This window comes from Leptosomus discolor, chromosome 3 (assembly GCF_034619465.1).
Source record: "Leptosomus discolor isolate bLepDis1 chromosome 3, bLepDis1.hap2, whole genome shotgun sequence".
Classification (NCBI taxonomy): Eukaryota; Metazoa; Chordata; class Aves; order Leptosomiformes; family Leptosomidae; genus Leptosomus; species Leptosomus discolor.
In genome coordinates, this window is record NC_141393.1 from 26,172,225 (window position 1) to 26,244,313 (window position 72,089).

At 43.4% G+C, this 72,089-nt stretch overlaps 1 protein-coding gene across 4 annotated transcripts; it reads right to left on the reverse strand.

Annotated features, from left to right (window-relative positions):
• Window positions 1-24,808: 24,808 nt before the first annotated feature.
• GPATCH2L (G-patch domain containing 2 like) lies at window positions 24,809-55,758 on the reverse strand. Of its 4 annotated transcripts, XM_086462565.1 has the most exons (10): window positions 55,094-55,758; window positions 48,761-48,825; window positions 45,197-45,373; window positions 44,744-44,823; window positions 42,552-42,619; window positions 41,590-41,652; window positions 40,613-40,715; window positions 39,487-39,572; window positions 30,373-30,464; window positions 24,809-25,179 (listed from the first exon to the last, which is right to left on the reverse strand). In XM_086462565.1, exons 1-10 carry the CDS (start codon window positions 55,750-55,752, stop codon window positions 25,007-25,009), a joined length of 1,566 nt encoding a protein of 521 aa, XP_086318691.1. In that variant the 5' UTR covers window positions 55,753-55,758; the 3' UTR covers window positions 24,809-25,006. The 4 variants fall into 4 exon arrangements, with proteins under 4 accessions (XP_086318691.1, XP_009959724.1, XP_009959725.1 ...); XM_009961422.2 differs by lacking the exon at window positions 40,613-40,715 and having other exon boundaries at window positions 41,598-41,652; XM_009961423.2 differs by lacking the exons at window positions 40,613-40,715; window positions 41,590-41,652 and adding an exon at window positions 41,703-41,742.
• Between the last annotated feature and the right edge of the window lie 16,331 nt (window positions 55,759-72,089).

Consider the following 72,089-nt stretch of genomic DNA (forward strand, 5'->3'; position numbering starts at 1 on the left):
CAACTTAAATTGCCAACACTTGAGAGATATTTTGTCTTCCATTAACATTATGCCCTTCAGGAAATTAAATTTTAAACTAACACACATTTCCCCAGCCTTTTCATCAAAGAAACATAATGTACATGCAAAGCAGAAAATGCTTCTTTATAGCATCTACGTGATCTCCTGAAAATTTTGCCCAGTGATGCAAAAGAGGATCTTACCTTTACTCTGGCTTCATACTCCCACTCTCATACAGATTAGATGATTAAGATAGGAACCCAGTTCATTGTTTTATCTTCTTCTAACAAGAGTTTCTAACACTTGTACTAAAGCTCAGTAGATTTTAAGAGGGCCCTAACATGTGGACATGTCCTCTTCTCCTCACTACAGAGAGATTTACATCTGATTATCATTCACCTAATGACCACACTACTGCAGGCCTCTGAAGTCTTCTGTAGAAGGACAGAGATTAAACCAACCTGTGCTACCAGGAGATAGAAATAAGCACTCTCAACGAAGAAAGAATAAAACCTCCCTCTGATTACCAGCCCCTTACCTGTAGGAGAAGGGGTATCATGAACTGTGCAACATATCTCAGAAAATTCACTCACTTATCCAATCAAATGCCAATAAAATTGCTTCCCTTTCCATTTCCTCCTTGGAGCTGAGGGGCCAGTGTATTTTAAGAGCACACTTTAATCATAGCCCTCTGGATGAGAAACAAGAAAAAGAACTAACTGCCCTTGCCCACAGTGCAAAAGCAGTGTGACAAGGATGGTGTGCAGCACCTCCAAGGGAAGTGAACAAAGCAGAAAACCCACCTCTGACAGGACAATAGTATAAAGTCCCCGGATGGGATGTGAAAAATCTCTGTATAGGGAGGTTTACTGAATTACAGCAGTAAACCCACCCCAATGCTGTCACAAAGAGCAAAGGAAAAGCCAGGATGGGCTGAAGTTTTCCTGGGCTTACAGACAGACACAGGGGAGGCAGGCTGGTTCAGTACACACAGCCATTTAACCCTTCCTCAGCATCCTCCAATTTTGGCACAGAGGGGAAAGGCACGTGAAAGCAGGCAGGAGATACTGGGGCAAAACCTCATAGACACTACTGAGAAACTTGAACATGTTCATCTCTGCCCCGTCACAAAATTGGCCTGCCCCATGGTTAAGCAGGCTCAGAGATGACTAACCTCGCTGACCGTCACAGACAGGTTTCAGTCTGTAACAACCAACAAGTGGAAGAGCCAAAGGGCAGTTTAAGTCTCAGCAATACCATGCTCGCTGTTATGAGCTCCAAAGTGACCTCCTCCCTTACCATATTCCTTCACTGGCCATTTCTGGAGCAGCAGGGCAGAGCCCAGCGCTAGGCTGCAGGAGCTGGCCTCAACAAGAGTTAACCAGCTGTGACTGCTCATTCACAGATTAAAGAGGAGACCACCAGCACAGGCAGGAGGAAGAGCAGCCAGGGGCAGGAGGCAGCAGAGACCTGGCAAAACACTCTCCTCTCCGCTCTCTCTCTAGCGGTTCTGCGGGCGATTACTCCAGAGCACCCAGCCATACCAAAATCAATAAACAATTTCTACGCAGCCCAGGGAACTTTGCCACACTTAATAAAAGTCTCCAGTCACAGTTATGGCTTCATTTCACCTTAACGTCTTCTTTAACTGTCCCTTCTTTTCAAGATCAATTAGAGGCACGTGCAAAGAAAATAATAAAAAACAAAACAAACAAACAACAACAGGGTGGAAAAACCTAAAAAGCAAGGTCAAACTAAGCAGCCCAGCACACTCACTCTCTCTGCTCACCGCTCTCCTGAGGCAAACATGGAAATACAGAGACTGACAGATAACACATTGGGACACCTTGTTTACACATGCTTATTGCAGCCTCTGGTTCTGGGCACAGATCAGCAAAAGACCAGCCTTATTCATGAGAGCTGGAGTATTTGGTAAGACTCAGTTGAGCCTGTAGAAGATGCTTTTCTTTTCTGCAATTTCAATGTAAATTCAGCATCCCTGAAAAATTCCAAATACAAAGCATGAAACTCTACCTGTCCTCAAAAGGGATACAGCACAGGCACCTTTAAGCAGGTCTTCAACCTGTGCGGGGATGATCCAGTCTCACCATCCCAATCACACCTTGGCTTCAAGACATCCAGAATGCTGCCATGAATCATCCTCTATACTCCCGTGATTTACAAAAGGAGTAACAAAGGAGGGTAACTTCCATTAATAGCAATTGGGGGCAAATAGCTTTTGGTCCCTCCTCCCATTTGCAAATCAAGGTGCTAATATTGCTTTGATGTTGTGTGTTCAGGTTGAAAGTATTAGAAAAGTTGTCTGTGGTTTTTTGTAACTTGTCTGAAATAGCTGATTCTGTACCTGAGACATCCACTCTTGAACAAAATATATGACACTCACTTTGTGGAGGGCCTGGCCCATGTGCCAGACCTTCAGTCCTTAGGAGGCTTCTTGAGTTCAAATGCTTCCTCATATAGAATCCAAAGTCTGCCTTAGCTGAGCGGAGCATACAGGCCACCATGGCTTACAGACAATAACAGCTGAACCAATTCTTTCATTGTTTGGCCATGTTTTAGACCCATGCAAAGTAAGATTCAACAGCTCTATGCCCCTGATGCCACCACTGCCTTTAGGTCCTTAACCAGAACTGCACAGCAGAAACAGACCGAAATCACTACAACTCCTCAATTCTTCTCACTGCTGCAGTAATCAGCAAGGGAAGATCCACTTTGCAATCTCGCTATCAGACATGGGAAGGAGTCACCAGAGAAAAACCCTGGGGAAGTGGCAACCAGGGGGACTTGCCTGTCCAGGGAAGACACTGCTGAACTGCTGACATTTGGTAGCACTGGCCCAGGAAATACTATTCCCACAGGTAATAGTTTGACCTCTTAGAGTGCTCTTAGAGAAATGGATCCTCCCATTGAAAGCATAGCTTTGAGCACAAAGCATGGAGACTGGAGAAAGCAGGACAACACTTACCACCTTGCCACCGTCACCAACAAAACATCTCCTCAACTCAAGCCTCGAATCAGAAGTGCATCTGTACTGAGCCTGGGTCTCCTCTTGTGCCTCCTTCACCAGAAAAAAGAGCACAAGGGTGGAAGTTTGGGGACAGGCAGACACCATCCTGTAGCTGGCTCCCACTGCACACAGTGGCTGAGTTTACAGTGATCCCACAGGCTACAGCAGTTACTCAGGGCATCACCCTAGTCCATGGATTGCTTTGCTGAAAGAACACCTCTTACATCTCCCAGATAGAAGTACTTACTTTTCCAGGAGGCTGCCCAGTAACTTTTCTTCACATGACCCTTGCTGGAGCTGTTTAAAGCTCTTCAGCCACCACTCACTGGACACTGCAGATTTTTCAGCATGTTCACACCATGGCAACTCTAAAATAGCCCAAGTATGCATCAGACGGAGTGAAGCATTTCAAAGCAGGTTATGCAAACCTGTGCCTGGTTATATCCTCATAATTTGAGGCCTCTCAGGGAACATTGAGATCACCAATATATTAAAGAACACATTAGAAACTAATAGGGAGTTAAATATTTCCAACTGAGAAGAGCCTATATGGCTGGGAGGAGACAGCTCCTGTAAAAGACTATGCTGCTGCATCACAAGCCTTCAGCAAGAGCAATGATTTTCTTGCTTGCAATAATTTACAGACTGTTCGAGGCTAAAGAAAATCTACCTTTGTTATCTAAATGCAAAATATCTCAGTGATACCCTGGGACAGAGAATTGGTCATCATCTTTAATATTTAATCTTGTGCCTGTATGAGTGGGTACCCAGCAAGGCCTAGAAACTACAGCCTACAGAAAGCAGTGACAATCACCACATCTGTAAAACAACAGAAAAATACTGTTTGAGTAGCTCCCGGTTTGGTTGGGAGTTTTTGGAGGAACAGAACAGACATAGAGGCCAAATAATGAAGGCCCTAAACCAGTCACTGCATGGAGCCACTAAAAACATCACTTGAAACAAAAGAATTCAGTGAAAGCATCAATGGGACAGAGGTGACTGGAGGGATGAGATCTCGTGAATCACCTGCTGGTTAGAGTCAGAAAAGAACTTTCTTCTCCACTAACATGTTTCTACACATTTAATACACATCAGGTCTTTATATAACCAGTTAGAAGCAAGGCAATCTCCCAGGCTGTGACAAAGCAAGTTTTACATCAATAATCCATAATGTCACCAAGAAAAAACAGGATGTGCACAGCATTTTCAGAACTGCTCAAGGTTCTCACCTGCCCATTCAACCCAGTTTTGCAAGCATGCACTACAGGTGCAAGTAAGTTGATCTTTTTTTCCCCCTCAATGTCCAAGCACTTGGCTACATCCAAGCAAGTCAGGTGACCATTAGCACTAACAGTATCTTGTCTCTATGGAAGCAAAATCACCTTCGGGGACCTGATTCTATGGGAATATAAAAGAAAGATCCTCCAGGAGAAAGGTAAGAAGCCATTAACCACAGGTTGTGTAAGAACCATCTTCTGCAGTTGTTCAACGATGAGACCTATCATGGCTATTTTCTTTTTGGAATAAGCAAGCACCTTATATAGAAGCTTCCTCCTGTTGTACCTCCCAAGCACAATGGTTTCCATATTCAACAGAAAACCTGTCTCTATGCTGAGCGACCAAGGGTCCTTATCTAGGGATGGGAATGGAAACCTAGTACAATGCGTAAATGGAGCTGGATCATGTAGCCAAACTGAATAAGATCCAGTTCATAACGACCTGTCATAATCCTGTGCCAGGATATGGGAAAATGGACCAAATGGTTTCCCAAAGGGAGATATAAGTTGGAAGGAGAACGGCAAAAAACACACACTGAGTCTAAGCTTCTGAGCACTGCATTGCATTCCCTGGGTACTAGAGGAAAATGGAGTGGCAGCTTGAGAAACAGGTTCCTTTTCCCTGATCCCTCTACTGCTGGCAAGGCTGTGATTTTACACAGGAAAAATAGAGCACTAGAAGGGTCTGGAATAGAAAAGATCACCGCTTTTTTTACCCCTGCCAAGGTGACAGCCCTAAGGGCCCAACAAAGCAACATATCTGCTTGTCTTACTCTTTCAAGGATCACTTCATCTGTGGCATTGTACCCTCCCATCCAACTGGGATCGCCTCCAGTGCTTCAATTGAGAGGAGGAAGGATTTTGTACAGGAATGCCCTGATGCTAATGCCTTGACAGAGGTACATGAAGCACTCCAGGTTGCCAAGAGGCCTGACAAATATACAGTCCTTTGGGACAAGGTCTTTTGTGCTTTTTACGGGCTGATGCACTCTCACAACTGGAAGTGGAACTGATAACCAGCAATACAGGTCACTGCAGCACCTGAAAATGAGACCATCCTGCCCCTTAAATCAACCCGCTTTAGTGCTTTCCTAGGTGGAAAAATATAGCCAAATGTCGTGCTCTTTTCTCAAACCCAGACCCTCTAAACCCCAGTAGCAGAGTAACTGCACTTCTGTATCTGAGAATTACTCAGCACAGCCCACCTCTGCCCTGGATGGCAACAGCATTGCCTGGATCACCTCCCCACAAGCACAAGAGGGCTGGAGAGTCAGACTCTCCCTTCAGCTGTGGAGGAACATAACCACTACGTCTGTGCACAGCCAGGCATGCGGAGATCAAACTGTACTGATGCATTAGCACTACCCTCACAGGATGCATGATGTGGCCTGGCTTCCCTGGACCTGGCAGACAGAAGATAGAGACCTTTTTTGGATTTGAGTGTGCACCTCAATCAACCAGGCCTATTTTGGGCTGCTTCTCTCTTTTTTTCTCCCCCCACCTCCCGCCCTTTTCTTTTTAAATGGCAATTCTCTTCTTCTGGCTTCACAGAGATCTTCAGGATTCCAGAATCCTTCAGCACTCCCTATCTGACAAATTTTCATCCACGTTACCTACTAAAAGTGCACAAGAACAAAACATCTGTGCTCAACAGGGCAGATGGATTTGTAAAGCTAGATGGGGCAGGGCAAGCTGAGAGTTGTTTGTTGATATGACAGCTAACTTAAGGGTGGGCTCACAAGACAAAAATGTGAGAAAGACTGATCCCTGCATTTCCCAGTGTGTCCCTCATTCCTCCTGAGACAAGTTTGTGACTCCTGTGAAAACCTCACTTGGCCATCTCTGTCCTCCTTTAGTGATTTGACTGCTTAGCAAGCGTCCCCATTAGCAAACCTTAAGCCTCCCTTTCAGAAGCAGCAGCCTGCTGTAGAGGACAGCCACTTTACCAGGCAGAAACACCTGGTGGAGAGAAAATTCCTGTAAGCAGATTCCTTGCAACTGAAGCAGCAACCTTGACTAGTCACTTCAGAGCCCCGTTACATCCATAATGATACTGTCTCCACCTTTCCCTTCCCCCCAGCATGAAAGATGAGTGGTTCTGTGGAACGGCTCCCCGAGCTGTGATGGGAATCCGTCTCGCTTGGCTGCAAAAAATATATATATCCTGGTATGGCTGTGATGAATCCTTTCATTATTCATCTGCAATTGCCCTGCTACTGCTGCTGTTCCGTTCTCACTCACTCTCTTTCTTTTATAAATAAAAATGGAAACAGATTAATGACAAATATTGACAGAGATTGCTTTTAAACAGCCACACCTGAACATGGGCTATGGGGAAGGAGCAGTGGAGGAGCAGCATCAGAGCAGTGGGAAGACCAGGAAAGACTAAGCAAGACATGGGAAAAGATAAAGATGCTCACCTGAACTGGGCTAGATGAGCAGTGACTGGAGCAAGGTATGTTTCTGGTGATGAGGGCCTCAATTTGCTCCAACAAATGAGCTCTGGATTAACAGAACTATGCATCCAAAATATTTGAAATAACTAGCAGTAGTCAGTTGTGCTATCAAAGATACTCTGGAGTGAAGTTTGCAGACTCCAGCAAAATATTCACTGGATGAAATGGCCACATGCAGAGGGGCAGTTACACACAGCAGTCTCCAGTGATGAATAAATAGTACCTGATAATGCTGCTCCTCCCGCTCCACTCCTGGTGACCAGTGAACACCAAGGCTCTAGTTTGTGCAACTGCCAAAGGCACTTTTATTTTGAGAACATGGCTCAGATGGGCAAAGACAGTCTGTGACCAGTCAGGCCACAGGCTGACACAGTGAGTGCGTGCATCCAACAGAGGCAAACCTGGCCTCAAGACACTCTTCCTTGTCCATTCCCACTGCATAAAGAAACACGACAAGCCTTTTACTCAAGGAGCACTCCAAGAAGCTGCATTGTCTATTCCTACTTAATGTTTCATCCACTTATTGAAAAAAGGACAGGAGCAAGAGGGGCATTGCAGAGGTGGTATCCAGGTCTTAGAGAAAGAAATATCGACTCACTTTGGGTTTACTTCTGATCTTAAAATAATGCCTTGCAGGCATTCTGAGCAGATAGGCTTCAGGAAACAGAACTCTTAAAGTGCTGCCCTCTCATAACAAAACTGTACCTGTTCCTTGTAGATCCTGGCACATTTTCTCCTAAGACATAATTCAAGATCTCATCACACAAACAGGTGAAAAACCTGACCTCCAAAATGGCCAGCTCAGACTGTTTGTTGTGCCATGCATCACTGCAGCATTACAGTGAGGGGCAGGGAGCTACAGCCATTGCACCTGCCTCTATTTACCCCAGGTATCGCATCTTAGACCTTCTAGGTGCTGTGTAAACCAGCCATATCGGATTGTCTCCTCTCCTCCATAGTAGGACTGATGCTCCTCTCTTGTCCTTCATACCTGCTGATGCCCTTTAAATCAGCTGGGTGTCCAGAGATTACATTCATTTTTTTCAACTTTTCTCTCTGCTTTTAATCTCTTCCTTCTCCTCTACAGACAGCTTGAGTTCTGTTATCACTTCTGTTATGTACCTCTACTGTAATCTCCAGCAACTGTAGTCTCCTCCTCTAGGTCCCATGCTTCCTACCTCAAGCACCACCTATCCACCTGAAGATACTGTGTCTGTTAAAATCACCCTCTGCCAAACCATTTCCAAGGCTATCTCACCTTCCTGCCATTGGTTACACCTCCTAGATAGCTCCTCATTCCATCAAAGTGTTTGGCATCACATTTGAGAGCAGAGATGTGCATGGGCTCATTGCTGCTTGCTCTTTGCCAGCCTCCCACTTAACTAAACCCATTTTCATCCTGCCCTCAGAATTGCTCCTGCTCTTTTGGTGCCAAGCCACCCTCCTGTCCTCCTCAAAGCACACTGCTTCTTGGACTCCTTTCAACAGCAGCTAATGTAAGACATTACAGCACAGAAGCCTGTGCCAACATCCAGTGCATAAACAAAGACCAGATACATGAGCAGAGAGAACACACTGTCAGCATTTAATAACAAACACTAATTGCAAACAGGGGGATGGAGTTCTCCAGCCCTGTTCTCTCAGCAGCCAAAAGCCATCTGAGCCAGGAGACGTGGCCATTCACAAACCAGGATCCATTAATCCCTGAATGGCCCCCTGCTCAGTATCTGACTGACTGCCGCCAGCCTGCTTGGTGTCTGACTGATCCACTGAATGGACAGACATCCTCTTGGAGTTTTATTTCTACCTCGCTAGTGCAGGGACAGAGAAATATAAGGCCTTTAGGGAAGCAATTTCAAAAGCCTTTCAGGCCTGCCACCAATTTTCCCTATATAACCCTTGCAAAGTTTTAACTTCTGTCTGTGACTCTTGTTTTCCTGAGAAAATCGCCTTACATCCTATCCCAGAAGGCTGCACAGCATGCTGTTTGTGGGTCTCAACATTTCAGTACTTCTATTGAAAGCTGTTGCAAAGGACAGATGGCTTTTTTATTAACATTCTCATCCACGAGAAAGGCTGGTTCTCACCACATGCAACATGGCACAGATATATTAAGCATTTTCCATCACTTTGCCCCATCATTCATTACTCCATATAGATAAACAAGTGAGCCACTAAAGAGAAAAAATCCATGCGAGCTACAACACTTTGGGTTCTCTACAGCAGTCAAATCCCCTTCAGCCATAATTTTAAGGAGCATATATGGTTATATCACAGGAAATGTCCCTTCTCATCTCAGCTAAAGATGGTGCCAAAATCCCTAAGGAGCACCTGGGAGAAGAGGAGCACACAGTTCTTGGTGAGCCAGCTCCACGTGACTTTACAACCCTCCCAAAGCACCTCTTGCAGCCTTGGACTCTTTGGAGTTCCTACCAACTGCTGAATCTCTGGAGAATATGGGGTGGTGGACACAGGCCTGTAAGTGATTGAGCCAAACTTAAAACCTTGGTGCTGCTAGTTGGGTGAGTCTCCCTCATTCAAACCATTATTCCCCAGGACTTTCTCCCAGCCCATCTCCCCAGACCCAGTCCTGCCTCCATGCCTTGGGCTGCCTCTGGCATTCCTCACACACATCAGTCGAGTCAAATCAACCGATTAAACCAGCCAAAACCATATCTCTTTTTGCAGTTAAGGGGGGTTGATGTGACTCAAAGGGTTCCAAGGAATGAAAGGTAAGCAGCAGGAGCTTACAGCCAGGCATGGGGAAACAATGGGGTGGAGATGGAAGGAGAAGGCTTCCCCTTTCAGCAGAAATGAACTGTTTACCTCACCTCATGGCCTTGCACCCCATATTTCTAACAAAGAAAATAACATCCCTAAAATTTCAGTCAACTGCAAAGACTTTATAGCATACTTTAGCATGTATTTGGATTAAAAAAAAGTAGTAGAGAAATGGCAAGTCAACACCCTTCCAAATTCCTACATGCTATAGGGTTTCAGCTCCCACAGACACTCAAGGTGATGTTGGAAACCCTTTGAGGGCATTGCAGCTGAATTTACTGTCCCAATCTATCCAGCTGCATATGCACTCATCCATCCTACATGCTGCTCTAGTCCTCACTGTACTTCTCAGTTGATTTTAACCTACACAGCTGTTCAGGATTCAGAGTCTCAGTTCCCCCAGTATCCTCAGGCTCTGGGGCCAGTAGTTGCAGAATTACTTGCATGCTTACTTAGGACAGCCTCATGAGAGTTTCAGCTGTTGCCTTGCCTTGGAAACTGTATTAGCTTTGATGTTGTTTGTTGTTTTCCAGAGGAACACCCTACATTAACCCACGTGAAATTTTAGCCCTCCCAACATCAAGCAGATTCGAACTCTGTGGAAAGACAGAAGATCTGGAATTTATTGACCTTCACCCCCCCACTGCAAAGTCCACCTTCCACTCAAGCTTATGTTTAATGAGATGACATGAAGTGCCTAAGTAACGGGGTACAGTATTCATATGGATATAAACTGCCCAAGCAAAGGCCTAGTCCAGCCTGCCTCTTTTTCCTCCTTTATCCTGCCCCTTGTGTCTCACGGCTTTGCCCCTTTGCCCTTGTTCTGACTCTTTCCTGATCCTCCCATCAGGTGACAATTTGAATTTTAAAGCCATTTACACTCCAAAAGGTGCATAATCAGATTTTTATCCTGTACTTTTCTGATGTGACTTTTTTATTATGACATCAAGTACTGACCCATAATAAGGATGTAAATGCCCACTTTAATGTCTATTACCAGTATCTGCAGATGCATATAAAATTATAGTATCATCACGTAACTACATATTAACCTCTTGAGCTCCACGACAGACAAAGTCTCCAGGGAACACTGTATTCCAATTTTCAATTACCAGCAGTTCAGTGACAAGCAGTAGAAGTTGTACTCATCCATATCCTAAACACCCACTGTACTTGCAGAATGATAGAGTAGTCACACTCTGAATACACCAGTTCTGATGCTTCCTGTTGCCAGCTATTTGTAACAAGCATTTGGGTTCTTCCCAGGAACAAATACACAGTTAAATTTAAGTATACTTACAGGTGGGATGTAGCTTACCTCAAATAAATTTGTGTTTTTCAGCAAAGTTGTTTCTCAGTCACACGGTACTGCACAATCATCACTTTACCCACAGCAATTAGCAGAGAGAAAATAAGGTGTACAGCAACACACCATGTGTCATCTTTTATACTTCTGTTGAGCAAACAATGCACTTTGCTCAGAAAATGCCCATTTAGCACAGGTGTAAAGGCGCAATGTGTGAGCAAGGAATGACGTGGTCCACAACACTTTATTGCAAGGATGAGGATACCACAACTGCAGCTACCTGCCCAATCTCGAGTTAGTATTTGTAGAAATTCAAACACTCTGATTTTCATCTTTCAGGTTAATGGCATCTGTTTACATCAGAAATTGGGTTTTCAGCTGCAAACAGAGCCTGCCAACCCATGTCTCTCACAAGAATCCTACAAAAACTTGGAAAGTGAGGTTGTTTGTGCTTGTTGGTTTTTTAAAAAAGATGCACTAATTGCTCTAAAAGATCTAGACCTGAGAGCCAATGGCAAGAACAAAACAAAACACAGGATAACAAAGACAAAAGTTGGTACCATTTTTTCTTCGTACCTTTCCCCTTTTTTCTGACACATCTCAATCAGATGACTGGTTCTGGTTCCAAAGAGCACCTGTAACCTGAGGGAATTCTTCCCAAAATATACATTAAGATTTCTGATATTTTAAAACACTGCTGAATTGGGCATTAACAGGCAATCTATCAGTTGTTAAATAACAGCCAGGTTTTCTGCACTGGACAGTCATTACTTTGGAATTTAGGGAAGAGAATCAGAGGACAACACTTGAAATATCAGTGCAAGATATGAGTCAATACATCCTACGATGTTCAGGTGAAAGTATATAAATTATAACTGCTCAAGAGCAAGTTTTCACCTACTTATTGCTCTTTGAGTTGTAGTAGACAAGCTATTTCACAGAAGATCCTCTATGACACTATGCATTTGGGCTGCTCTTCCACTTTCAATTCCTTTGAAGTCCAGGACTCATAGATATTTCCAGAGACAAAGCTAAAATACCCTATAAGGAAACCCCAATACAAAGTGAATACACAGAAAAAATTCCTAGCTCAAAATAAATAAAATCTCTCTATATATACAGTCACATATCTGGCTACAGATTAAAATACACAAAAGTGAAGAAATTAACTGCCATCCTAATTCATCCCTCTGTGCATACACATTACAGTAATGCCAAATTAAATGATCACAGAGTTTATTTTTTCCTGAGATTCTAGCTTCATACAGAGCACAGAACACACACCTCTGGAGAGGTGAGGGCCAAGAACTGAAGGAGATTGGGTCCGACTCATTTGCTGCTAAAGACAGAAAGGACAAAGCAGGAAACAGTCAAGGCAAAGTTCTTGCAACGAAAGCAATTGACTACTAGCCCTGGAGGATGCCTGCCTGTTGCCATCTCTCCGGTATCTTAGAAGCCAGAGAGAGACTTCAGCAATGAGGACAGTGCTCCTCACCTCATCAGTAATTGTGGCTGGATTTGCAGAAGCTCTGAGCACTCAGAGCTGCTATGGAACTTTGTAGGAAATGTGATTTGAACCTACAACAGGCTACAAAATAAGCCACACCAAATTGCCAGTGCCCAGGTATCTCATCTTGGGCTCCTCAGATTCAGAGATAACCCCTGGGCTTTGCTTCAGTCATTCTGACTTAAACTCCCCATCTATAAAATAAGCATGACAGTAACATACAAATTCTCAGCACATAAATAAATTCATTAACATTCTAAGTTGCCATAGCAGGAGATACCCTGAAGACACTAACAAGGAAATTACTTCTTCCCTCTTCAGAGTGGATTCTGGATGCTGTGCAGTAAATAAAGCTTGAACTCAGTCTAAATGAGGAAAAAAACCCAACAAAACAAAAAAACCCAATAAAACACAAACCCAAGCAGCTGTACATTCAGAGGGTCTCAACCCTCCTATGCTGACTGAGACAGGAACCTAATGTGAAGGGGAGGGGGAGGTGGGGGGCAAACAGGACAGGACACACAACCCTCAAACCCAACAATAAATCACGCAACTGCTTGACTGCATTGTACTGTGCATGCAGAAGGGCACAGATTACATCAACACTGGGCACTTGAACTGTAACTTTGTTTGTCACAGGAGCACAAATTTTTCAGTTTGTTTTCTTTTTTTTATTGGGGGTGGGGTTAAAGGAGGTATTTGTTTAAACATCCAAATAAATACATAAACCACAGGCTTAGCATTGTGCAGCCAAACAATGTGGTCAGGAGGGTGGGAAATGCCACCTGCCCAGGGTAGCACTGTGGTAGCCCCTGCACTGGTTGAGTGCAGGGCAATGGCTGAACCTCATGGTCCCTCCCCCCTCCTGGGAATCAGACCCTGCACTGCTCATTCCCACTCCTCACTGTCTCCACAGTACCTGAAAGGACTAGCAAGGGACAAAAGCTCCCCTTGCTGCTCTTGTTTGTATAGGCTTCCTCCACGGTGACACTGGACAGCCAGGAAAGAAAACACAGGACTTCTCTCACTCACCACACAACAGTCAGCACTGACGTCTCCACCTCTGGCATTCTCAAAATGGGAATGCATGTTTCCCCATGCTGGGGGGCTGCATGAGTCCAAGCACTTGCAAGTTACGTGGTGAAGCAAGATGAAGAAAAGTCCTAAGGCAATGTTGGTGAACCTCTCAGGAAGCTGGTGTCAAAATTGCTAGAAAAACATCAGTGTCCGTGCTGGCACTAGTTTAGCTGAACTGCTGGTTTGCCATCACTGCCCCTGCAGGCAGCCTCTGAGGAAGAAGCCAGGACACTTCTCAAAAGAATATTTCTGCAACTAGGTGCCATTTTAGAAGTGTGCATTGCAAAATCCATGTGTTTCATCTGCCTAATGGCAGCAACTCCTGACAAAGATCCGCTCTTGTTCTCATCTTTAGACGCCTCCCTGTTGCTCCCCACTAGAAATGAATTAAATTAGTATCATTTAGCATTTTGAAACTCTATACTATGTTTCATTAAAAAACTATTATCAAGTATCTGCTTTTACTGGGAAACTGCTTTACTTCGGTAGAGAACAAATCTTGTACCCCAGATTTGAAATACCCTTTATTAGGATGTGAGAAATCCTCCATTAGTACCTAGCAAATCCATTCTTATTAATTTGTAGTTTCAGTTGATTCTCTGAGCTGGAAACGTATGAAGCAAGCATGGTCTGAAAAACATCAAAACAGTCACCACCATCAGCCCTGTTACTGAGTTTGCCACCAGCTATTCAAACTGAACTGAGAAAATTCTCAGCCCCCGGGTGTAAAATTAAGGATGCGTGAACAAGAACCATCCACGTTTTTTTTTTGTTTTAATTCTTGTTGGGTTTTTGTTGTGTTTTTTTAAGAGAAATGCCTCCAATTATCAAATGAAATGCTTCATTCCTCAGGAAAAAAAAATGCGAGTAAGTGGAAGACAGAACCAGCTCATAATGATTTTTAAATATCTGACAATTTTGACTGTTAGCCATAGTTGATCACGTTTGCCAAACCTGGGCACTTCCCGTAAGAGAATCTATTGTTAAGAGCTCTTTTCCCCTTGCTCCCAACAAAGATCAGCACATTTCACCAGGAACACTTCCCAATTCTCACAACTGCAGTTTGCAGATGACAGAGGAAAATCAACACACTTAAGAATTGGACACACCCCCTTCCCCCAATATTTTGTTGAGAACTTGAAGTAATTTCCAAAGGATCTTGATCCCTTTGTTTAAAAACATTCCATCAACTTGGGATCTAGTTTTTTACAATTTATTCCTTGGAACAGTTAATGCAGAGGGAGTCCTATTTTGTTCCTTCCACAAGTGTGCAGAGCTGTCAATACTGGGACACAAATATATGCAAAAGAAAATTCAAAGTCCACTGCTCATTTGATCTTTGAAGCCACTGCTATCATGGTAAAAAAGAACGATGCCAATCTATCTTAAAAGGACGTTAGTGTTGGCAAAATGAACAGATATCCGTTAAACTATCAATCGAGACTGGCCTGCTCATTTAAATGAAATCCCTTTCGGGACCGGGCAGATCTGAAGCAGTGACTTGGAAGTGAAAGGCTATTTAAGAAACCCTGGAATTGTTTCAAATGCCAAACAGGGAGCATCTCACTTGTCTAGAGACAACGTCATGACAAACTGGGAAACAAAATCATTGCAAAAACAAAGAATGGACATGATAAATTACCTCACATCCTTCACTCAAGTTTGCAATTCAAAGGAAGAAAAGCATAGTAACTCCCCATAGACCTTCAGGTTACAGTTTATACTTGAGGAAATGGTCAAGGAAGCATGCAGATTAATGGACATTCCGACACTGTAAATCCAGTTAGATGTCAGTGAAACCTCTCATCTCCCAGTCTCAACTCAGTTTGCTTTATATCAGATAAAACACTTCTTTCATATGTTGATTTATTTCCAGTTTCTATAATCAGAACAAAGATTCTGCAAGAGCCTCATTCAAAGAATACACATCATGTTTAAGACAGAGGAATACAAGCAAGAATCTTCCTTATTTACATGTTGCCCCAAAATAGAATCCTAAGAACCCAGAGTCCAATCCCTATCAAACAGTTAAATATTATGACCACATAAAACATTTGGGACATGCACAATCTGGCTCTTTAAACATTTTGAGTAGACCTGTTTGTGAATTAGGTAGGCCCTCTGGGACAGAAAGAGGAAGCTAGAATGCAGCTGATGGTCACTTCGGCTAACTGTCTGGTTGCCAAACTTGAGAGAAAATTCAATGGCTTCAGCAGCGCCCAGGGGCTCTGGTCAAGCCAGACTAGTCTCAGTTCATGGCACTCTTAGAAGGGCTTCCAGCAATGAGGTCTCACATATATCAAGCCAGGCAACAAAACCAAATGCTAGTGTGGGACATTAACACTATATCCAGGGCTTGAGATGTGAAGCAACACTTCAAATGTGGCAATACTCCATCATTGGACTTCTACATTAATTTTGAAACAAATGTACAGCGTAATGTATTTTAAAGCTGAAAAAGCTCAACAAGTAATTGCTCTCTAATGTTAGAGAACACACTATCAGAAAATTGCTTCCTCCAGTCACCGCATCTCCTCTCAGATGAGTACAGAAGAGCTCTAGCACTTGGAGAAACCTACCATCTGCTCCTTTGGCATGACAGTGAAGGCTGCAGGCTACCAAAGGGGTACTCCTACAAGGAGGCATCTTTCTCAGATGCCATGAGAGAGAAAAGTAGAAGCAACTGCAACAGTGATTAAGATATTGCATACTTTTTTGCAAGTATCCTATCAAGGTAAAAAGCCCACCGCTGCTCTCCCTCATTTGTTTCTGATTGCAGTGCAAAGTGCAGGCAGTTCATGCAGCTAAGTGAATTAACTGAGACAGAGCTGCTGAAGCTGAGCATATACACAGGGAACACCACCCCAAACAGCAGAACTCTAGCTGCCCGTACAGCAAGAAAAGGGGAATCCTCACCAAGGACACTCTCCAACTGAGTGATTGTGTATGTTCTGAAGATCGCACAGTCGTATGTCATTATACTACTCACAAATAAACTGGCATGCAGAAATGATGCTTCATTTCAGTTGGCACAGATAAAATTTTTTCACACCTCACCTTCCTACACAAATTTTCTTACAATCTTGGTAACACCATAAAACTTCCATCACCATGACTTTTCCCTGTGTTTGCCAAAACACTTCCCATTTTCAACAAATCTCTACACCATAGAAAAAATCTTCTGTCTTCTCTGAGGTTCTAAACCAGAAGCAACTATAATTTTGCGTAGACTGACCTTCGTTATAAATTGACCATTCAGTGTCTTTCAGATGTCTCTGTATTTATTTCAATAGCTTATATTTAGTTACAACATTCCTTCCACAAAGCTGCCATCTGCAAATTGAAGCCTGAAGATACACAGAAGCTACTGCTTCCCACAGTCCTTTGTTGCAAAGGTTAATCTGTCCTCACTCTTAAAAGCTCAGACCCTATTTCTAACTTGAATTCATTTGGCTTTAGCTTCGAGTTCATATTTATTCCCAGCTGCTGAAGACAAGAGACGCTTTATTACCTAGTATTTCCATTTCCCTAACGGACTTTCTACCACACAAGCAAGACACCTTTGATCAACTTCTGCTGAAACTAAACAGACTGAACTCTTAAGTATTCCGAATTATAAAAACTGTCAGTCCAAAATTGCACTGCTAAAGGAAATGCAATGCATTTTGCAATTACAAAAAAAATAAGATTATTCTTAATTTCTAGGGTCTTGTGCGTTGAAAAGCAGTGATAAGAACTTTATATTAAGAGTCAACTGCCTGAATATCACTTTCATGGTAGTACTACAGCAGTGTTTGGGCAGCAAGGGCTAGCATGGTGTTTGGATATATGAGTATATGAAGCCTGAATAGCAATAGGAAAGCAAGTGTTCCTGCTTCTGTAAAGAATACTCTAAGTGTAGACACTAGAACTGAATGCAGATGGATGCGGAATACTCGGGATTTTCATGCAGGAGCATAATTAAAGGTTAAATGCCAAGTTTTACAGTGTGAAGCTTATGAAAAATTACTTATATGGGTTAGTGGATTACATAGGACTTGTTGACTGGGTAAGGTAGTTATACATTGCAAAGAAGCCTAATTGTAAAGGAAGAATAGGACTTTTCCACCTTACCAAAAAAAAGCATAGCAAGAAACAATGTCAGGATGTTGATATTGGGGGAAAAACTATTCCAAGAGAAGATGGAATTTCCTTATAAAGAAGGTAATTAATAAGAAAATTGATGACCAAGACAGATGATCTAATCCTTAGTTGATGTTTTTAAAGTCAGATTATATGTCCTTCCAAAAATATAATCAAATCCAGTTGCAGGATAAATACTATACCCAAAAGGTTCACAAAAGTTTTCTCCAGCCTTGAAAAAAAACGTTTGTAAATCTTTGAGGCAGGACACTGGGCTAAGAGAACAGAAAAGGAAAGTATCACTATATAACTACTTCATCCTTACAGTAGCCCCTAGGCATCCAAACCCAGCCACCGTGAGACATAAGACTACCAAGCCAGACAGAACTCTGGTCTGACCCAGTGCAGCCTTTCTTATGCTGTTCATCCCATTTCCTTCAGAGGTTACAAGGAAAGGAGGGCAGCTTTGCAAAACCCTGATCATCCTCATAATACTGGCAGCTCTGCTTTAAGACAATGAATACTCTAGGTCATACGCACAGGACTTAGCAATACTTTTTTCTGATTATTGTCTGCAGGTATATATATTTTACATCTTTCTCTGATGTAACAGGCAGTGCCAGTCTATTTTCCACTTTTACCAATTCTTTTGCATTGGTAAAAGAATCCACTTTTCCTGGTATGCCCGTTAGCACATCTTTATCAACTTACTAGAGTCACACTATCAGCCAGGTTTGCAGTCGGGAAGACATTTTACCCACAGAAAAGTCAAGAAGGATGTTGAAGGTTCCCGCTGTCTCCACAACGTAAGTCTGTATGTCACCTGATTGAGGGGCAGCCATGCACTGGTCTCCAGGCACTGGTCACAGTTTAGTCTCCCTGCACCTGCCTATCGCACAGTTTACTTTCTTAAGAATGAGATGCCTTGGTATAATTACGATATTAAGTTCTCCATGTTCAGTTCAATCTTTGAACTGTGTCAAAGCTGACAGCCTAAAATAATCTTGTCTTGCCTGCTGTACAGCAAGTAGCCCCTTATGCTTTATGCCTGACGAAGCATTGCTGTTAAGTATTTTTCCCATATTTGAAGATACAAAAGCAGGATGTATCAAGCACAAAACACAAACTGGAATAGAATGCAGGGGGCAAAGACACAATAATGCAGTATCACAATGAGAACAGAACTTTGTCCTTCTTTGATAGTCTTCTAACAGACTATTAAAATAACATTTTCTGAACAAATGACTGGTAGCATCCTTCACTTCTGCTTCACTGAAGTGTTCTCTGGTTACAAAACTGTTCCTCAAGACAACAACACGAAGTTCTTATCCACTTTACATATCCAGGCAAACACATGGTTTTCTGTAGCATCTTCTGTCTTCAGTGCAGAAGGGATTACAATAAAAGAGGCACTTAATCACCTTCCTTGTTGCCCTTCCTCCAACTTCCCTTCTCATCCTCTGCCCACTGAGCAGGTCTCTGCAACATCCACAAAGGAACAGCATGAGCTCCTACAGTTCGAAGGACAGCACTAACCCTCTCAATGTCATTATTCAGGAATGCTGGCAAGTGACACCTCTGCGTACCACAATCATGAAGCTAATCTATCATTCAGTAGCACTAGTCACAGCCTCTTATAAGTTTCTCTCCAGCTACTGTTTTGTTGCCTTCTTCACTCTTTACCTTACCTTAAATTCAAAAATCCATCAGACCAAAAACTACATCCTTTTAATTTGCACTTCTCCAGTACCTACCAAACTGGGCATTAAGCCTCAGTAGAGCTCACTGGAACTGTGCAAACAACTACTAAATGTGCTCCTCCCAGCTTTCAATTCCTCTTTTGCTGAATGTCCATCTTCTCCCTGTACATAAACAAAGCCCTGTTTGCAAAAGTACGTCATTGTAAGACTGGTCTCTCATCTATGAAAAAACTGTGGCAGTTGCATTAGGTCCTCAGTGACAGGAAGGGGTATATATCATGCCACCCTTCTGAAAGAGGTGGGGAGGAGGACCTGGGAAACGACAGGCTAGTCAGCCCTCGGTCCCCTGTAGCTTTATGGAGCAAGTTCTGGAAGCCATTTCCAGGCACCCAAAGGACAAGAAGGTGACTAGGAACAGGCAGCCAGTTTAAATAAGGAAAAATCATGCCTATGAACCTGACTGCCTTCTATGATAAAGTGGCAGGCTCTGGGGATGTGCAGAGGGTGGTTGATGCTGATTTACACTGACTTCAGCAAGCCTCTTGCTGCAGTCTCTCATAGCGTCCATATAGCCAAATGGGGGAGCTATGGACTGGATGCCATCCAGTAACAAAGGTCAATGAAAACTGGCTGCACTGTCAGGCTCAAAGACTAATGATCAAAGGTGCATGATGGCCAGTTATGAAAAGCATGCCTCAGAAGACAACACTGGGATCGAGACTGTTCAGTGATCATTAGTGATCTGGTGGAAAAGAGACAGAACATACTCTCAGCAAGATGAGAAATAATGGCATGTTGGGGAGGGGAGTCTCTGATATGCTGGAGGGTGGGGGGTACCACTTAAAGGGACCTTGACAGATTGGAGGAATGAAAAGACAGAAACCTCATGAAGTTCACGAATAGAATAGTTCAGTTGGAAGGGACCTACAACAATCACCTAGTCCATGTGCTTGACCACTGCAGGGCTGACCAAATGCTAAGGTATATTATTAAGGGCCTTGTTTAAATGCCTCAAACACTGACAGACATGGGGCACTGACCACCTCTCTAAGAAGCCTGCTCCACTTTCTTTATACAGAATTGTTTCCTAATGTCAAGTGTGAACCTCCTCTAACACACCTTTGAACCATTCCCACTTGTCCTGTCAGTGGATACCAGGGAGATCAGCACCGCCCTCTCCAGCTCCGCTCCTCAGGAAGCTGTAGAGAGCAATGAGGTCACCCTTCAGTGTCCTTTTCTCCAAACTAGACAAACCCAGAGTCCTTAGCCACTCCCCATAGGGCATACCTTCCAGCCCTTTCACCAGCTTTGTTGCCCTCCTCTGGACACATTCAAAGACCCCCACATTGTTTTTAAATTGTGGGGCCCAGATCTGCACACAGCACTCAAGGTGAGGCCACACCAACACTGAATACAGTGGGATAACCACCTCTTCTGACCGGCTGGTCATACTGTGTTTGATGTATGCCAGGATGCGGTTTGCCCTCTTGGCTGCCAGGGCACACTGCTGACTCCTGTTGAGCCTGCTGTTAACCAACACCCCCAGATCCCTTTCTGCTGGGCTGCTCTCCCAATTTATATTTGCATCCAGCATTACTCTGCCCCAGGTGCAGAATCCAGCATTTGATCTTGTTCAGTTTCATGCCACTGATGATTGCCCAATGGTCCGGTCTATCTAGAACCCTCTGCAAGGCCTCTTGTCCCTTGAGAGAGTCAACAGCACCTCCCAGTTTAGTACCATCAGCAACTTTGCAAATGGTGCATTCAACTCCTGTATCCAAATCATTGATAAATGTATTGAACAGTCCCTAGAACTGAACCCTGAGGAACACCGCTGGTGACTGGTCACCAGCCAGATGTAGCCCCATTCACTACAACGCTTTGAGCCCTGCTGTTCAGCCAGCTCTTCACCCAGCACGCTGTGTACCTGCTAATCCCACAGTTGGACAACTTGTCCAGAAGGATGCTGTGAGGGACAGTATCAAAAGCCTTACTAAAATCCTCAAAAACTACATCCACCACCTTCCCTTCATCCCATAGGTGGGTGACCTTATCATAGAAGGATATCAAATTAGTTAAATAGGACTTTCCCTCTGTGAATCCATGTTGACTGTGCGTGATGATCGCACTGTCCTTTAAATGCCTTTCAATAGCACCCAGTATGACCTTCTCCATCATTTTTCCAGGTACTGAGTTTAGAGTTACAGACCTGTAGTTTCTTGGGTCTCCCCTCACGCCTTTCTTGTAAATTTGAATAACATTGGCTAGGTTCCAGTCAGCAGGGACCTCCCCAGACTCCCAAGACCTTTGGTAGATAATAGAGAGGGGTCCTGTTGTAACATTCACTAGCTCCTTCAGTAGTCTGTGATGAATCCCATCCGGCCTCATGGACTTATGAACATTCAGCTGATTCAACTGGTCCCTTACAATTTCAGTGTCCACAAATGGAAAGTGACTGTTCCTGCAGTCATAGTCCTCCAACTCAGAGCACCGGGCAGCCCAAGGTCTACCAGTATTATCAGAGACTGAGGGGAAAAAGAAAAGAAAAAAAAAAAAGCACTGAATGCCTCCACTTTTCCTTCATCCTGATTTGTCAGGTGAACATCTTCAACAAGTATCAGCCCAATGTTTTTCTTAGATCTCCTCTTGCTATTAATGTACTTCAAAAAGCCTTTCTTGTTGTCTGACACAACACTGGCCAGTTTCAACTCTAATTAAGCTTTGGTCTTTCGTGTTTTCTTGCATATGCAGACCACATCTCTAATCTTCCTGCAAGGCCTGACCTTGCTTCCAGAGAGCATACAATTTCTTTTTCCTCCAGAGTTCCAAGAGGAGTACCCTGTTCAGCCAAAGTGGTCTTCTGCGCCGCTTGCTTCGCTTCCAACACAAATGGACTGCTTGCTCTTGTGATTTTAAAAGGTGGTTCTTAAAAACAGACCAGCACCCACGGACCCCTAAGCCTTCGAAAGCAGATTCCCAGGGGACACTGCTAACTACCTTGCTGAGTAGATTAAAAGTTAGCTCTCTTGAAATCCAGGTTAACAACTCCACTGACCTCTTTCCTCATGGCAACAAAAATTTTCAAGTCAACCATTTCATGATCACTGTGGCCATGATAGCCACCTACCATCACATCTCCCACAAGTCCTTCTCTATTCACACGTAACAAGTCTAGGAGGGCATTGTTCCTGGCTGGCTCACTGAGTAGTTGTGACAAGAAATTCTTCAACACACTTCAGGAATTTCCTGAACTTGCTTGTCCAGGTATGCCCAGCTGATGTGTGGCAAGTTGGAAGTCTCCCCTAAGGACAAGGAGAGAAGCCAAACCTGGAAAAACACTGGGGAATTCTAGTGGACAAGAAGCAGAATATGAGTGAGCTGTGTATCTTTGAAGCAATAATCACATACCGGACTGCCTTAGTAGAAGCACAGCTACCAAATCAAGGCACATTATTATTCCTTTCTACTCGAGCAATCCACATCTGAAGCACTGTGTCCTTCACTGCGAGTACTGTGTGGGTACAGTGTGAGTTGTAAGGAATCTGCCTTAGAGGAAAAGAGAAAAAACAACGCACCTAGTTCATTCATCTAAGAATGCTGCAAATATTCAAACGTGTATCAAGCTACTGAAGTCTGAAGATGAATTTTCATAAATACCCTGGAGTAACAAGATATGTGATTCATTTAGCTTGTCTACCACTCAGGATAATCAAAATTTGTTGAGAGCCTGACTGACCTGCAAATGGATTCTAACCTAGAAAGAGGAAAGACAGGGCAGCTGCAAGAACTTGAGTCTCCTGGCACTTCCAAAAAGCTGCCAGGGCAGGAAGTATGGCTTACCAAGATAACGCCTGCCACAGTTACTCTTCAGTACTGCCACAGGTACATTCAACCTTTAAAGACAAGGAAGACCTCCTCTCTCCACAAAACCTTACAGCTTGTCCCATAATCCAAACTGACCTCTGTACTCCTTCAGCAAGGTAAAAAGGCTTTGCCTGTTCTAATTAGTTCTAAAATGTACAACCACAAAAAAAAAAAAAAAAAAGGTTTTGAGAGGGATTTACATGGACAGATCTGACAGTTTGCTTGGGCTGTGAAATACAAATCCAATTTGGATCTCTCCTCAAGAATAAGTAGGTATTATGGGATCAGACACAGACTGTGTCTGTAATATAACTGTATTTGTCAATCATGATTTGGTGAGTCATTCAATTTTTGTTTTGTGTATGTTATGACCATTTAACATTTTAATACAGAGTTAAATATAAATCACTGCTTTATAGCCTCCCAATCAAATCTGTCCCTAGTTGATTTATAAGGGAGAGCAGAATACTGCAAAACCACTAAAAACATGCAAATTTTGTTATCTACTTAAAAGTGCGAACTGCACCTCCACATTTAAAATTAATTTTACAAGCTTAAACAGTTCTGTCTGAAAGCTCCACCCAGTGAGGAAAACAAAGAGAGTTCTATGCATACCAATATATGCTATTTTGAAAGGACTTAAGAAGCCACGAGGCCACCTGCTCCTTGACATATGCTATGCAGGTATATATTCTAAAAACAAAGCCCAAAATAAGGTTCAGACAGAGTAATTGAAGTAAGTGGAGTGTGATCAAGAATTCAAGAAAAGAGAGGGAAGAAATCACTGTCCATATATTCTGCAATACAGAAGGTAACAGGAGACCAAGTGGAAGTGCTATGAAGAGAAAAGAAACTCTTCTGTGCACGCTGCAGAGTAAAGCACTCTGTAGGCAGAGACACCTTCAGTAGATAAGCAGACAATACTTTTTGAAGGAGGGAAAACATGAGACAGAAAGAGTTTGATCAATATGCAGAATGCTCTGAACTTAGGTGATACTTTCAATGGCTTTTTTTGTTCGATGGCATGTTAACTTCAATAGCAAGCATCCTTTAGAAACACCAACAGTCATTTTTTAATTTATACACCAAGAAATGGAAGTTTTGTATATCCTCTACCATACTCCAATGATATTCAAGGGCCCAGCTTCCTTTCTAGGACACCAGCTTGCACATTTATGTCCAAGTAGTTCCCCCAAATCCTTATCCAGGAGGACATTTAGGAAAGAACATGCAATACACAAGCAAGACTAAGGACAGTCAGAACAAGGCAGAAGGAAAAGATCTAATGGACCATGCTGCCAGTGAGCCAATGGCAATTTCTGAAAGGACAAGCACTGTATTTGCTTTACTAGAAGCAACATGATTCGAGTCCATTAGCACATGGCCCGAAAATATTCTGCTAATACAGAATTCAGGTTCCATGTTTCAACTTGTTTGCATTCCCTCCTCATTCCCCAGCCAGGGAATCCTCCTGGCCTGGAAGAAAGCAGGGGGAAGACTTCTAGAACCTTCACCCAAAAATGCCAAATGCACAACCAACCAACATGTCCAGGGGGTGAACAAAGATCTGAAAAGCCAAAAGAATCTGTACATGACCCAGCACATACGAGCTGGCATCAGGGAAGGAGATGAATGCATAATAAATACAGCAATAGCAAGAACATTCTTAAAAGCCACTGCGGTCCCAACACTGATTACCTTTTTTTAAACACAGATTCACAAACATGATTTAGGTATGCGGGGCACGCAGATCAGTCTGGATGATGGCACGCATCACACACCAATACTCTGGACGTTACTACTGCCAAACAAGATGTTTGGTGAAGACATACACCAGAGTCAAACACTTCCAAAATCCAGCAACCTTTTACAGTTGCAATGCTTCCTTTTAGCTGTATCCAGGGCTCTTCTCTGGCGGCATTTTAAAAAGGTTACTGGAGGCAGCAATAGTGGCTTTCTCAGCTGCTGGTGTTTTCCCTGTCCATTCAGAGTTCTGGGATCTCAGGGATGGTGTTGCTGGTAGCTCTGACTCTGCTGCATCCATGTGGGCAGATAAAGTTGCTGGAATACAAAATTGCAGGAAAGGGGAAACAGAGGAAGAGAGTAGGAAAGGGCAATAGAAAAAAAAAAAAAAGTTAGAACAAGTGACTTCAAGGCAAATGCCTTGTATATATAATTTCTTATATGAAGGTGTTATTTAAAAATTCCTTTAAAATATAGGTTCTTGACAGCATTCAAACCTTTGCCTTAATGATTCTCATATTCAGCACTCCAAGTTCTCAGTCTACTAACTAGTTCCCTTAGTCAAAGCTCTTGTTGAAAATAGTGAGCTTTAGCTGTCACATACTTAAACTGACTCAATTCATAATCACTCAACTGAAGATAACTTGACCTCTCCACAAAGACCTAATTAACCCTGTATCTGAGAATTTTGAAGGCTTAGCAAATTTTAGGTTGCAAAGCTCAGTTAAAGAGGAAAACATACCTCTCCTCCTTACACAGTAAAGGCAGTTCCATGAATCTCCACATATATCCAACACGGTCAATCAGCCTGTAATAACAAGAAGCTACTTGCTAAGCTAGGTTGGAATCCATTCTCTTTTTCTCAACACAACCACTGCTTCAAAATGGGACAGGCTATAATTAGCAAGAGATTTGCAGATCCATAGATCCATAGCTCAACCCAACAGTCACCTAAACTTCCAGAAGGACTGTCAGAAACCTAGAGATGTGAGGGTTTACTTCCATTCTCAGTATCCCAATTCACTCAATTCTCACAAGCAAAACAGGACAGGATTAAAAAAAAAAAAAAAAAAAGAGTAATTGCCACAGGAGTCTTTGAGGCAACTGGAATTTTTTTGAACAAGTAACTGCTTAAGTACGACACACATCTCTTTTTCATTGTGTTCTCACAACAGATAATAGTTGTTTGTGTGTTTTTATTAGAAGCTGCATCTGCTGCTCTGTAGTGGATGAAGGATAAAGAGGCCATAACAAGCCTCAACTAGAGGACCGATTGCTTTGAAGTTTAAATAAAAAGTTGGTTCAATGCTTGAGGTTCCACACTCAGTAGATCTGGAACCCCAACAGTCCTGCTTCTGTACACCCAAAACAGTGAGTCATTCCCATACAACCACAACAACCCAGCTGATAACAGTACATTGCATATTTTACCTCTAGCCCATCAACTTCCTCCATCTGAAGGTCACATGAAACACGCAAAAAAAAAAATAAATGTAAGTCAAAGTTCTTAAACTAGTAATCACCACCACACTATGGGCCCCTTGCTAGCAGCCTCCCCGCTCAGGCTCTCCATCTTTGCTCATACAAAGAAAAAACGCACAGGACAAACAGGCTCCTTGCTGCTGGGTACCATCACACCGTGACAAAGAGTGAATGCTTTAGCAAGAAATTGGAGAGGGAAAAATTCATCAAATTGCTACTACTCATCAGACTGTTCTCTGATAAGCAGTTTCAGAGGCTGTTAACTGGCACCTTTTAGAAGTTATTTTTTTGAAGCTAAGTGTTAATATATGGGAAGCAAATAAAAATCTTTTTACGCAGATTTTTACCCCAGACTAACTGTAATACCTGAATAGGATGCCAGTTACCATGTACACTGCTACATATATAGCGGTCTGGACCACATAAACATTAAAAACATCAGTGTAAAGTTGGACAATTGTTCACCATTTATTTCACAACCATCTATACTTGTGGCCTGACAAACAGAAGACATGACAGTCTTCATCAGATCCCTTTCAAACCAGAAAATAACTACCATGACAATAACATTTTATACAGTATTTCTCAGACAATCTCTACTGTGCCACTGGGGACATTGTTTCAAATCTATTGCACTGCAACAGAAAGTAACTAAACACAAGGACACTATCCATGCCTTTTGAAGCCCTTAAGTCTCAGATCACTGAAAGTTCGAAGGATCTTTCTCACTACAGACTTTCTTCCTCCCTAGGCACTGGATGTTGGTCCCCCAGTTGGATGAACTTCTGGTCTAATCCAGTACAGACAGTCTTTACTTCCTCCAGATTTCCTTATTCTACTGCCAAACTACACCAGTCAGACTTTTGTTCTTACCTGGTGAAAGCCTCATGCTTTAGGGCTCACACACTGCTCAGTTGTGTAATGTGGAAAGCACTAACTTTCATTTTCAGTCTCTCTCAACATTTATCTAAGTTTGCCCAACTTAATTTTGATAACAATCACTTTTTGAAGCACAAGCGAATTCTGAATTTTCTACCCATATTTTATTGCTCTCAACAGCGAGGCCTTTTTCCAAAATGCTTTAAAAGCTATCTCATTTATGGTATTTAGGCCAGTTAGCCTCAAAGAGCAGGACTAATACCAGAAGTTTAATACTATAACAACACAAGAGACCTAGGCACTTCTGCTACAGTAATGCATGGTTTTTGACATTCATACAAGGGTCTCTGACAAAAGAGAGCAGAACTTTACCAGAACCCATAAATACTCACATTCATGGAAGGATGCGAGAAGACATGGAATAAAATTGGTTTGCTTGGCTCCCAAATAAACATATCTCTAGCTCCCTTCTCTCATTCCTGCAGCTAGAAGGGAAATAGCATTCACATCTCATATGCCTTTTATTAGCATCTTCTGATTTCAACCAAATTCAACTCAAAACTTTCTGTGGATGGTGAGGGGTGAGGCGACAGGGGAAGATTTGTAGCTGCGTGTTTAAGAAAGAAGCTAAATTCATCACACTGACAGGGGAGAGTGTTGGCAGAGATTTGAGCTATTTATTCTTTTAGGAATATCCTATAAAGAATGACACGAGGAAGCCTCTATCTGCAGTCTTGTTCATCACACTGGTGAGGAGTCCGATAACAGATGTATGCAGTAGCGTGATTTAGTGCCGGGAGCTGGCCCCTGATGTGTATTAATACAGCGGCAAAGCGGAACGAGCCCCTCTTCATCACTCATCTCTATAAAAGAGGTGGAATCCGAGATGGCCCGATGTTCGGCAGAGCAAGCCCATTTGTTCTGCTGACTGATGGAGCCAGCTCAGGCTGTGTCCTTCACCTCCATGGGGCACTCAGGTTGCAAAAAAGGAGATCACTGAAGCAGGACCTGGTCAACAAGTGAGACGAGAGCAGTTGGACTCAGCTAAGGAGCTATTTAAAGGTGAAGAAATCCAGCACTCTGTGTGCCTGCAGTGACAGGCATGGGCCCGCATTCTGCTTCACCTGTGTTTCATCTTTTGCAGAATTAGTAAAACACCACAAACATAAAAAGCTTCTGTAGTGAGAAATCGAGGCTGCCATGATTTCTGAGGTACAGGGGAACCCCAATATAAAACATTTACATAGGTGCGAGCAGATGCATGGCAGGGGAGAAAAATCTATGAGTCTTCAGTTATTTCTATATCATTTCAGAGTAAACCTATGTATTTCTTTAGGCATTAGTAATTCCACAGTCAGATCCCCTTTGACAGAAATAATATCAGATTTCAGAAGCTTCCAGGTTACATGCCCAGGTTGTGCACCAGCTGCAGTCTGGAGACCGCTGTAGAAAGTCAGCTAGGACACAGCTTCAGTTACCTAATCACAAAGTTTCCTTCCACAAGTCAGTATTGTAGCAAACTCTGCTCATAGCTGCTAACTTTCCTAGGGATATTTCTAAATAAGGTCGAAGGAAGAGATCTTTACCATTTCTGACCATTAAAGACCTTGCAGCACTTTTCTTTTGATGAGCAGCATAAGCATCCTGTCCAGATTCCAGTAACTATACTCTCCTTCCTTATTTTGTAATACATACTCTAATTTTCTTTACCTCAACCCTAAAAAAAAAAATTAAAAAATAACCTTTCAAACCTTTGTGCTATTTTCCAGTGCCGAGTTCCACTCCAGACTCAACTCTTCAAAAAGTGTTCACTATACAATTTGCCTAGTCAGCTAAGTATAATTTACATAATATTTTGAAACATGTAGGCATAGAAATAGAAGCTTTCCCTATATAAGGTGACCAGCAATGCAGTATACAATACACTCTGAACAATAAATACATAGACAGGTAACATGGGGACAATGAGATACTAGCACTCATACCAAGAAAACCTATTATCCCAGAATCAGAATTCTGTGGCTGCAGATACATCATTTTACTAACCCCTTCACTACAGAAGTTTGAATATCCTAGCATGGAATATTCAAAAGCCAGGAAAGAATATCCCAAATAAACAGTCAGTAACAGGTGAATCTTTTGCTAAGCAACAGATTATTAATTTAATGTTCTTTTCTCTTCTTTTTTAATACAGAACCTTTCAGACAGTCTGTAATCCAGATCTGAGCCTGGAGAGCTAGCACAACTTTCTTCCCTACATCATTATTCTATCTATAGAATATCTATATCTATACATCATTGTCTATCCACCAGCCCAAGGAAGAAATCCGAACTTCATTCCTCCTATTCATCATCAGTTCCTTTGGCCTTCCCCACTGTTTTTACATCACCTTTTTCCCCATCAGCTTACCCACCGCCTTGTTACCAGATTACAATAATAGTTTTCTAATAAGCTAGTTGGAAGGACAGGGGTTGCTTGATAGTAGGCAAAAATATTACAAGAGAGGATAGGATGAAAGGCCAGCAAGAAGTCTCCTAAACCCCTCTGTGTTCTGCAGATTAAAACTTTTTCAGATGCTGATGATAATCAAACACTTTCCAGAAATATGCCACATGAAAATAAATCAGCATTTTACATCCCCAGAGCAGGAAGAAGAAAAAAGTGACTATTTTCATTCACAAGAGTAAGTCAACTCCCAAGAGATACATGGTCTCACCCAGTGACAACACAAAAACCGCCAGATTTCTGCTCCTGTGAAAGTGTCTAGAAGCATCCTGAAAAAGGGCACCAGAGCCACCACCTAATGTCAGCCCAATGCCGAAGAAACACACTGTGTATACTGATCACCTCCTTATTACCATATACTGCATAATTTAGGAACGGTGGAAATAACACCTTATGAAGAAACAGATTATTAACTCCCATACAGTGAAGAACTGTAAATTACATTAACTTACCATAGCTGCATCAGCAAAGATATGTTTAGTAGGCAGCTTTTGATGCTATGTAAAAACACATGATATTCTCTCTCACACGTTTCACCAGTTTCAAAATCAAGGTGATGCTATTTTTGACTATTGTGCCTCTGGCACTTTGCTCAAGAGGGACACAACTTTAGAAATGCCGGCACACAGATAAATCCAGGTTACCTGATGTTGGGCTGGACATGGAGGCTGCAGCTGGCTTTCGTTTCCTCTTGATGTCCCTTGAACATGGTGGTCCCAGGTGCACATTTGCTTGCCTATAGAGAAATTAAAACAAATTAAATTCTTCCAGTATCACCTTCCTGTAAGACTCTGGCCAATTACCCTCCAACTCCCGCTTTCCCAGCAGCTTCTTAACTAGTAGGCAACACAAATCAAAAGGTTCTCAGGGAAGTTTTGCTCACATTCTTTGTTAATACACCATTATGCTCCCATTTCTTTTAAGAGCTCACGCACTTGAACTGCTCAGAAGAATAATTATTTCTTAGCCTTTAAAGGATCTGGTTTTGTATTAACTTTAAAATAACTCTTTGCGTAAGTAAAGATGTGATCAAGCAGCGATACGACACACGTCCTACCATTACTTCTATAAAAGTGTAACAAATGTCTGCAAGATTGCTGTGAAGAAATTGCATGATATTTGCTCCCTTATTCAGAAATTATTTTGCAACCTATTTAGAATTGCAGAGTCACCTTAGACTGTAGGCTATATTCCAAATGTCCATGCATATTGTTCCCACTACAGTAGTAAGTTCATAAAGTTAGGAATGCAAAACTGTCTCACACACTTGCAAAATGATGATTTCCTTATCAAAGCACTGTGAAAACAGCTGAATCTGGCTTACAGTAATACAGTCCTGCTGCACCTGTAAACTATCTGTAAGGCATAATCTGTCCCAGTCATATCAACTGTTAAGTCTGAAGCCTACTGATGACCATTTCAGTTTAACCATTTGCCAAGTAAAAAGAAACCTGCGTTATTGGGACTGACTTGAACTGAGCACTCCTCCAAGTTCTAGATGCAGGAAGAAGAGAAGTTTAATTCAGAAAAGACAGTCATGGCAGCAGACCAGAGAACTTTCTCAAATACAATCCATAATGAATACAAATGTAATGATGTTGGGTTCAAATCCCTGCTTTGTCTGAGACAACAGAGTTTCTTTGGCAAGTTTCTTGGTCACTCTCTGCATTAGATCTGACATGCAAAATGGAGAACTACAGTGCAAGTAAAATCTATTAAAGATTGTGAGGTGCTTACATGGTGTAAAGATTGGAACCATATAAATTTCCATGATTAAGTGATGAAAAGCTTGTGTGTCTTTAAAGCTTGTTATTTTGAGTAAAATAAAATAAAAATCCTGAAAGTTTAAACAAACGTATTTATCAAGTACTGAAATCTTTTACAGATAACAAGAAAAGTTCACAGCTTCATCCTTCCATGCCAAAATCTACTTCCAAAAAAAAAAAAAAGCAGCATATTTTTAATATACACAATTTTAGACGCTGAATTTATGCAAAACCCAAGTGTGCTGTTGTAGCTATACAGAACAGTGTAGGGAGCACAAAAAATTTCCTATACAAGCCAAGACTATAAATTATTTGAATGCTGCTGGGTCTACCTACTTATGTGTAACAAATGCGCAACCACAAAATAAGAATGAAATATCTATCATTCTGTCTTCTCAACTAAAATTCAAGAGTTCTACAAGATGTATAGAAGATCTGTAATCTAAAGCTGACATTAAGGAACAGTTTCAAAAATTTTTAAGTTGTGCTAAGTTTCACCAACGGCCAATTTTTAAAAACTGGGAATGCATATTAATATAACCAGACACAGAATTCTCCTGAAAACATGAACTAAAAGCTTTCAAAAATACCAGCACACCTATAGACTGCATACTCAAATCTTGTGTTCGTACACAGAAGTGACTAACCTCTAAGTGACTTCACATATGCCAAAAACTGCTTTTGTACTTGATTGTGATAGTGGCTATACAGCATTTTAGCATGGTTCTACCACGTATTCTGAAACATCTAGGCACACATAGCCCAAGGAAAAGATGGTCTCAATCAAGTGGAACTTCAGCTTTTTATTTTGCATCACTGACACAGTATTAGATTACTAACTAGACGACTACCTAATTATATATAATATTCCAACTCATTTTATCACATAATAATAAGGTCCCCTTTTTAATTTTATGAACTTACACCAACATTAGCCAGCTGATCCTTGATGGAGAATCACTACGGACTAGGAAAGAAGTAAACACTATCATTTTCAAGAGACACTATGCAATTTTTCCCAGTTCACAAATAGTACAGCTAGATTTTGAGTAAGAGCTCCTGGCTCTCAGCTGCATGCTCAAACCACATCTACCCTTACCTCACAATTACACAGGGGGTTAAAAAAAACAACAAAAATGAAACTAGAATACAAGAATCCCAAAATCCCTTCTTGTAGTGAAAGTAAAGGCAATTCATACTCCAGCTGCACACTAAGAGCAAAGATGCTGCATCTCACAGCCCTGCCTCTAGCACACAAAGGCTCAGAGGCCATAAATTGTCTCTGTAACATGTATTTCATTCGGGTTTATCCCTTATTGATCACCCACACTTTAGTTAGTAAATCAGGAACCTATTGATTACTCACTGGCTCTGACTGACCTGGTGGTAAAAGTGTCAGTTTCAAGTGGCTGGTGCACTTTACTGGCACCATAAATCCGCATACAGGGAATCTCCAGGTGGTAGGCACCTTGGGAGAGAGAGAAGCAGAAGAACGCATGCAGTGATGGTAGTCCTCATTCTGTCCATATCTTAAAGGGTGTCTGTGGTATAATTTATGAAATATGCATTTTTTGGTAAATACCACACTTTTCAATCTAAATTTCTAATCACTAGCTCACATACAGATGTTGTATCAGTAAGAGAACAGAATTGGTGAATCCTAGTTTAACAGTAGACCCCTAGAAACACCACCACCAGGAAAGTCAGATCACGGGTATGCACAGCGCACAACATTGAAGTGGACAGACTGAACTACAAATTGTGAAAATCTCACTGACAGGCTGCAACCATGAATTAGTTTTTCTGCCGAAGTTGAATTTTAACAACTCTTCTGAACAGTTTAAAAATTAGTCTGACATAGAACAGAACAGGGATGAGAGGAAATGCTGACAGAACATGCACATTCATGCATTGTCACGCACCCCTCTGTGAAGAAGTCTGAGGAACAGAGCTTTGTGGGATGAAAGATCTGGGCCTAAACCGAGAAACTAGAATGGTACTTACTCTGTCCTTACAGGCTTTTAAGCTCTTCTGCTAGGCTTCTATACTTTCTTCAATGTTGCACAAATGGTAATGAGAAAATAACTGCCTGGTTACTTTTGGACTATGGCTGGTTGATCATAAGAAAAAAAACAAAGTTGCAGTGCTCAGTCACAGTTGGATCTGCTAGGTGGCCAGAGACGAACATGGAAACCTAGTTTACAGTCTAGTGAGGATGTAAATTCTAACCTGGAAAGAGAAAAAGCAGAACACACCTGGAGAGACAAAGCAGGATCCAAAGTGCAGCTGCCCTGAAGGTGCAATATATCCAACTCACACTGCAGCCTCTCACTGCCAGGAATTAGTGAATGAAAAGTTACATACGTATAGAAAACAACTGGTTTATACGAAAAAAAAAAAAAGTCTGTCAGTGACAATTTATTTTTTTTAATCACAAGCTAAAAGAGTTATCCAGGAAATATGGATTCGTCTCTTGCTCTTAACATAGTACTTAAGGTACCTGATTCTGCATGCAGGTCATGCTGCAGAAAAAGCAGGCTTTGCTACCCAGAAAGCTGAGATTCACTGCTGTCTCTAATGTGGCAGAAGTAACACTTCCTTTCTTTTCTTTTCCACATATTTATTCTATGACACTATGGGGTCTTTGGGGGGGGGGGGTTGTTTTTTGGTTTTTTTAAATTAACTGTAATTGCATACACCCGACTCCTATCTCACTCCTACACTTCGAGGTGACCATGTGCTGGACTATAGGGCCACAGGAGCTTGCCACAATTTTACATCTACCACAGGGTTTCAACAGAAAATTAGGATTGGCAGTACAATCTGTGGGAGACAACACAGAGCACAAGCAGACACCAGCCCACAAAGAACATTACTGAACAGCATCAGGCCCTTGAAACCTTCACTATCTGTAAAGAAAAATCTAGAGTGCAAAGTGATGTCCCCTCTCTCAAAATTCGAGGTAAAAAAACCACCTCAATCTCACAACAGAGGTCTCCAGGAAGATCCTACAGAGCTAACTGTGACCGTGTGTGGCCTTTTTGGAGGCAGGCGGCACATCACACACTTGGGGGTGTATGTCTCTTGCTGTAATCTCACATCATCCAGCTTCTCTGCTGACAGACTTTATTGTCCTATTCTTAGAGGAAGCAAAGCACTTGGATTATGTAGTAAAAGCGAAAGGCAGCCATTAATCTACTGCCATATAAACAAGGGATGCCATTATCCTCATGTTAAAGTAAACGTTCAACAGAGACAGCCTTCTAAGAAGGATACTGCTACTAAAACTCCACACAACCCAGCTCTTGCTGTTGTGATGCTATATTCCCAGCAAACACAGGCCAAATAAAAGGCTCTTTCTCTAAGCCCTGAGGTGTTACCTGAGGCTGTTGATGGTGGCTTCACAAAATTAATAGTAAAAGCAGAGCTCTTCCTCCTCTTTAACTATAGAGCCAGCTGGTCACCAAAGTCTGATCTGCACATAACACATGTAAATCAATACAAGTTGCTCATCCAATCTGCACGCAAAGCTCCCATGCATGCAAGTGGTTCTTGCTATCATATCAGACTGAGGATACTCGCTGTGCACAGCAGAGTCTCCTCTGCCCTGCAGAGCCTCATGGGAAAGCTTCTAGAGCACGTTCTCAGATTCCAGAAACACTAACAGGTCGGCTCACTTCTTAAATCCTCCAAATCTTAGGTCTTCATGCAGCAGCAGTCTGTTCCCCAAGTAAGCATTCTAATGACGTAGCTGTTCCAATTCTAAAAGTCTGTGTGTGGCAAATGCAAGTGAACGTATTTTCTCCTAGTTTTCCATGTAAGCATACTAAGCAGAGATGATGTGATCCCATACATTGCATTCTCTGTTTTCATACTGAATCATGTGATATCTGTGCCAGAAAGAGTCCTAAGATTTGCCAAACCTGCTGAGTACACGGATTTGATAACAGCAGCATGCTTTATAGGCGAAGAAAGCAATAGAAAGTAAACAAATTCTGAAGCCAAGGGGAATTTATTTTTCACTCCACAGAATTAGGATTCACCAAAATGGGAGCATTAGGCCTCAGACAAAAGCATGTGACACTAGGTTGATAGCCGCTGTTCATTGCATGCTTGTCAGAAGAATTCAGTTATATCCCCAACTGGAATATTAGGCAGGCTTTAGCAAAGGAAGACATAAAAGTGCTCCAGCTAAATGCAAAAAGAGTTTACAAAAAATTAGGGAGAAAGATGCCTAAAGCAGTTGACAGCAGATATTTTTACACAAAGACAATTCCAGGAAGATGAAGATGTGTTGATAGGTTGCATGGAATTAACTGGATACTGTCCTGGCCAAGTAGGAAAGCATGAAATTGTGAACATCCATTCATTCCTTAAGCTGCCTCAGGAAAGGTTTGACATTGTGGGCAATCCTTGCACTTCTACATGCTTGGGCGAGAGACAGAAATGTCACGATCTTTGCACAGTTACAGAAGAGAAAGAACAAGATTTACTTTGACAAGCATATTTCTAGAGATGGAACTAGAATTAGAGACATTCAAGCCTTTTCACTCTAAGAGCACCACCAAATTCAGGGTATGGAGCAATTGGCAGTTTACTAGGAGATGATCACTCACCCCTTTAGGTCTTTATCCCATTTTTCAGGCAAGACAAGAGACTTGCTTCTAAACCAAAATTAAACTCTAGGTTTTTGGTTAATATTAAGTGACAGTACATGCAAAATAATTTTCTGCAATTCATCTGTACTGTTTAGAGGTCTGTCTAACACAATTCTTCAAATCTCCACCTCCAACATCTACTTGCCATCTGATGTCCACTTTTCCTATGACAGCCAGTAGGAACATTTAATTGAGTTTTTCACCCATAAATCCATTGTCAAGGCTAGGCAAACAATAAATAGCATTAGGAACAATTTATCTTCTACCTTCCTCTCTTATTCTACCTGCTATTCAAACTCAAACCGAAAGGAACATTGGCTCTAGGCTCTTCTGAAACTCTTACCCTGCCTCAGGGGAATAACATTCCACCGACTAACAACCTATAACATCTTCCTACTGATAGAGCCATTGAATAACCAAAATCTAATAAGATATTCCACTTGAGCCTGTACAAAATCCTCTTAAGCAGAAGGAGTTCAAGAAAAAAAAATTCTGTTCAGACCACTCCTTTCTCCCAGAGAGGCAAACTGGCGGAGAGGAAAGAGCGGAAGGATCACTTGGGCTGTCCGTGCAAGTCTCTACTTGCTTGCTTTTAACAGCCTGCATCATGACGCCAAAATCTTAACAGACAAGACATGATTAGCAAACGCTTTGTGCTCTTAAAGGGGAGTAATTATAGGCATGTGAAAAAAGGAAGAGATCCCTGAGGTACTCTTCCTTGTATGCCTCCCGAGAGGCAGCAGGGCCATTAAAAATTCCATGATGAAGAGGAAAAACAGCCTGGGAACAGCCAGGAGGCAATACAGCAAATTAATACACCAGCCATCTCTCGGGAGGACTGCAAGAAAGCAGGAAACTCTCCTCGCTTCACAAAATAAAATTATACCACTAATGATAACAGTCACCACATACACAAAACTGCTTCTAATGATGGGTGTGAAATTCCCAGTGCTGTGCATACACTTTGAATGAAATCTCTTGTCATCACAGACATAAAGCAAGAAAGGTAATCTTGGTAGCATACAATTCATACAGCCCTTCAAATAAGACTTCCCGAGGAACTCTCCACATAGAACCTCCTCCCTGACACTGAAAAGCCTTTCTTGAACACACCTAACTGTGCTCAGTATTCTGGCCTTCAGCTCTGCTTAAATGAAGCACTGGGTTACCAGTCTTCCAGATGAACTGCACCAAAATCCACCATCAAAACCAAGAAAACTTTTCTATGGGAGAGAAAAGACTCCACCTGGTAACTATACTCCATTGGACACATTTGTGATAGCAGAAACTAAGCACAGAGAGGTAATTTTGCATGGCACAGTGGGCATCAGGTTGAAGAAACTGGATGTCCACAACATCAAGATAGTTTCTTCTCTAACACATTTCATACCATTCTCAGGGGACCAGCTTTCCCCCCTCCCCCAACACAGACCATTCTGACAAATTTCTGAGTAGTTTCTCCAGGATGAGGTGCAAGCTGTTACAAGCTTACTAAAGTACAAACTACTGGAATTGACTCCATCCATGGCAAAAGATGTTAACCAGGGCAATGGCTGAACAGCGCTTACAGACATCACCTGAATCTCCTGTAAGGAAATGGACTACTAATAGGCATGGCTCTTGAAGCATCTAAAGAACAACTATTGTCCAGAAAACGTTTCTGTGAAAGAACAATATCCTTCTGTGTCCTTGGCAGCATCTTTACTGAAAGCAAACATCTTGCACTGAAGAGTTCGATCCTTGCCACATACATGGGGACACATAACATGTTCATTCTTTCCATGTTTCTCCTATAAAGATTCTTGAGCACATTTCACACTAAAATAACAACTACTTCCTCAAACTACAGGTGTCTAAAAACACAGCTACCTCTGGGATGGGACAACTTCTCTGTCAACATTCAGTAACAATTCATGGGGGATTATGTTTGTCAGGACACCAGTCACTTGTTCATTAGAGGAATGAATCAAGCATATATTCACTGGTTAACTAGACTACATATTCAGTAAAACCAAGCAAAAATCCCTCCAGGTTTAAAAATCCCTTGCCATAACCAGTAGCTTTGGAAAGGGCCTTCACCGATCATCATAAAGGTAGAGACTTTGCCCTGTTTGTATTTGCAAGCAGGACTTGTCTAGCTCACCCTTCTGGAAGACAAACTTCTGTAGAACACCAAGTAAAACATTCAAGGCACAAGAAAGGTTATTCGAGCTGTAAATGAAGAGACCAATCAATCTTCTTCCTTCATGGGCACAAAACATCCCCAGAGCGGGGCATAAGCACAGAAAGGAATCAATTTGCTGATGCACAATCTTCTGAATTCTTTTTATTCTCATCCAGTCGAATGTTTTTAAGAGCTGATTTCTTCCTCCCTCCCCCTTTTAGCTTTAACATGCTGGCTACAGCAGCATGAGGTCATGGTGCGACATCACAAAATTCCCTGCAGAAACCAGTGGGAGGAGAGGCTTTGCTGGGTGGGTGCCAAGCTTCCGTTCAGACACATACAACCTCAGTACATTTTTCATGCTCTATTTGCTAATTAACAAGGGAAAGCAAGCCATGAAGCTGAAAGTCCAGACGTTTCTTTCAGACTTGGTCCTTTGTACAAGCACATAAGCAGAATTGTGTCCCAAGCAAGGCTTTGTCTCCTTGCACAGTGAAAGAGCTCAAGGGCACCTTACCTTTAGACAGTCACCTGCAGCACAAGAACAGGAGTCACCTCCAAGGCCAACACTTGAATTTAATTTAGAATTAGTCAGCAGAAGGTGCCTGAATAACATATTAACCCCAACTATGCAGACTCAAATATACCTCAACATTTGGCCAGACCAGATCTAAATTTCAGCTATAGCAATAGAGAGAGGTACCAAGCCATTAGAGGTCACCTCAGGTGAGTTCTGAATCTGCTCAGAACGTCTATTTTAGGCACCCAGGATACCAAAATGCCTCAGCATGTCACCCATACGAGCTTGTCAGCACTTTCCCTCTTGTCCTCTTCCGATTTTAATAGTGGGCAACAATACTATGCCCATTTGTACCTATACAAAAGACTTGCAGCAACTCACTGCACAATCCGGAACAGATCACGTTTAGTTCTAAAAGCACAGTATGTTCTGCTTGTCTGTCATACACTGCTTCATATATTCTAAGTGCTTAGTGTATTGAAACTCTCAATCTGCATCAGTGTGTTTTACGCTGAGTTTGAACACAGGCCTCCTAGAAAAAGCGCTTTAACTTCCAGGTCCATGAGTATTGTTCAGACCACACAGTACTACCGAAGATAACCAAGGGAGAGAAGTGAGGCAATCCCAACAGAGCAGAGCAAGGGAGTTACCTGGCAGTGCAGTGTGCTGGTGAGCATCTTCGGTGGGAAGCATCAGCAAGCAGATCCAGAGAGTACAGAGGAGATAATGGATTGAACTGGAAAGTCAAGAGATTTAATTTAAGCAAAGGGTTAAAAGAAGTAGTCTCCAGATACAGCTGCTCAGATCTATTCCCTATAGTTGTTCATACAGTATAAGGAGAACTTTCCAACACATCAAGGAGTGAGACTAGGTAAGAACTGACTCTCACTTCAGGCAAAAGGCTACCTCGGGGTGCAACAGCAAATCTCATAACCATCTTCTCACAACAGCCAGCCTTATATGCACGCTCCTCCTTCAACTCACATTATTAAAAATGCTGGTTGACTAAGAGCATACTCAAAGTGCTCTACTGCTGCATGCCATGAGCAAAAAGTGTGCCTCCCTCTTGGGAAGCCTCTTATCTACCTTGACATTGTAGAGAGAAAAGTCACTGTTACGAATGGTGCAAGCACAGAACGTCGCACTGAGCAGTTCCAATATTCCCCATGGTCATATGCATCACTGAAAGAGACCCCTAGAAGACTCAGGCCCACCAGGTTCAGTTCACAATGAGCTCCCAATTCATTCCACAGCAACTGAGCTGCTCCTCCCACTCCCAACCCACCTCAGGCTTTCTTTGCAAACTGCTTAAAACAAATTTTTGAAACACTGCATGGTCAGGCTAATCTTACATTCTTTGTTACACATACACTAGACAAATCCTGAAGGCATCAAACCTGTGCAAGATAGCTTGTTGTAGAAGATGCAACTCAAGTTTTTTTAAAGGTCAGGACCAAAACGGAAAAATCTAGTCAATCAATGCATGGAGCAAGAAACTTTGCTCAATATGCAAGTAGAAAGTTCAGACTGGTAGTTTCTCTGGGATACTTGCATTACACTTCCACTCAGCATCTCCTCTTTATTTATAATTCACACCACAGGCAGAAAATTCATTTCCATCTGCTTTGCAAAGTGCTACACTAATCTTCAGACTTTTCTTGTATTACTAGGATTACTGACACATTTTTAAATAAGGACAAATGAATAATCCACAGCTGTAGCAGGACTCGTCATAAAAGCTATCTGCATCTCCAGTACTCTGTACTAGGCCTTTGCCTTCAACCTTTCTGAGAAAAAAGGGGCACTATGCACCACAAAGCTGCTGCTATCAGGGAGCTCCCCCTTAGCTTGGACTGTTAGTTTACTGTCAGTGAAATAACTGTAGCTGCACAGAGGGGGGGAAATCACCAGTAATCCTCCTAGCTGATTCAAGTTCATTTAAGGGGAGAAAAAAAAAAAAAAAAAAAAAAAAAGGAGTAATTTATTTTGGTCATTTTAAAGCTTATGTAGTTATCATCCTTACCTTCAGCAATATAAAAGTGCTAAGTGAAACGTTCTCATCAACAGAAAATACACAATTGCAAAAGCCTGAAAATTATTTCTTGCCTTATATATACTTTTAGTCATGTGAAGGGTAAGCCAGATTTCAATCCTACTGCTCACCAACCAAAAACCAACTCACGAAGGAACAGAAAGGAGCATGTGTGGCTAGGAATGCTGTTACAACATGACTGCTCAAATGGAAGATCCTTTTTTTTTTTGCTATTAAGAACCCAAGCCCTTATATCTTAAGTAAAAAAGCCTCCTAGCACTGAAGCTACGAAAGACTTACTGGATAATGTAAAAGTGCATAAACGAAAGTTTCAGTTACAAGAATGCCTATTTCTCCTACTTAGCACCTTTTATGTTTTCCTGTTACAGCTATTTAACCACAACCAGATCACCATTTTTCCCCTTCTCTGTTGATGAGACTATCAGGTAGAAGCCTGAGCCAAACAAGGCAAGACAAAGCATTTAAAAAGTCCAAAATGTTCCAATTCTTATGGAATTTTGAGAGGCCAAAGCTCCTCCTCCTAAGAGGAATTTTCCCTCCACTAACTGTCAGAGAGGAAGACCTACACTAACCTGAAACAAGGAGATAAACAAAAGGAGTTCCTGAGCTATTCAGTTTAAATAGACAATATAATGCCTGAGACATGGGTTGTGTTCAAAGCCCAGAAAACATCAGCTAACAACATGAGAAGGGACAGGGCTGCCTTACCTCATGTGCACAGGCCACAGTGTGTGGGAAATCAGAAGCCAGCACTTTGTTCTTTCTAGAGAGAAGGAAACCAAGAAAATAAAAGATAGAGCAGAGTCAGCTTACCTGGTTGCGATCTCTCTTCCCCATGGATGGTAACCAAAAACTGGAAGGAGGCAGAGTTGGAAGGACAGGTGTGAGCAATGCCAAGGAACGAAGAAACATGGGGCGGGGCAGGGTGGGTGGTGGGAAGGAGGGTTGGGGGTAAGGAGAGAAGGGAAGAACAAAAATGGAGGGAGAAGGAGAAAAGATTAAACATCAGCAGGACTCATTAAAATCAACAAATTTCAGATCCAAGGAAGAAAACTGTATACTAACAGCTGGTGAAGGCTGGACCCACTGCACTACAGCCAAGAGGCTCCATCCTTACCTATCCACTGTCCAACAAGAATAGCATTAAAGGGATGCCAAAGGATAGGCACCACAACTATTTCAAGTGCTGACTACAATTTAACACTCTAACCGGGGAAGAAGACCAAACACCAAAGAAAGATAAAGCCATTTTGTGGCTGCCTTGTCAGCATCATTTCTGCGTATGTACCCATAGTGTGACTCTACACAGAAGCTTTTTAAAAAACTAATATATAGGGCCCCATCTTCTCATATTGTGCAGAAGACTGGCAGTTATTACAATGGTACATTATAAGGGAGGGGGAAAGAAAAAGCTGACTATAACCAAAAGGGCACTTGAGCAGTGTCCACACACTGGGGCAGCCTTAGAAACAGAAGGGAAGTCAGCAATTGTAAACAAGAAAATGGAGAAGCCATCAGTAGAGGGCTGAACCCCATTCCACAGGTCACTGCATGCTTAAGTTACCACCCAGTTCTTCATTCCTTCAATTCCGGGAGGGAAGAGGACCCTATAGTTCTTCCTCCCCTCACAAAGCTTTACACAACAGCTGTTAAGGGCCTTACTCTTTCTGGCGCGGATCACTAACAATATGACCTAGCCTCTCGGTGCCCAGAGTGCTCACGGAGGTCTCCTGAAACACAAAGACAGGTAAAAGGTTGCAGACTCTCACACAGTGAGCATACATAATAGTTTGCTGCTGCCAATAGGAACAGATCTTACTCCCCTGGGCCACATCCCTTCCTTCTTAGCCCACTCTCAGCTAAATATCTTTACCCTCTCCTTTTAGAACCTCAAATGAGCTGATTTAACTAGTTAGAATGGCAGAAAATCATTCAGTTTTATTTGTGGGGCTTGGTTTTTATTATTTTAACAATGCATGCACAGGGCTGCACCAAGGACTAGGCCAGTACAAACTATGCAGCACAAGGACGCAGTTAAGAACAGGGGTAATGGCTGAGAAATGCTTGTTTCCAGGTTGCTGGGGTCAGCTGGGCCTGAGAGACAGGACATCACACTGTCCCACTAACCATGGGGATTCACCAAGCACAGGTCAATGAAACAAGGAGTATGCATGAAGCTTTTGCCCCTTCTGAAAGCAGCAATTCAGCAGCAGGACCTCTAGCACCTAATGAAAAGGTAGATCCTAGGAGAAATGACTTGCTCTGGGAGCATGTTTCTCCCTGCAAGACACTGCCCTGTGTATGTGCTTGATGCTGGCATACACGTACACACACAGCCTGAAGCACCAGTTGTTCATATCTGCATAGCAACTACCTCCAAGAAAGAGATATACTTTGCAGTAAGGGTCTGAAGATGAGGGTAAAAAGACTTTCACAGGTAAGAGTTGTTTGTGACAGGTATATAGGCAAAATGCACTCAAAGTTTGGGGGGAGCTGTAACAGCAGGGGTGAAAGGCGGGCTATTTGTTACAGCAAGAAAATTATTAACTTAAAGTGCCGTAATGTTTAAATTTACGGTTTATTACTGTGTAAATTACAAGCCGTACTTTTGGTAATTAGCAGCTTGCTGGCGGGGAGCTCTGAATGAAACTCATTATTTATGATTACAATTTAGAGAGAGATGGGGAAGGGGGAGCAGTGACCTCCGCTGCAAATGACAAAGATCCCTTTAAGGTGATGAAGATGAATTAAACAAGTAAATATTATCCTTCTCATTTGGATCATTAGAGGTGCTGCCAACAGGCCCAGCCACTTACAGGTGGCCTGAGGAACCCTACCCAAAGCCACTCTCTCGCCAGCTGAGGATTCATATTTTAAATGCTGGTTACAACTAAGTAAGGTGAGTGGAAGAAAGAAGGGGCAAACAAGGATCTTTTAAGTGTGACTGAATAGAAGGAAGAAGTGACACTCCTCTAGACACCAGGACCCTCTAACACACCTTGCTAACAGACTCTCTAAAGCCAGTCAGCTCAATATATGCCAATATTTTCAAAAGCACAGAGCACATGCCAATAAAAGAAAAGCCAAAGACGGCCAACACCTTCCTTCTCAGAAACATCTTTTATGACAGACAGCAGCACTCAACACTCCAAGATCTAGACACAACCAGGTGTATCCCTCCCTCTTTTAGAGAGGCATCTGCAAAGTATTGCTTATTCCTTTAGAAACAAGACTAATATTTTGTTTGTATATATATAATAAATATATATAAAAATCTATAATATATTTATTATAATAATAACATGTTAATTTAATACAATATAATAAACCTAGTCAATGGCTATGGGCAATTTTGTTTGCATTGTTGCATATACCCTTTTAGTCTTCTGTCTACCCACTAAAAATGCAACTGCTAAAACCACCTTTCTTTGCTGCCATTCATATCAGTCTGCTTCCCTATCTAAAGTTTGACCCTCCTTCCCCTTTGAGTCACCCCTCTGCCCTTGTAGTCTCAGATTATAAGCATGCATAAGTCTCATGCCTTCATCATTTTCCCCTACATTCTGCCTAAATCTTCTTGATATTTACGCTCCTTGTCATTCATCTTCAGACCTCCCTTCATAGTGCTTTTAACACTGATCAACTGTCTTCACCACTCCAAACCTGCCTTAAATTCCACTTAGTCACTCAATCAGTTCTGACAGTCAAAGCAGTTAAACAATCAAACAATACATGAAAGAATAAATGTACAGGGCCCCTTTCTGCAGAAAACAATTCACGTGGTATCTTACAATAGTACTTCAGGACTGATCGGCATCGGAAATACAAAATTATTGTCTTGCACAAGGGAATACCTTGCCAACAAGCCTCCTCCGACCTTTTCGGAGACAACGGGCAGCAGCTCCTGGAAGGCGATTCAGGCGAGCATGAAATCCTGAAAACCAAACCCAGAAAAATCGAGCAATGAATACAGAAGATTCTTCCTAAGAAAACCACTAGGAAAAACAGTTAGTTCAGTAGTCAGATCAGATCCTCTGTCTCTTGGTTCTCAATCTGCAAGTTAGATATGTCAATTTATTCACAAATCAAATAAAATCCCTATCTAAAAAAAAGAAGACTCAAGAATGTGGGCAGTTGGTATCAGTATTTTAGTATCCTCTCCAGTAGTGTGGTTATTTTTAATGGATCATGAAAAAAACCCAAACAGATCACTAATATCAGTTTAAATTGCATCACCTATGAACAGAATCTATTTTTGCAATCACATCAAAAGTTCTCAAACACAGGGCGTTCCTTATGGACCTCACCTCTCTGAGCTGGCCGTGAGGGCAATAGGAACGTGGAATCTGAGAGCTTGTCCAGGCCCGAGTCAATCCGCTCCACTTCAGGTCGGTGGTCAGCTCCCCACTTGGGAAGAAGGTTGGGGACAGTGAATCCTGGAACACATTCTCCTTCATAAAACCAATCACTTTGCTCATCATCTCCTAAAGAAAGAGGATAGAATTAGTCATGGGTAACATCAATGTGTCCTGTGACAGTCCCACAAAGTAATACAGGCAGGCACTTCCGAATGTGAAACAGCAGAAGTCTCATTAGGAATTCCTTCCTGAAGAGCCTTATACTTCTATTGTGTTTCAATGATCTGCAGTAACTATGGGGTCTCACTAAATGCTTTAAACTATCCAAATCATCAGTCTCCACAATTCCCTTACAGAACAAAGCCCTCTTTACAGACCTGCCTGGGGCAGCTTTAGCACCGCTGTTACAACTGCATCTCATCATCAGTTCAATGTTGTGCGATGTCTTACGCAGAACTCTTTCTCTGAAGCAATTACTGTGACAAAGGTAGAGCCCAAACCTTTGGCATACCTTACAGGCTGTCACAGGAGAGACTTCACCACAGAAGAAGACCAGGCTTACAGAGTAAGCAAAAGGAGCATATTCACTGATGAGAAAGATCCCTGTCTCCTAAGACAGCAGCTAAGAGGAAAACACACAACTATTAGAAGCGGTCACTCTGAGTGTAAGTACTATCCATGCCGTGAGTCTCTCTCAATCAAAATTTCTTAGAATCTGTCAGAACTACAAACCCTCTGTAAAACTAGAGCAGCAGCAAGAGAAGTCATGACCAAAGTCTCCGTATAGCAGGGTCACTGTAATTAATGCAGTTGCAGTCTAAAACTGGACTGCATCAGACACCACTCATGGTAAATCTGCCTGGCCAGAAATCCCCCAAGAGCAGTAGCACATAAGAAAAAAGCAGGAAGAGGACAAAGAACCTGACACACTTAGTTTTTCAGGAGCCAAATTAACAAAATCCCATGTAATTGCAAGGTATTTCATCTTGTCTTAAAAAACCAACACACCTGACTTGAGGAAAACTCTCATTTGCCTACTGTTAAGTCTCAACTCAAGCTTCATCACTTGCTCGCCTTTCTTCACCAAGCCACATTACTCCTGACTGAAGTCTATTATGCCTACCCACACAACTTGCCAGACGAAAAAAGAAAGAAAAAAGAACACAAGAAAGAAAAAAAACCTCACCCTAGTGAGAATGCTGCAATCTTGCCCATAACAGAAGAAGCAACACCCAAAAACAACTCAAATCAGCAACAGGTAGGACAGCCAGAACAATTCATCCCAAAGCTCTGACATTGCTTTTTATTTCTGTGATATGTCAGCAGGCTTGTGACAAATACATTTTAAAATATACATATCCCTACCCACCTTATAGTAAACTAAAACTAAGTAATGTTGAATAGTTCTAAGTGATCACAATTTGTGCAAAAACATCCTACAGTTTCGGATCTATGAGCATCGTGCACTGTCCTATCTCAAATCACTACTTCCACAAGACAAACTTTAACAATCAGGATCACATGCTAATACCACAGTAACTTTCACCATGAGAGATCCCAATGCATCGAAAAAAAAAAAGCTTCCAATCAAATTATAAACTAGGACCATTCTCTGCTCACAGAAGTGCACTGGTAGCTGGAAATTCAAAAACAACCTATTTAATTAGCAACAGCACAAATATTACATGACATAACCTCAAAAGAAGGGGGGGGGGGGGAAACCTACATTCAATTTAAGTACACTGCTATCTTAAACTTCCCATTATTCAGTTCAGAATTGTACTAGAAAAGTATTTCTAAGATGATGACCTGTGACCAAAAAAAAAAAAAAAAGTAGTTTTGTGCTCTTGTGCTCTCTCCATCTCACTGAAGTGGAGAGCTGTTGTTATTTACTTTATGACTAGAAATTGTCTAACAAAAGGAAAGAGAGTCTTATTTAACCTGAAAGCGCAACAACATTTTTTAACCCTTTTTAATATAACTATAAGCTAAAACATCTTGGCCAGAAAGCTATTATAGTATAAACTGTTTGAACAGACAGAGACTTGATGACTAAGATGTCAACTCTCTTCTAGTACCTAGACAGGGAAGGATGTAACTGGATTTTATTAATTTAAGTAGTATATTCTACACACTCTTGTATACTGGGCATCCTACTTCTAGCAGCAGCCAAAAGTTAATGTCTAAAACAGGGTATAAAACCAGGGCAAGTATATAGGGCAAGCACATAGACAAGTGTGTGTGTATATATATATATATATATATATACACATACACACACATACACACACACACTATCCAGTCTACATCCATCTTGCCTTGGGTGATAAAATAAAAATTCAACACTTCAGTCATGACCCTGCTTAGTCACCTGATATACAAGTGCTCAGTAATTTCAGCTCCCCCAGAACAGTCATCAGCAAAAAGAGAGGACAAAAGATTGGACTTTTCTGTTGTTTTTGAAGGATGGGAGGCTGGAAACAGTTATTTTTCAGCAAAGTTCAAAGTTGATACTTGAAATCCCCGCTCTTTGGGAAAGTAAGATCACGATAAATCGGCCCTGCAGCCTAACATATCATAAGCATATTTGCTATCACTGTGTTGCCTCACACACAGATACCTGGGTCAGTAACAAGCTAGTGGAAGCAGCATTTCCTACTGAGTTACTGATACTCCTTCCTTTAGCACTCATATATTCCCAGAAGAGATCTCATCCAAATCTTAGCTTGTGAAATGTGACAGAATCAGAGTGCACACCAGCAGAAGCTGCACGGAATTGCAGGTCTCCAGGGTCACATTCCACATGCTCCAAATATAATAGTCCTGAGTGCCTATGTGCCTACTACAACCTCTTTCACAATTACTTCTGCCATATCCCCCATAAAATGGACACTGTGCTGTCACTGATAAATAAAACCAGATTACAGTCCACCCTCAAACCTCCTAAGAAACCATTTCTATCACAGACATTGAAAATACTAGGCTCAACTAATGCACACAAGAGCAAGGAAGGAACGTGTATTTAAAGAAATAAAACCTATCACATATTATTGTTGTCTTCTTAGCACAGTCCATTAGGTGACCTGTCAATACTAACTGATTTTTTTTTTCACGTCGTCTCTTCCTGCCCATAGAGAAAACAACTAACAGATTCAGGCATTAATGGTACATGGACAATTAAAACACCTATAGAAACGAATCATAAGCGCTTCTTTTTCATTATGGAAAGCTCTAAAACTCCTCTTGTATTTCTGTGTCTTTGCATAATAATAGCTTCTTATATTTCAAATATGGATCTGACATAAAAAGTATTTCAGCAGGAAGAGTGTGCTGTTATCAAAATCCCACCTTTGTAGCCCTCAGCTCATTTCTTAACTTCTAGCCCCTCCCAGCCACTGGCCTTTCTCCCATACTTCTCTCTCTGTCCTTCTTCGAACACCAACATCTTTGTTTGTAAAGAAAGTAAGGGGATCCCCCAGCAACACATGAGAAAAATCACAGGACAGTTATTACCTTGACGGCCCTCATCATTGGTAAACAGGCCAGCATCACTGCTGCTGCATACACTGCTGGTTTCACTGGAACAAAAACAAAACAAAAAACCCCAGTTACAATTGCAGCAGATACAAAACAAAAAACACTTTATTACATTTTACTAGCTTCTCCGACTCTAAAATGCTTACACATCTCACAAAAATTGCATTTCAGATACATGGCTGGCTCTAGCGCGGGACATAATTGCTTTCCGTTAAAACCTAGCAAAGCTGCATCACCAGAAAAAGAGCAGAATCCTGTATCTAGTCTAGTTCTAAGTTATCAAAAAGTAATTAATACAATGGCATTTGCCTCAGGTACTAGAGTTAATAACCTAACTATGACATTGTCTGGAACACTCACTAGGAAATTAAGTGCAGTTAAAAACTCTGTCCTTGGGTCATTTAACAGCTACTGAAAACCCTCTGAAGTTTTCTATTTCAGATTCCTTTTTCTCAAAAACCTTATCCAGGTATGTATACCCGCCCCCTTCAATCTACAGCAACTTTTATTTTATTTGGAGGGAAGAGCAGCTGGTATGTTCACACGTCTTCGGCTAAATACCATAGCACAGCACGACTTTCTGCTGCTGAACGCAACCTCGTTAACAGCACACTTTGCATTTGCTGAAGCAGTTACAGGAGACTTAATTCTTGAATGAAAGAATTAAACTAGAAATTAATGTGTAGAAAGCTGTTAATTGACTGTAAAGCTGGATGAATATTTGTAGCAGAAGTACATGCTCAGGTCGGTCCCAAGCAGCTGATGGCTTTAATGCTGATATTAAGTCAATCCTTGGACACTTTGGGAAATACTTCCTCTGATTTAGCTGAGAGATACCAGAAGAAGCAGCAGCTACTTACTGCCCACCCCCTCAGCCCTAAGGCCTTAGATGTGAACAGCAGGCATAACAGCACAAGAATCAATCTCTGATCAGGGCATGCTGTTAGAAAGCATCTCAGGGTCTCTCTTTTCCAGGGAAACTAGATCATACTAGACACCAGTACCAACTGCAGACCTCTTGATTCAAAAGGCTGAAGGATGAGGGACCACAAGATGTGTCACCCCAAAGAATTGCAGGCACATTATAAAACCCCATTTTGTGTGCATATTATTGCTCTTAGAAAATGCACTCTAAATTGTAGCCAAATCAACTTATGCTGGATATCTACAAACTCTGCATCTTCATCATTGTATAAAGGCCATTTAAACTTACAGGATGAACAGTCTGTATATCATTCCCACATTTCAGTATGTTAATTAATATAAAATTCCAAATCAATCCATTACAAAGTTTGGCCATCCATTCACCCTCCCACATGTACACCATAGCAATTAAGGCCAAGGACTGAGAACCACGAGTCGTTCGTTTCATTCCTAGCTCTCCTACCAACTCACTGTATGACCCTGGGCAAATCTCTTAGCGTGTCTGCTTTCCCTTTTGAAAGCCTGGATTAACAGTCCTCACAAGCAGCAGATGCGAGGATTGAGTGACTGCTTCATAAGGGTTTTAGCATCCTCAGACGAAAGGTGCCTGAGAAAGGAAAAAGCATTGTCAACATTCCACATCATATTAACGGTACTTTAAGCATCCTGTTGTACTGAGAGGTCTTTAGTTCCTTATAGATACACAATACTGACAGTGCTTTACTGGAATAAACTTTCACAGATCTCACCCTCTTCACCACCCCTTGTACAATTCAGGGCTGAACACAAACTAGACTCCTACACAAGCCTTTCTGCAGGTCCAGTAAGCACTGATTAATGACCTCCACTTGCAAAGGAGGCTACTTACCTTAACCATGAAATAATGAATGCTATTGATCCGACAAGCTACTGCTATAGAGTGTTATTGATCACCCAATCTTTGGTTAAAATGGTCCTCATTTAGCAATTTCACTGTCGCAAACACCTGGAGCAAAGCATGCTTATAATTAAATAGTTTGAGGGAGTTAGTGAGTGGTGATGGACAGAGATCTCGGGTTTCCCCCATTTATTCTTTTGCCTGAGCTATTGTTTGTGTCAGGAGAGATATTGATTTTCTATAAAAATAAGAAAACAAGAGGCACGAAGGGGCTGCAGAAGGTCAGGCTGGGCTGGAGAAGGAGGGGAAGCTAAACACTCTGTCTTTGTCACTTGCTTTCCAAGAGAGAGGAATTCTTTCTTTATGGAGAGACTGGCCTCCAATCCATCAGCTTAGCCAGGCTCTTGGCTGCCACTGCAGGCTGTCATCGAAACAGCTCCCTTCCAAAGGGGAAAGTTACTGTACTGCACACTCAGGATGAGCACTGCTTACACTCCCAGGCCAGAATACTGTACTGGTTTTGGCTGGGATAAAGTTAAGTTTTCCTCATAGAAGCTCTATGGTGCTATGTTTTGGATTTGTGACTAAAGCGGTGTTGATAACACATTGGTGTTTTAGTTATTGCTGAACGGTGCTCAAACAGTGCCAAGGCTGTCTCTGTTTCTCACCCCACCACACCAGCAAGCAGGCTGGGAGTGCACTAAAGCTGGGAGGTGGTCAGCTGTCCTGGCTGTGTCCCAACTGACCAGAGGGATATTCCACACCATATGACATCATACTCAATAAAAGATGGGGAAAGAAGGAGGAAGGGGGGACATGTGTAGTTACGGCATTTCTCTTCCCAAGTAACTGCTACATAGGAGGGAGCTCTGCTTTCCTGAAGATGGCTAAATATCTGCCTGCCGATGGGAAGTGGTGAATGAACTCCTTTTGCTTTGCTTGTGTGTGTGGCTTTTGCCTTACCTATTAAGCCAACTTTATCTCAACCCACGAGTTTTCTCACTTTTACTCTTCCAATTCTCTCCCTCATCCCACTGCCGGAGAGTGAACAGGTGACTGCATGGGGTGGAGCTGCCTATCCGGGTTAAACCACAACAAATACATCAGCACCAAGCCAGTGAAGTCACATGGCACTGGTGGGTCAGTACAATCCCCAGTTTGAAAATGTCATGTTAAGAGTTATGGCACTTGAGAGCAGATTAGACAAACTGCACATCTCACTAGTAAGAACATCATTCAAAGTGATTTTTCAGACAGCTCTTGTACTACGGTGTGTTCTGCCCTCAAGCCAAACCCAGACAATTCTGAGAGTACTCAGCTTAGACCAACAAGAGGAAGAACTTCAGCACTCACTATATAATTTGCCTTAGCTTTATTTTGGCTGCAGGGAATCTCAAAGCACCAAGGGACAGAAGGGCATGTTACTTCTAACAGTCTTAGCAGTTAACTGTCACCTTTGTACAAATACACAAATGGCTACCTAAACTAAGACCACTTGCTTCCTCTGTTGTTTCCCCAGTCATTTATAGATCTGGCTTTGAGTCACCTTGTTAACCAATTTAGAGCCATCACCATTCCCTCATGTTCCTGCACACCCTTCCTTCTCTCAATTTGTGTCCATCTCTTGCCACATTTGGCAAACAATTTCAAAGACTTCATTTCACACACATTTTGAATCACAATACTACAGCACATCTTCCTCCAGGTAAAGACTCCATGCGGTCCCACAAGTAAACCTTAAAAACTACCTCCTCATTAAGGATCCATATTCCAAAGCTTTCTCAGTGAATACCGAGACAGTATAGAATACTAAATACAGTAGGTTTTCGATATGACTTAGGATAAGGAGACTTCCAGAAAGCAGAGAAGATGCTGGATATTTTAGCATTTACAGGCATTCATTCCTACATAACAAAGAAAGCAAGTGTCAGTGGAGGGGAGGAAAGAAGATGAACAAAAAAAATCAGTTCTGAACATACAACTTAGTTCACCTAAACATACAGATTAGTTTTGTGACACTCCCCATTGCTAGAGGAGTGAACAGCAGAGGAACCAATTCAGTAACAAAGTGTTTCTTAAATCACCAGATCACCACAGACTGCTTCCAAGTCCCACAAGCTGTATTAGTCACTTTCCCTTCCATCAGCTTGTCAAGACAATCATACCACTCGCTCTCTCAGGCATCCAGTTTTCTCCTCCCTTCCTCAGGACATGCCTGTTATACATCTGTGCAAAGTACTTCTCTTACAGTACCAGAAAAAACAGCCACAGCACAGTGGGAGTGAGGTAAGCACAGACAGCTTCACTCTGCTGCGAGCAGCAAAGCACTGTATTTAGGGCAGACACCAAAGCATGATCCTTCACTGCCGTGAGGGATACTCTGCAGTGAAGAGGGTTGTATGTATTTCTCTGTCCAACTTTGACCCTCCCTAGCGAGTCATAGCACAAGATCACACATGTGGTGTTGGAGAGGTCAAATATTCTAACCCCTAGCTTTCCAAAGAGAATCCCAAGGATCTGGCAGCAGATGGCAAATGTCATTTGATGCAGACACTTGCACAATAATTAGTTTGAGAGCAAGAGACAACTGAGACAGAACAAAGCGATCTCCCAGCATGGTCCTCAAGTAACAGTCCAGACAAAGCTGTTTATTTACTCTTTCAAAGGCTGGCGCAAATAAAGGCTGGATGAAAGCCTGCTGGTTTAAGTTCAAGTTTGGCATGATGGAACAGACTCTGACTGGTGGAAAAAAAAAAAACAAGGAACACTGTCCATCAGTGCCACATCAAGTAAGGGTATTTCTCAGTCCATCGCCACTGACATGGAACATTCAGGGGGCTACTCAGCACATTCCCTTTCTTGGACTCACACCAAATAGGTCTGAACAGATAAAAGTGCCTTTAGCAACTAGTAGCAAAAAGGCACCCACCAGCCTCTTGAAAAGGCCCAGTTTGCACCCACTTTTTAAGCAAATGATAGCCACTTTTTAAGGAAAAAATGACCACTTTTTTTTTTCCACTTCCACCCTGTAACAGTTACATACAAACCATACTGATTCAGTAAAAATGCAGTAGTGCTCCCCTGGATCAGAATCCTGAGGATGTATTACAACCTATGCTCTCCACAGTCTCCCAGAAAATACCACTGAGAAGTTTATACTTCCACCTATTACCCACAAAGCCCTCGGTAACCAAGTGCCACATGTCCACTCTGACAAACTGCAGGAGCTAGACGGCCAGAACACTTAAATGAACCTCAACATACTAAAAATTATACTGGATCAAACAATTAATACTTTCCAAATCCACTGTCCTCCGTCAGAACATGCCTCATACAGTGGATCCTTGAGGAAAGAATATGAGAACATGACAAATACAGACTGACTGTTTCCTCTGTATATTCCCCCAGCTTCTAGCAGTCAGCAGTTTAAGCACTTCCTGAGCCAGATCTTCCACGCGGGCTGTAATGCTTAACATCCCCTGACATATCTATGCTCCACATCCCCCTTTTTGGACATACTTAAATTTTTACCTCCAAAGTGTCCCACAGTAGAGCTCCAAACATCAACTTTCATGAAAAAGAATACTTTTGTTTGGTTGGTTTAAATGTTTCCTCAGTGTCTCCTGCTTCTTACACAATGACAATTAGCAAATAAACGACTTTACCCACTTTCTGTATGCCATTCATTAAGAAATCTCCTCCATTTGATTCTCAGCAGTTGTTTCTCTTATAACCTGAAAAACCTCTTCACACAGAAGCAATTTTAAAACCTCAAGCCTTCTACAAAGAGAATAAAAAGTTACATGCAATGGGAAAACTTCCCAAAAGTGACACACAAATTCAGACCATGACATTTACACTTCTCATTTTCATCTCTTGTATGAGATTCTGCAACAAATTCATCAAAGTGCTCCAAAACTTGGCACAAAAACATGCCAGATTTCACTGTTAGCACAGGCTTATCCTGTAAGTAATGCAAGTTTCCCGGAACTTCTTTATCGTCTCGCTACATTTGCCCAAAGCTAGCTTATCAGGACCTTAATTCCAGATCCAGAGCAGAGGGCTAGCAGTCAAGATGGGAGATCTGATCTCTTGTCTACTACTACTTACGGTAAGGTCTGAAAACAAGAAACAGAGATCGGTTCATATCAATCACGCAACACAACTACCAACAGTGGATGTACTCTCCAAACCTCAAGCCACAAGCGTGCCACTTGGCAGCTGCTGGGCCACAGATATATCCGACGGCTCCTTGTGTAACAGGAGCCAGAAACATACCAGCTTGCCAACTTCTCAAGGAAGTGTTTTGGGTCATCATTACAGCATTGACAGGAAAGATTAGGAAAAAAATCTACAGTTTAGAAGTAGCTGAGATATTTCTCCTCTTGAACAAAAGAACAGCACTGAATAATTTTGGTAAGAACTTCTAAAGGCAAGGCACAGGATTCACAAACAGCTGCAAGCGAGGCAGCCATCTGACTAGCACAGGGAAGAAACCGAGATCTCACCATTCCGACATGTTTTCATCTGAGCCCTGTTTCTGTTCATCAGCTTCACACTCCATCCGCTCCTTCCTTCCCCCTTTGCTGAGGAAGGGCCTGTTCTCTCCTGATTCACAAAGGCCATGACTGGATGATGTCCAAGGGGCATTTTCTTTCCAGCGTGAAAGACGCTGTTTCTTGGCTGACTTGAACCTGCAGCCCCTCTCGTAGTTCCACTCCGACACCCTGAGCTTTTGCTGCAGACTGGCAGCCACCTCTGATGTCACACGTTTGACTTTCCGTCGGCGCCTGAGAGGTCGACAGGGTGCGTTCTCTGTAAAGGAGTCTGACTCATGCCATGAGTGTTGCTTGCTCCTCAGGGTGGCACTGAGAGCTGGGTGTCGTTTGACCACTGCCATGTCATCAGAGTCACTGAAATTGGCTGTCAACACCTCACGGCAATCCTTGACAGCTTCGTCCAAGCTTGACTCCGAGGCCTCACTGTAGCAGCAGGCATGCTCTGCCTGATGCGTGAAGTCCGAGCGTCGCTTACGACCCCGTCTCTTGCGAAGCTGACGCCGCTGCTGCCGTGGGCTTAGGGCCATCTCTTCCCATAGCTCATCCAGCTTGTTTTGCTCTGAAGTCTGCTCTAAGGCTGAGGCCAAGTCATGCACCAGTTCATCCATTGGCAATGCCTACTAAAATGACAACAGACAATTAGCACCAGACATAAATGCTGCCACCAACACATCACTAGACTACAGTATGCTATAACCTTTGTAACATTAACCAAGTTACACACTTACTTTGGAGTTGCTTGGGATGGGAGAACCTAATGCAGGACAAATGATGCTTCTTGGGCTAATGCTCAATCCTTCCTTTTGCAAGGTTAAATCCCTCTTCTAACCATGGTTGCAGAGACCTCACTACTGCAGTTGTTGGCTCAAGCGCTCTGTGTCTGAAAAGGCCTTAAGGTTGCATCTTTTGTGTTGAAGCAACATGCTCTATTATGCATCTTAAGGTATGACAGCCTGCAACTAGTTCACTACCTGGCGTCAGTAAGCCACAGAGAAGGGTTAGCAGGCTCAGCAAACAGAGTCTTCCAAAAAGTAGACAGGCAGCAAAGCTAAGAGTAAAACAGACAGTAAAACAGTTAGGTTGCAAGCCAGCATCACTTCAACAGCAAAACAAGGCGCACGAGACCCTACGCTCCTTAGAACAGGGTGTACGAGACGAAGCCCCAACTCCTACTGCCAAAAAATCCCACCTCTTCCACGGCACGGCTGTCAGCGTACCAATCCCAAAGTCCTGGCCAAATCCCTCACCTCACAACCCCTCTCTCCCCCCCACCCCCGCGCCTGGCAGACGTGGGATTTCTCTCCCCACCTCCTACCGCGCTCAGAAAACACCCGCAACCCGGTGAAGCACCTGCTGCCGCAGGCCTCCTCCCTTAGTCCGAGCGCCCTCAGGGACCCGGCCACACTGTCTCTTCCCTCTAAAGAGAGGCCGCTGATTCTCCCGGACAACCACCGCGAAACCTTTGCCCTCACCGCCCCCCTCACGGACCCGCCACCCTCCGCCGGGCCTCACACCCCGACCCCACTCACCGGCCACCGCCCCGCTCCGCCAGCCCCTCGTCAACGGCGCTTCCGGCCTCCCCTGGCCACTTCCTTCCCGCCCGCCCCGCCTGAGGGGCGGGTCTGGCGGCGAGGGCGGGCGGGCGGGCTGGGGAGGCGGCCTCACGGCCGGGCCGCCCCAACCGCCTCCCCGTCCCGCCCCGCCCCCCGGCCGGGCTGTGGGGGTCTCGATCGCTTTCTCCGTCGGTTTACACTGTGGTTAGTGCCGCTGTTGGAGCCATTACAGATCGCTCAGCTGCTAACGGGGCAGCCCTTGCCATATGCTTACCCTTCAGTTGCTTGGTTATTCTATGTGTGTATATATATATATAAAAAATTATTTTTTTAATAGGCAACCAATAAACTCGGTACACATACTCCTCCATTTCGCTGCTGGCACACTAATTGCGTGTATCAGGATGTAAACTATTTACGTCCTAAGTTAGTCCTCACAGTGTTACTCCCCTCAAGCCTTGCACCTCTTTTCCTACCGTGCCGCCCGTTTTACACATCACCGGCAGCCATCAGACTAAAACCAGGTGTGACCCCACCGCTGTGCAATTTTGCTTAGCATCCCCTTTTATTTCTCATCTTTCATGCTATTTTCTTTTGTTTTGTTTTAACCCAGGTGGCTGCATTCATATTCAAGCCAATACTGGATCATTTTTCAAACAACATTTTACAAGTCAGTGTATCAAAGGCTTTGCCAAAGTCCACATATATTATGTTCATGGCATTCTCTTCACTAATTTTGTAAATTCAATCAGAGAAAGTAATCGGGTTTGTCTGATTTGTTCTCTATAAATCTACGCTGCTGCTTATTGCTCATAGATCTCTTATCCTTTGTATTTCTACATTTTTTTCCACCTCTATTTATTCCATCATGTCACCAGCAACAGAAGTCACTCTGAAAGGGTGGTATTGGCCAAGATCACTCCCTCCTCCCTGCGCGCCACCCCCCCCCCTCCGCCCCCCCCCAAGACTGGTATGGCGCTTGCCTTTCCTCAGTCCTCTGGCACCCTCCCTAGTTTGTCAAGATACTTCAAAAATAACTGAATCCTTGAGTTTGCGGTTGATTCCTACACCCCAGTAGGACAGTCGTCGTTTCGCTTCACTGAGCTTTCTGCATGCCGTTTCTCTAACTAGTCCTTTATGTCGGTCTGAGCTGTCATGTTAATATTTTCATTACCTTTTAGTTCTCTGAGAAATTTCCTTGGAAAAGAAATATTAAAAGAAGAAAAACAGTCATTAGGTAGATCATTTTTATCTCATTTCCGATAGCTGACTTCATTTAAGATACTTTCTGCACACCAATTTGTCTGTAAAATTCTGTCCTTTTGTCTTTTTAACCCTTTCTGTGGCAGTAACTCACCCTACTTGCCTGCAGTATTTTGTTTTCCCTGACAGTTTCCTATTTCCAATACAGGGGTTTTCTTTTTACTCTCAGATCTGAAAGCCAATCCCTCCTAAAATCTAATCCTGTTTCACCGCTGCAATCCTTTTTCATGCTTCAGGATATAAAACAGCTACAAAATGTCTGGGTTAGAGAGAAACTCCCCTGATGGGAAGGTTATTCTGTAAACATCCACTTCAGAGCTTCTTACCCCTTCATTTCAAGTACTCTGTACTGGCTGCTGTTCCAGGCAGGATAACAAACTAGACAAACAATTGTGTACAAGAAATCCTGTGTTTGGATGTCCTGGGGAGATGGCAGCAGATGCCCACCCTAATTTATCTTCTTTCCCCTTCATTTTCCTAACTAGTTCTCTGCTGTTTCTGTTGGTCAACAAATTGTTTTGCAACTGGGATAAATTGTACTTCACCTGTCCAATTTTTTTTCGATTTTCAACTCTTCAAACCAAATTACAACTGATGTTGTCAGTGTTTGGCGTAAGTAAAGACAACAGACTGGCATGTGAGGTTGATTTTCTGGGAGAGGGATAGGGCAAAAGCAAAAGACAGGGCGAAGCTGCTTTTTGCAATTGCAAGAGTCCCGGGAACTAAGAGGGCACAGCAAAGGAGCGTTGATGTGTACAGGGAAAAATCAGAAATCTGGGAATAAGAGTTGGAGAAATACGGCAGTTGAGGTAATCTGGTTTTAGCAGTTTATGGTATTTCTGTCCTGTTTTGCAGAGTGCATTCTGACATGGGCCAGTGACCATTAATTTTGAATCCTTGCCTGCATTCAACTTCATCTCACATCCCTGGAAAATTATTTACTCTCTATGCAGTTTGCATGGGCAGTTCCCTGCATGGACAATGGGAGCTGGCCTGTCTTCTCAGCACTAGTTTTGCTTGTGAAATGCTCTAGGGATACAAAATGTTCAGCACTCTTATCCCAACTGGATTGTTATCTGTCACTGGGCTTTGTACGTACAGGTTTCATTTTCCTGCCCAGAAGCTGTGATCACCAGTGCTGAACTGTTGCTGGGCCTGGAGGTGGGAGAGGGGCTGCTAGTGGTGAGGGACGTTTCTGAGGTCGGCAGGCGAGGAAGCTCGGCTGGATGCTAGCAGCATGCTGCTGTGGCGCCTTTGCCCAGCTCCCTCTCCGGCGGGCAGCAGGAGAGGTACGGCCCGGTCAGACAGGGAGAGTAGAGGGGTCATTGCTCTACCCCAGCAACAGCTCTGCCTGGTCCCATGGTGCTTCTCAGAGAAACCTTCCAGGGGTTAAAAGGAAAAAGAGAGAGACAGAAAGGGGACAAGAGACATAGGGAGGAATAAAGTCAAAAAATGTGCCGTGAAGCTTCTTGCAGCAAAACGCAGAGAAAGTCATTTCCAACTTCTTTCATCTCGGAGATGAAGCCACTAAATAAAAGGGCAGCGCAGAACACAAGGGCTTTTAATCTGTCTCATCTCCTTCATAATAACTGCAAATTTTCCCTGGGCTCCTGGGAGTGAGCCTCTTTCCTCTGTCTTTGCCTTATCTCCCCCCTCCATATTTCACAGCCGGCTCGGCTCCCCTCACTCGGCTGCCCCCGGCCTAGTCTCTGAGAGGCCTGTGGGAGCCGCCAGCTCCCAGGGCCTCATTGTTCCCGGCTTGGGAGGAAGCTCAGGGAGGGAATTGAAGGCAAGTCAAAGGGAAACGGCATCATCGCTGCTTCATTAATGGGAACCTTTCAGCAGAAAACATATCAGAGCGAGGTCTTTTCAGAGGCAGTAATTAGCAATTTGGAGCCTTCCCCCCTCAGGAGATGCAGCTGCGATCTAACAAGTGGGAGCAGTGCTCGCCTCCTTTTACGCTTCATATTTATTGTTTTTCATTTTCTCCATCTTCCTCCCATTGTCCAGCCTCCTCCTCTGCCAGATAAGGGCCCTTTATTAATCGCTCCCTTTTAATTCTTCATTAATGATAATAACTTTCTCTGGTGCACGGAGAGGAGTTAATCTTTCCTGGGTATTGAGAAAGGACAGGGCTGAAAGGGAGGGAGTGAAGAAGTGCATGGTGGACAAGGCTATACCGCCACGTTTCACTCCCACCCCACCACCCGGAAGGAGTTTCCAAAGACTTTGGCTGCCGAGCTGTGAGTTGCTCGTTGGAAAGCCTCAGGCTGACAGTTTGGTCAAGCTGTGTGGGTTTGGTGGGATGTACCCTGGCTCAGAGATCCAGCCCTTACCAGAAACAGGTATACGTGGGCCAGTGGGAGAGACCTTCTCTGTGTGTCTTTGCCAAAAGAATTCCGGTGTCTTGGTGTGACCTAACAGGCTGTGTCTACTTGTCTTATAAGAACACTCCCTCAGACACCTTCAAACCCCGGGTTCCCAACTGCCAACACTGTCCAAGTTTAAACAGCACCTGAATGTGGAAAGAAATGGTATCTGGGAGGCCCTGCACATGACAAGACCCTCCCTGGTGCCTCCCCCCTGGCAGCTGGTACAGTCTGCCTTGGATTGCTCCTATCTGGAGGTGCCAGTCCACCAATGTGGACATCTGTGTGAGGTGACTGCCACCAGGCTGTCTCAGCATGGGCAGCCCAGCAACAAAAGCTGGATGAAGATGGCAGGGAGGGTAGGAGGCTGTCACGCAGGCTGTGGCCGTGTCCATGGGGCTACAATGAGTGAACACCAGCCCCAAGAACATGGCTTGGGAGGACAGTGCCACAACACCCAGCATGCTTTCAGAGCTTAGCTTCTTTTCCTGGAATTTTGTACCACTGGCTTCATGGGAACCTCTGCTGGTAAAGGCCGTGGATCTTGTCTTATAGTGGTACCCTCAGCCCTTTCTGGGTAGCTGGACATGCCACTACTAATTAAGAATATTTTACTACTACTACCAATTATGAGTAAAAAAGGAACAAATACTACTGTCACCAGGATAGGTGGCTCCACAACCTCACTGAGGCTTGTCGGGTTGGGAACAGTGGGAAATGCTGAGGGAAGGGAAAAAATATCATGCAGACAACCCAGGAACTTCAATGCAGGAGCTCAAGCTCATCAGTCAACTTCAGAGACTGCTCTGTGGCATTCCCTCATAAAGTGGTCCCATCCCAGCTTCACACCCTGGTGTCATTCCATGGGTGTTGCCAAAGAAGCCAGCCACAGTTCAGATTAGTGGCTCCCATGGCCCCGAAAGCACGAGTCACCACATGCTCACCTGTGACAGAGGTTACCACAATACCATCAGTATCGTTGCGCGCTGGTCTGAGGCAGTTGTCAGTGCCAGGAACTGGTGGAAAAACCAAGCTGCTCAGGGAATCAGGGCAGGAGGAGAGAGAGACAGAAAAAAAAAAGAAATTTGGTGTTTTCATTTGCTTCTTTGATATCATTTGCAGGGCAGATATCCTGTCTGCATTCTTTTACAGACCGTGATAATAGGTATTTTTTTCTTTACAGTCAATGCTCGCTCTTGGCCTAACATCAGGACTCTTGCCAACAGCTGTGGGGCAGAGAGGGTCAGTTTATTTCTGGTTACTATTCTACAAGCATCAGCTGGTGTTTAACTATTATGCTCTGGTTCTCAAGTGTCTTTGCGGGTGAAGTGAAACTCAGGCCTACATTTATGTTCCTCTGAGTAATCTCCTACCAGTGTCTTCGGTGTTCATTTACTGTGGACTTGGAAGGATTCCTGATAGTCCAAATAATCAGGGATGACCTAATTTCAGTGCCCTGTGACAGACCTGTCCAGTGACCCTAGTACACCGTGGGGAGATGTCTAAAAGAAATTTCTAGCTACCAACTTGAAATAATATAGAAAGTGGGGATGTCCTGTCTATAAATGTTGCATCTTAGTCTCTCAGTGGGTCAAGCCAGTCCCGTTAAATGTGGGCTGGCTTTTAAGGCTTATTGTTTGCCCATGACATCTCTGTATGAGGCCAAAAGACTTCATTTGCACACAGCAAATGGAAGAGGTTTTCACACTTAACAGCAATAAACAAATTTTGTATTTTAAAACATGCATTCTTTCTTTAGACTCACTGAATCAGATCTTCTCTGGTCTAACACTGCTCCCCTGCAATGGCAGGCTAGCAGGGTCTATCAAATCACCTCCTCCCCCCTTCCTGCCCCACTAGTCATAGAGATGCTCTGCACCTTCTGGAATTGCTGCCTACCTTCACACATCTGGCAGAGGATAGACAAAGTCTGCATGGTGGAGACAGAATGAGCTGAAGTGAGGGGAACCAGGAGGTTTGTGGAACCTGGTGCATATGAAGGCGAACCCCCTTCCAGTATTGTGTGCTGAGAACTGAGTACAGATGCAGATCCTACCTCAGTCTGGATTCATGGGGAATTTCTGGCTGCTAGTAGTTGGCTGAGCAATGACCACGTGCAGGGTATGTGGTTGGGACTTGTGACAAGGTACCACTCCTGCTGATATGGCCCAGTCAAACTCCTGATTGCTGTGGACAGAACACTGTAAATATAGATGTGAAGCAGCATAAAACAAATGTGATTATTACTGTGACAGGTGAGAGACAAGGCATCACAGATGCAGAGTTCCTCAGGACAGAAATCTTAAAAATTAAGATAAATCAATTTTACTTGGATTCCTCCATAGAAAGGACATTTAAATATAGCAAGCAGGATGTTAATAATGCTGTAACTTGGAAGCAAGAGCTAAATAAAAAGAGAAGCTGAACGCAAGCAAGGCGGGAACTGAGGAACCACCAAACAAATTACAGGAATCCCCTTAGTCTTGCAACTGAAAGCCTGATCATTAAGCTACTCATCTCTTATCTAGCACATTTTATTTGATAATTTTGCTTTGTTTGGCACTAGATCAAGGACTTCTGTAGGACTGAAATGGTCTGCGTTCTTACTACAGTGCTTGTCTACCTGCCATTGCTGGTGTAGCAACAGTGGCCTCTGAGCCGCCCAGAGGGGCACTCAGCAGTCTCCCAGCCAGCCTCAGGGACCAAATTAAATCCCCTGAGGATGCTTTGATGTTCAGAAAATAAATACATTAGCCATGGCAGCAGAGAGCTGGCAGTGGCACCAGCGATGCTGGTAAAGGGCTGGAACATCGTGGATGTTAATGTCAGGTGGCAGAAGCCGAGTCCTAGCTTGCCCTCAGCAAGGAAAAGTGGTGTTTCAAAAGCTATAGGCCTCAAAGCAAGCCAGCACAGCCAAGTGTGGGGATCACCCACAAGGACTGGTGAAGCCTCAAGGAGGCTGGAATGATGCCTTCTCCATCATAATGATTGCAGGTTTTGCTTCTTGAAAGTCCTCTGTGGAGTCTCTTGCTCCTCTCCTGCTGTCCCTGCATGTTGCAGTTATCTGCCTGTTGCAGTGAGATCAACTGGTACACAGAGGAGCAGCAGGTCTTCTATAGGGCTGCAGGGCATGTCACAAGTCTGCATAAAGTAAGCAAGCCAGGGTTGCCAGAAGGCCTCATTGGATGCATTATCATTCTTTATTCAAGAGCAAGGTGAAGGGACTCTACTTGCTGGATATGGGAACCAGGCTGGGTATTTCAGCCAGGAGCGCACTCATTGGAGTAGCCCTGCAGATTGGCTGGCATCTGTAGGTTGGGCTGGGCTGGATGGCTTATTTTTAAACGCGGAACTATTATGTGTATGGGATCTATAAACGGGTAGATTTAGAAAGCAACAAATAGGACAGCATTTTCTGAGTCACAAGTGCTACTGGAACACAGTTGCATGCAACAGCAGCCATATCCCTGCCCCAGGCTGCACTTAACTTCCACCTGCACTCCAGACCAGCCTGCAGCTAGGGCTCTCCTCCCTTATCTCCGTGTACTTGCTTATTCCTCCTACCACTGCTTTCTTTCTGCAAGGTCTGCCTCTTGCTGCTCAAGACCCAAGTAGATCTGCTGCAAGCCCCTGCCCCTTGAGCAGATCCTGCTCGCTGCCTTACCTGGCTTTTGTGTGCCAGGTGCTGTGGCCTTAAACGACTGCTCCCAGCACTGCACCCAGGCACCCCTTCCTCCTACCCCGTGCTGTGGCCAGGGGAGCCTGCAGTGCTGACATTGCCAAGCCTTTCGGAGGGTTGAGAGCGCTTCGTGGTAAGGAGTAAGGCAGCAGCGTGGATCTGCGGGGAGGGGGAGGGGAACAGCCTGACAATCCCCTTCGAATTATAAACATATCCTCTTTAAATACATTTCTAAGGATAACATTTGTATTACTGCGTCCTGTGGCTGCTGATAGGGCCCTGCTTATCGCCTCGGTCTCTCCTCCTTTCTCTGGGCCCTGCTGGGAAAGGTCCCTATCTGGAGCCGAGCTGGCAATCCTCCGCCAAGCAATTGTTTCAGTCCAGGGGAAAAATTAATTTCTGCCTATCGTTAATTGAGAGAATTGTGTAGAGAGCTGGGAGGGGGGCTGGTGGGGGGAGTGGGGAAGAGAGAGATCGTGTTATTAACAGTGTCCCTTTCATAACCAAATACCCTGATTTCCATCAGTGAGATGAGAGGCTCATTACAGAAGGAAGGTGATTAGAGAACTTGGAGGAGCTATCGGGCTAAGCAGGAGAGTGGCAGGGAATTCGGGAGGGACTGCTAGCAGAAGGGCAGCCGCACCAACCAACCATCCCCTCTAACCCTTGCTGCCATCTCCCCCACCCCTCCCCTCCCTGTCAGTCCCAGTGACCTCATACCCATGTCTGAGTAAAAAGGAAGGAAGAAGTTTCAAAGATCAGCAGTTTTAGTGGCTGAAGAGATGCTTTACGTGGTGGCAGAGCCTGCACACTCCTAACCAAAAGCCCACTGGAGTTGTTCAACTCCTAAAAGCACAGCTGACAGCTCATCTTAAATGCTTTTCCTGAATGCCCAAAGAAGAAGATGCACAAAAGTGTTAGCCTCCTTCTCTCAGCTACGTGGGGAGGACATGCACGGCTATTCAGTGTCTCTCATTAGTTGATTCCTCAACAGGTGGCTAAAAACTAGAACCCTGCACTGTCTCACTCACAGAAATGACATGCAAGTGGAAGAAAACTACACCAGGCTGTACTGTGATCGAGCTTTTGCACCACTCTTTCCATGCATGTCTGCTCCTGAGATATTTCCCCTATTTTAGAGCTATAACTGCTGTGATACAGCCCACCAGCCCCCAAGCCATCTCATGCTCCATGTTTATGTCTTCATGAATTTGCTGTCCTTCAGCTCACAATCACTCCCCTGACAAATAGCTATAGAATCCTCTTGATTCCTGACATGGCTAGAAATAACTTTCTCCCTCTTTGGGAAGGTAAGCAGCCTTGAAAATTCATCCAGCATGCATAAACACTAGGGATGGGATTAGGATAAAAAGTTGAACTTCTCCCACCTTGCATGTGAATGATTCAATGAAAAACCCCCATCACTTTGATTTTCCTTCTTTTTTTCGGTATAAACCTTTGGCTTCTCAGACAAATTTGCAGTGGACAGGAAGATAATAAAGATTCTACTAAATTAGAGTAATTTATCTAGCCCATTACTGCCACAGTTAATATGAGTTAATGTGTTAATTATTAGGATTTTTTTGTTGTTAGTCTGTTGCCAATACTGTACTTAAGATTGTCAAAAATCCTGTTCTGAGATGACAAAGGGATCTTTGGCAAGGTCCATACTGGAGATAAAAGCTGCAACAGAGAAGTCAGAGTGTCAGCTGAGTAGTCACAGATTAAAAAAAAATATGGGGACTGAAATCTCCTCTTCCTTTGACAAAAGCTATTCCTCTAGGCTTGGAGTGAGGGGCAGCTTGTCTCACTCTATAGACTGCAAGAAACACAATCCAGCACGGCACTTGCAATAAATTGGTGTGAAAACAGAAATACTTCTTGTCTAGGTCATGCAGGAGAACGTGAAGGCAGACAGAAGTGTTCACTGTAACAGTGTATGGAGTTCTGCGTAAAGTAGCACAAACAACCACTCCTAACTCCCACCCCAGGCAGATCTCCTACCTCTTCTTAGCCTAATCCCATCTACCCATGACCATGTGTTGAGCTCTAGTAATCTCCAGCTCCTCTGGGAGATCCAGGCAGAAGCAGACCCTCCACACAAGGCAAGGCCTCCCATTTAGCACCAAGTTTCACTGCTGACAAGTAGAGGACATGGCCAGGCATATATGGTCTCTTGGAAAGCTGGCTGGAGGGCAGAGTGGCCACCAAGATCCATTCAATCCTTAGCAATTTCTCTTCATTCATTTATCCCCGTGGGACAATTACTGGCAAAGAGGAAATTGTTAACAGACAGTTAAGAGTAGGCCCAGAGCCAGACTTAGAAATCTTTGAAGCCAGAATGATTTGTGAGAGTCTGTGTATTTAGCCTTTCTTCTTTAACATGGTGTTCATTTCTTGCTGATTCTTGTGCAAATCACCAGTAAAAAGGAAATGGAGAAGAATGCTTGTCATAAATAGTTTGTGTGTTGAAATTATGGGTTAGTCATGTCATCTTCTTCTAAAGATCTGAGGGCCTAGCCTTGAATTTCTAGTCTCCCTAGTCAACTAATGAATAAAGAGGAAGATTCCGTATTAATAGGTAGCTCTGGTCTGATACAATTGATAAGGCCAACATAGGTTTCATGCCAGCCTCTCAGCTAATCTGACCTCTGGCCAGAGGGGTTCTGGAGACAAAGTACCATAGCATGACAGACACTCTGACCCAGGCACTAAGCAATCAATCCTGGGCGGTTGGACACATGCCTTCTCACCAAGCCTTAAACAGCTAGGACTCCACAGAGGCTACTGTAAGCTGGTAGCCTCCAGCTTTGGATACCCAGTCTGAGCTATTGCTCTGCACTCCCATAGCACAGGCTGCCTTCAAGTAGAGAAGTCTAGGCCTTGCATCTCAAACCAAAAATGATCAAGCATTTGCAAAAGCCTGTTTTCCTCAGACGGTATTCTGCCGCCAGCTTTGCAAGGCTGCAGCAATGGGGGCTGAGGAAGAGCTTGTATGGCTGCTTCTCATCCTCTCTCTCTCTCTCTGCAGCCCATCATGAAGCAGAAAAGGGGAGAGACTGCCTGGTCAGCCTCCCGCTAAATCCATCCCAACTGATGGTGCTGAAGTGTCAGTTATAATGACTGGAGTGGAATGAGGCTGGGAAAGGGGAAACTGGAATATGTAAAAGGAACAGAAAGGGGAGGTAAGTAGTGGCAGTGAACCAAGGACAGTGACTGAGATAACACAAGAAGATGAATGGGAAAGAGAAGAGGGGATTACAGCTTCTCAAACAGGGGAAAGCACTGAAAAAGGGAAAAAGAAAAGACAGAACTTAAATATTACAGTGATATAAGAGCTACATAATCATTTCATTTAATGGGTCAGTGAGGAAACAACACGAAAGTTGATGGTATACAAAGAGAAAAAAAAAAGGTAAATTAACAAAGGGAAGTTGGGAAACCAAACAAGACAGTACATGCGGCTTCAGTGCTACTGAGCTAAAATGACCAATGTTCCTATTTGTTATTACTTTCTTGGCCATCACCCTGTATGTAATATTTCTTTGTCTTTATGCATTTGGTCTGTCAGCATGGGATTCGAAAGGGACAGCATGATTATTTTGACCAAATGTTTCTGTATTATCATCCATTACTCTGTATCTTATAATAAGTCAGCTATAAAAAAGAGAGCATAACTAAACCCCACCAAAGTATTTCAGCAAGTGAGAAGAAAGCTCACACACACACAGAGCCAGTCCTACTGAAACCCTACCTGACGCTTACACTGCTTGGGCACTGCTGGGTGACGTAGAGGATCAAACAGTGGTTAAGTGGAGCCCTTTGAGAGAATGGGATGAGGGTGAAAGTACTGAAAATCAGTTCATAGGGCAACTCTGAGATGCTCTGATGATCTCCAGTGTCCCAGGGAGTCCCAGGGCAGGACAAGGTAGGACAGACCCTATGCTGGCATAGGGAGCATACACTTCCCAGCATCTTTCCTCCAGATTGGCAGAGAAAGAAGTGAGACTAGCCAAACTCATGGAGTGAAAGAGAGCATGTCGCCTGTACAAAGAGGGGCAGGCAAACAAACAGAGCTACAAGCAGAGAATATGAGAGAATTTCAGAAGGGAGAGTTTGAAAAAACAGAAATGTGACTACAAAGAGAGGAGTAAGGGTGAATTAGACACAGAGAGATGGAGACATGGGGTGTGTTTGGAGGAAAAAGCATAGCGGGAGAAAGGAGGGGGCAAAGTCCGAGTCACTCAGTGAGTTCAGAACAATCTCCATTCTCTACAGCGCGTTCTGTTTAAAAAAATAAAAAAGGAATGATGGAGAAGGGGAGAGAGTCAGACAAGTTTAATGATGTGTGTTCAAAGCTCAGATTGGAAAAATGACAGAGAAAAGCAGCCTGTTTCGGCTCTAATAAATTGTTCTTTGCTGTAAGAGACGCCTGTCGCAGCATTAATACAGGGCCCTAATACACGGGTCAGGGTTAAGTAATTTTCTCCGGCAACTTAAGCGAATAATGAAGCTGGCAGCGGCTAGTGGCGCAGTGGGAGAGATGGCCCGGGCCGCCAGCACTTTGTCTTCATTTATTATGCCAGCTCTCATGATTTGGGTACTGGCTGCAGCGACGGGAAGCCTCCGCCGAGGAGATATCGCTTCATTTCGGCAAGGTAATGAAAGCTGGGATGGGGGGAGGATAAACCAATTTGCTGGCTGACATGGGAAGGAGTGATTTGCAGACCTGGGTAAGGGAGGGGGGTGACCAAGCGAGTGGAAGCACAAGGCTAAACCAAGGGGGGTGCTCAAGGCCCTTCCCTGAGATAACAACACTCTGTGTTTGTGGGGAGGGCAATGGAGCAGGACCAAGCAGGAGGGGATGGTGGGGCTGGAGTGCAGCACATGTCAGGACCTGAGGGTGTGGGGAGTAGGGAAGCGCCACCAGTAAGAACAGTGTGGGCAGGAGAGGCTGGTGGAGGAGAAAGCAGAAGGAGCAGGTCCAAGGGCTGGTGAAAGTGGTTGGTGGAGTAAAGTTGAAGTACAAGAACATGTAATGGTGGGGTGATGGAAGATAAGCAGAGAGCAGCCATGTGGGGGAAGGCAAGCACAAGAAGCAGGGCGAAAGGGAGAGCAAGGGGTGTTGTCCTGGCACTGTGGAGAAGGGAGACCCTCATTACCAACTTGTCCAAGGCATAGACACTCAAGAACTGCAGTTCTGTAGCTCCCTGAAGTTCATCCCCACTGGGCCCATCACTCTTCTTTCAAGGAAAAAACTCCAGATGAAGCACAAGGCAACACTGCAGCCACATCCCTCCCAAAAGAAGAGGGAAATTCTGTCTCTTGCACTCCATCCTTGCTACATGGGCATAGGCAATCGATCTCCAAATACTTCTTCAAAGCATATTAGCTATGACCAATCTTGTGGATTAACTCCCAAAATGTGGATGTCACTCTGACCAACCAGGGAATACTGTTTGCATGCTTATGGTCCCCTCTGATTACCCCTTCACTGCCATCCTCTATTCTCAACCTGAGAGGATATCTGCCTAGTGGCTAGGATGCCATTTTTGTCCCTGCTTTAAAGTACCTGCATCACTCAGAGCGCATCCTGACCTCCTTCAACATCCATGCTCCCCGCGCCCAAAACAATGAAGGGAATGGAGGCAACAGAGCCCTGGCAGAGTCAAGTCTGGGACTCTTACACTTGCCTTCCCTCCCCCTCTTCTCGATGTGGGTTAAGGATTTCCAATAAGGACCAAGTGTTGGAGGCTTAACACTGCAGTCTCTGGAGAAGCAGGCCAATTTCACACTAATCTTCCCCATGAAGGGAGAGAGCATCGGAAGCAAGAATTACATCAAAGAGAAGTTAATGCTGAGAAGCAGACGACAAAAAGGAGCTGCTTTCAGTTTCAAATGAATACACACAGCTGGATTAAGAGATCAGGCAGCTCAAAGCCTGTATCACAAGCTTTGGTACCCAGGATTTAGCCAGCAGGGAAGAGTTCTGATCTTGGGGCTCTTTTGAAAAGAGAGGAGGGTCTTTATGGGGCACTGCAGGTATTTCAAAAGAGCACGGTAGAAGACAGGGAGCCTGATCTCTTGGTCTGGTCTCCACTGACCTCTTCTAATAAATATCATGACAGTCTCAGATAATGAGATGGGTTTGCGCAGCCTACATAGCCTTTTGGTTAGCAAGCAGTTACCCTGTCCTTTCCCCCTGCCCTGTACAGGCCTCCCTCCCCCTTTGGTCTGGGGCATTGTAGTTGTGTGGGAAATAGCCCTCCAGGTCCTGAAACACAGGCAGTCCTTTCCTCATGGCAGGAGGTGTGTTCAGCTTCAAATGCAACTAGCAAAGGCAGCTGAGCTCTCTGTAATATAAAACGCACCCTCCGGAGGGAAGGAGAGCAGAGGGTGATTGCAGTAATGTGTCTGTTGGCCCATTTTAAGTGGTGCTGAAGTGAGTCTCAGCACACTCCCCCCGCCAGGAGGCTGACAGGTGTAAATCCCGCGATGAATGAAGGCACCGAGCCCTATAAAGCTGGTGTCTCTCCATGCATCTCCGCTCTGATTGACTTGTCGGCTCTCTAAGGCTGACTCTATCAGCTCCTCACTGCCTCCAATTCCAGGTGTGATTTAGTTTGGAGATGAGAGGTGACAGTTAACATTGGTACTCGTCAGTGTAGATCAGACACAGTCACGCTGTCTTCTCCTGGCTCATTCCCTCACCTCCTCCCCTGTACTCCCCACCCCTCTGGTATATCCCACTCCTATCTGTTGCTCTCATTCTCCCTGCCTATCCTCATGCACTCCCTCTGTTTACCACCATATCCTTTTGCCTCCCATCACCTTTGCCAGAGCTCACCATCAGTAAATTCTTCCCTTTCTTCTGTCTTTTCTGTCTCAGAATAACAAACTCCTAACACCTACTCCAAGGAAACTTCTTTCATGCAAAGACTAGGAACAGCTGTTTTGGCTTGTGCTTTCCAGTCCCCTGTAAAGCTAAGCAAGCAATACCTAGCAAATACTTTATTTACCAAATTTAACCTATTTCTCAATTGACGGTTTATTCATTTGAGTTGAATTCTCTCAAATGTATTTGCTGTTTGGAATTCACCAAACGGTTCTGAGGAATGAATCTGGGCTTGAAGACAGAAGAAGAAAGGCTTTTTGCACTTGGTATGTGAGATTACAACTGAATTGTTTGGTGTGGAAGAGCTCTTTGTAGTCCATATACCGTAATATCCTAGAAATATTGTTTGTAAAGTTCGTAATAACCTACAAAAAAGGTTTTTGACACAAATGCTCAGATTTCACATCTGGAACTCATTCTTGATTTAAAATTTCCAGTTCAGCAAACATTTCCTGCCAGTGCCCACTACCTATAACTCTTATGGAAAACAACTCAAGGGAAAGGAATCCTACTTTTTATTGGAGTTAATAGTTGCAAAAAATCTTGGATGTATTCATACAGCTCTTTTTAACCCAAGTAACTTTCTACTCTCTGTCACTCTTGGTCTCCCATTTCCCAATACATTCAGTTTCAGTCCATAGTACTTTAAGCGACAGGATTTTTTCAAGCCACACTAAAAGAAGGCAACTGTTCCAGCATCACCAAATAGGAGGTGGCTCAGTGGACAATGCATTGGTTAGGTTCCTCATTTTCAGTTCCCAGTTTTCACCCTTCTAATTTTCAATAACTTGTAGCTGATTCCCAATGAGGTATAATCTCTTCCTTTTTTTCAGGGAGTGGTTACCCATCATCACAGGCTTCACTATACCAGAGAGTTTGCTCATAAATTTACAGATTCCTTAAGCTGGAAGAGCCTGAATGGACATTGTAGGATGGGATGAGAATCCAAAATGACCTGGAGAAACTAGAGAAAAGGTGGGGAAGAAAGGAGGCAGGTCAGCCACAGCACCACACTGAGCCATCAGGTAGGAGTAACACAACTATACAACTACATGAAAGGAGAGAGACTTGCAGAGGCACATTGCCTCAGCACAGGAGGTATCACATGCATGTTGCACTTGGACACGATAGTGAACCAGATAATGATGTGCACTTGGAGGTGAAGATGGGCTCAAGCTCCCTGAGC

Excerpts from the sequence above, each read along its gene's own strand:
- GPATCH2L (XM_086462565.1), bottom strand. The coding sequence starts at position 55,752 with ATGGATGAACTGGTGCATGACTTGGCCTCAGCCTTAGAGCAGACTTCA. Across the intron at positions 45,374-48,760 it reads CAATGATGAGGGCCGTCAAG|GAGATGATGAGCAAAGTGAT; the intron begins GTAATAACTGTC and ends CTCTTTCTTTAG. Across the intron at positions 25,180-30,372 it reads CATGTCCAGCCCAACATCAG|CAACTTTATCTGCCCACATG; the intron begins GTAACCTGGATT and ends TTTGTATTCCAG.